Source organism: Panthera onca, chromosome B1 (genome assembly GCF_046562875.1).
Source record: "Panthera onca isolate mPanOnc1 chromosome B1, mPanOnc1 haplotype 2, whole genome shotgun sequence".
NCBI lineage: Eukaryota > Metazoa > Chordata > Mammalia > Carnivora > Felidae > Panthera > Panthera onca.
In genome coordinates this window covers 21,028,402-21,100,490 of record NC_138342.1, presented here as the reverse complement: position 1 = coordinate 21,100,490, position 72,089 = coordinate 21,028,402, and the positions used below count along the sequence as shown (strand labels likewise).

General features: G+C 42.7%; 1 long non-coding RNA gene across 1 annotated transcript; it reads right to left on the bottom strand.

Moving 5' to 3' along the window:
* Positions 1 to 33,782: 33,782 nt before the first annotated feature.
* Positions 33,783 to 41,156, bottom strand: LOC132692643 (uncharacterized). The gene is made up of 4 exons (XR_009616496.3): positions 40,867 to 41,156; positions 35,929 to 36,018; positions 35,476 to 35,592; positions 33,783 to 34,713 (listed from the first exon to the last, which is right to left on the bottom strand). It is a non-coding gene; the product is annotated as an uncharacterized LOC132692643 (long non-coding RNA).
* Between the last annotated feature and the right edge of the window lie 30,933 nt (positions 41,157 to 72,089).

The following is a 72,089-nucleotide window of genomic DNA, read 5'->3' as shown; positions in this document are numbered from 1 at the left end:
ACTCTTTTCTAACTACACAGTCTAACGTGGCTTTGTCTTTTGCAGAGCAATAATCACTCTTTGATATTTTTCTTACTTGTTAAATTGTTTATTGTGTACCCCTTAAAGAAGATGAACCGTGAGAGCGGGGTGTTGTATTTGCAAAGATTTTCTCCCCACCGACCGCTTGTCTTTTCATTTTCTTAATGATGTCTTGTGAAGGACAAACGTTTTTTAGTTTGATGAGGTTTGACTTATCAATTTGTTCTTTTAAAAAACATATTTATTTTTTATTTATTTTGAGAGAGAGAGTGTGTGAGCGCAAGTAGGAAAGGGACATAGAGAGGGAGAGGGAGGATCCCAAGCAGTCTCAGCACTGTCAGCACAGAGCCCAACTCAGGGCTGTGTGAGAACTCAGAACCGTGAGATCATGACCTGAGCTGAAATCAAGAGTCAGACATTTAACCGACTGAGCCACCCAGGTGCCCCTCAGTTTGTTCTTTCATGGATCATGCTTATGATGTCATATCTATGAAATCCTTGCTGAACCCGAGGTCTTAAAGATTTTCTCCTGTGTTATCGTCTAAATGTTTGATTGTTTTAGCTCTTACATTTAAGTCTGTGATCAATTTGAGTGGATTTTTGTGTGGATAGTGGGAGGTAAGGATCTAATTGATCTTTTGCCTGTGACCCTCCAATTGTCCCAACGCTGTTTGTTACAAAGGCTATCCTTTTTCCAAAGAATTGCGTTGGCACCTTTGTTGAAAATCAATTGGCCATCGATGTAAGAACAAATATAAAGATTTATTTCTGGACCCTAAATTCTGTTCCATTGACCTGTATGTCTGTTTAGCGATTTGCTTTTGTATCATTTGTCTCTTGCATCTTTCTAGAATTTATTTTGGTTCGTTGCATGAGGTTAGGACCAAAATGGAGTTTTTCTCCCTCAAAATGGCTAGTGGATATCTTGGAATTGTTTATTGAGTAATCCTTTCCTTCTCCATGGATTTGTTATGCTTGTGGTTAAATGGTTAAAATGGTTAAATGGTTAAAAACGTTAGAAACCTCCTCTATGTTACCCTGACTCACCCCATCTCTCCCTATCCATCATTTAGAAGCCCCTAATCCTGTATTCTGTTTAACCAAATGACAAAAATGGTCCCTGTCTTCAAAAGAGCTTATGTTGGCAAATAGGAAGAGGACGTTGACATGTTAGAATAATAAACACGGAACAGATATTTGCATTGGGCCTCAGAGAGGGTTAGTCCATTTGTGCAACAACAGAACTGAAGGGATTCTCAGGGGAGTTTCATGTTTACTTTGGGTGGGGTTGTGGACACTTAATCTTCAAGTCACCCAGCCCCTGCTCAGATTGTTTCTACCTGTTTGTCTGACACTACCTTAATCTTCTGGTTGTGGGGTTTTAAAACACCAAACAACTATGAAGTTCTGCGGGACGTCTCTCCCCACTTCAGCTTAGTTTAAAAGTCCAAAATTCTCCTCAATGAAGATACTGAAGACATATTTGTAAAATTACCAGAAGATTAAAGGCTGAGAGGAGCATCTTGGTAGGACGGGTGATCCGTTTTAAGGTTCAGTGGGTCTGGACAGACTGGAAAACACAGTTGAAATCAAAGCAATAAAAGGAAATTGAGAGGAATGTAAACTGTATTTTGTCTCAAAAAAAAAAAAATCAATGCCAGAGTGAGGGAGTCTTAGTAAAAAGAATGAAATTTTAGTCTCCTGAAAGCTCAGTGTGGAAGTATTGACTCAGGCTTGTTCTGTTTGCAAGGAACAGTAACATACGTGAAACTAAGGGGGCATAGAGAGGAGTTAAGGAATCAGTCACAGGGAAGGGACGCAGGGAAGGGATTCTAACCGCTCTGTGACCAGGCTGCGTTGGTCTGGCCCCGTCGGCCTCTCTGGTAGAGCTGCACCTTACTTGGGTCAAGGTCAAAGGCACCATCACTACAGCCACCACCACTGCCAATAACAATAAAACAAAGGAAATGTTGAAAAACACCCCAAACTTGTCCAGATTTCCTAGGTCATCAGGCACTGGGCTCTTGGTAGCTCAGCCTAAGAATTAACTTGTTTTATTCCTTTTACATTTTATCTGTGACTATGCCTGTCCTGAGATTTTGAGGACAATGGCTACTTTAGTTTTTATTATTTTTATTTATTTATTTATTTTGAGAAAGAGAGAGAGCACACGAGAGCAGGGAAGGGGCAGAGAGAGAGAGGCAGAGAGACAGGATCCCAAGCAAGCTCCACACTGTCAGCGTGGAGTGTGATATGGGGCTTAAATTCACCAACCGAGAGATCGTGACCTGAGCCGAAATCAAGAGTCTGATGTTTAATGGACTAAGCCACCCATGCTCAGCTCAAGCTGAGCACCTGATGGCTACTTTAGAAGGTAGAGGGCATAGAAATAAAAGACAGAATTGCTTTCCTCCCCCTTTCATTCTCTTTCCCTCTCTAAGGACATTAGAGCAGGGGCGCCTGGGTGGCTCAATCAGGTAAGTGTCTGACTTCCGCTCAGGTCATGATCTTGCAGTTTGTGAGTTTGAGCCCTTCATCAGGCTCTGTGCTGACAGTGAGGAACCTGCTTGCAATTCTCTCTCTCCCTCTCTCTCTCCTCCTCCCCTGCTTGTGTTCTCTTTCTCAAAATAAATAAATAAACTTAAAAAAGATAAATTAGAGTCAATAAACCATTGGCAATTTTGTTTAAATATTGAGATGCATTTTGCAACTTGTCTCTACCTATTATGGAAGGAATTAATGAAAAATTCAAATTTCAGGAGAACTTTATACTAAAAGAACCTTGTTATGCTAAAATACGTTTTTAAGATTTTTATACGTGCTGTGTTACAACCTTTTGAAATCTAATGCACAGTAAAAAGTTTATCCTTTCATTAAATACGTTTCTACAACAGTGGCCTTTGAATCTTTTTAGTGGTGAATTATTTGTTTAAATGTGAAATCCTAATGGTTATCTAGTGTTGTGTAACAAATCACCTTAAACTTAGTAGCTTACAAAAATGACTGTAGTTTATTCATTCATGATCCTGCTCATGATTCATTCATGAGCCTCATTCATGATGGCTCAGGAAGGACAGGCTCGCGTCTGCTCCCTATGTCCGATGGGATGGCTCAGTGAGGGGCTTACGAGTGAGCCACTTCCAAGGTGGCTTCACTCACCTGGGGGCACAAATCATGCAGGGCCCTGAAAGTCACTTAATGGAAGGAATTTGACTTTTGCTTTTTGTTGAGATGGGAAACCAGTGGAAGTCTTCGAGCACAACAGTGATATGATATAGATTGTGTGCTCACAAAATCAGTAAAAAGGGGGTGGCACCAGTTAGGAAGCAACTGCCATAACCCAGGGAGAGAGATAATGATGGTTTGGACCAATGAGGCAGTAAGGGGAGCTGATGTGATTGGATCTGGGTTAATACTCATCTCTGCTTCCTTCTGCTTATATTATGGCATTATTCTGACATAGGAGCTTAATTTGGGTGTAGGGTTTGAGGTAGTCATCAAGTAGACAAAGGTTTCTTGAACATTCATTCTTCATCTCATGCTCTCACAGTGTAGAAAACCCACTGGAAACTCAAGAAGTAGCTGTAGTGTTGACTGAACAATGAACTTAGCTCAGGTGATGTCTGAGCTCCCACTGGTAAAGATACTCGTCTTGGCCCCGTCCTCTGATAGGAATGGGACACAGATGAGCGCCTTTCTAAAAATTTTTTTCCATGGGAAAGCCAGCTCTTCCCCAGCCAGGAGCCTCCCAGCCCCTGACCAGACTGCACTCTTGCAAAGGTCAAGAAGCGACCTTTTGGAGTCACCACCTTCCCCTCACAGCTGCCCAGGGCAGGCCCAACAGACGCGGGTTGAACCGAATCGAATCCCATCAGCCTTCACGCTGGTTGGAGTGCTGTAGACAGAGATTCCTAAGAATAGACCCAATTTTTGGAGGCCTCCAAGTGCTGGCGTATCCTCCTGGGCTCCATTTGGCTTTTTTTCTTTTCTCTTTTTCCCCTCCAGGGAGCCCCTGTGTTCTGCAGCTGTTACATCAGCTGGTGCCCCAGCTGCCAGATGAGCAGAACAAAAGATGTGACTTGGTGACTATTCACATCTGTACTTCTCAAAAGCAAACAGAACAGATGCCCTTAGCAACGGGGCTCTCCGGCTCGGGGCAGGGGAAATGTACCCTGAAGGGGGAAGTTTCCCTTCTCAGAGCTGACAGAGCCACTTAATGATGGCAAGGAACATCACGAAACAGAACATTAAACTTTGATGGACTGCAAAGCCTCGGAGGTTTAAGCTTCGAGTCAACAGAGATGTTCTAATCTATATAAACACTCTGCATGCAAATTCCGGCATGGCTTTGGATCTTATTTGGATGGTGTTTTTCACTGCCTCCCTCAGGAGAGAGGGTTCTGAAGGCAAAAGGAGATGCTGTGGTTTTCTTACGAGGGTAAGGAGTGCTTCTTAGGAATTCCTGGCCTTGACCATCCCGCCTTCTGGCCTGTGCCCCAACCTGGCTCTCCTGGGTCCTACATTCATGGCTTCCTCCTCATCTCCACAGTGAGTGAGTCAGTCACTGAGTGGCTTCCCTGCCCTTGGCCTGGGTCACCTTCTCTCTCCTGAAGGCTTTCAGGCCAGAGCCCAGCTCTGAGTGACAGATATCAGAGTTGGAGCGGGAATATCCACTCAATAACAACAGCTGCAAGTCAAACTGGTTATCTACTGTGGGTTGGACACACACGCCTAGGCCTTACCCTTTCATAGGATCCCCCGAGGTACAGACAAGGCAACTGAGGCGCAAGGCCGTAAAGTCAATTGCCCTGATCTCACAGGCATCAGGGGCAAAGCCAAGACTTGCCCAAGGCGGTCTTGTTCCCAAGCGTGATTCCTAACCATCATACTCCCAGCTTGCCTGGCCTCTGGTCTGGAGGATGGAAAGAAGAGATGAACTGCTGAGAGGCGGTAAGGAAAGGGAAGCAGAGCTTTTCCCCGTCTACATTGTAATTCACTTCCGCCATCCTCAAATACTGCAAACTTATTTTTGTTGTTTTTTGTTGTTGTTTGTGCAGGGGAGTAGCACTTCGATTTCTGTCTGGGCCTCCACTTCTCTCCACGTGGCTCCATTTCTGGCTTCAGGGGTAGCACCTGACCTAGACCTAGCTGCTCGAAATGCTGGTGACTATCGCCTGACCATCTCAGGCCGATCAGAGAGGCGACAGATTGGACTGAGGGCTTCTGCTTGCACCTGTAGGGCAGCGGTCTCCCTATTTTCTCACTAATTGTAAGTCAGGGAAGAGATGGCCTCGGCCGATGTTGGCAGCCATTTGGAGACCGTGAATAGGGATCCAGTCGGAGAACGGAGTCAACACGTAAAGTAGAGCCAAGTCAAGAAAGTGACACCAGAGCCTGACCTCATCCTTTGAGCATCTGAACCAAGCCATGCACTCCTCAGTTATGTGTGCTCATAAAATCTTATTTTTGCTGATGTCAATTTGGGTCAGGCTTACTCTTACTTGTAACCAAAAGAATCCTAGTGGATCCATTAAGCCTTCAGTGAATGTGTGGTTTGTGCCACAGCCTGGGCTATAACTGAGCAATTAAGAAGGCCCTGAGTCTATGAGGGGAACTCAAGGGCTTGGGCAGAGCTGTGGCAGCTTGGGGCTGTAGACCCGGGCTCTGTACTGTACTGTGATAACAGTACAATAAACACTTGTGTGCCCTTTACCAGGTACCAAGTACTGTTTCAAGTGCTTTTATCCCTATCAGCTAATTTAACTTACCATTATCTCCACTTGCTTTGTTTTTTTTTTTTTTAAAGATGGGAACTGAAGGCACAGAGAGGCTGGAGAACATATCCAAGATCACACAGCTCCAGAAGTGGGAGTGTGGTGGTGCTGGGTTCCAAATGCTGCAGTCTTGCTCTGGGCATGCTCTCAGTATTCTGCTCCACTGCCTGTCATGACCAATGGCAAGGGAGCAGAGGTTCCCAGTGCATTCACAGGACACAGGAACATTCTTGCAGAATACAGTCTCTTAAAAAAAGAAAAGTCATATACTTTAAAAAATGAAATACAGAAACGGGAGTGAAAATTCAAGGACATTTGGTTAAGGAAATTCTGAACCACACAGCTAGAGACAAAGGCTCTCATTCCTTTGGTTTTTCCCTTAGACTTACTGATTCCACACTGAGAGGAACAGAAAACAGAGGGCCATGGACAGGCACCAGCTTGGCCAGCTCTGTGCAGAGCCACTGCTTTCTCTGTTTGCCTGTCTGTCCCTGCCTCTTGTCTCTAGGGTCTGCCCTTTGTAGACCCTGGCAATGGACCACTGAGCACTCCTCAGTAAGCCCTATCTACCCCAGTTTTAGAGGGAGCCTCCTCTATAGCTGGAAGGAAGGCCTTGGCCCAGCTTTATAGTGACCTGCCCTCACCAAGGCTCTGACTCCATCCTGCCTCTGCAGCTAGTAGATGCTAAGTGTTGAATAATTAGAGAGGGGTGAGCTTTGGGCCCCTGCTTTGCTCACCAAGGCTTCCCCATGCCAACCTCCTCATTGAATCCTAGGTCCCCTTGTTCCCAATAACCAAAAACTGCCTTGTGTTGAGCTCAACTATGTGCCAAGCACTGTCTTAAGCACTTAGCATGCACTTACTCATCAAAACAATCTTATAAGGGAGGAATTATTATTATTATTACCATGTCTCAGATGAGAAAACTGAATCTCTAAGAGACCCTTTGAGGGCACACAGCTGGTATGTGTTGGAACTAAAGACTGGAGGATGGTGCACACATCCCTTGGGTAGTGACTGTCTCCCTAACTTTCTGCTGCTGTGATGTGGTCCCTCCTTCTGGAACCACAAGTGTTGGCAGTTGCCTGAATTGCCCCTGAACTGGCCCAGCCCTTTGGAAGGGTTGTTGGCTATTCCCCCATCATCCCCCAGCTTAGATTCAGATCACCTCCCTCCCCCAGCTTATATTCAGAGCAATCTTAGGTGGTCCTAGTTATCTCCAGGTACATGCCTGGCACTTCAGAAAACCACTAAGTCTCACAATATCTCAAATACTGCTGCCAGGAGAGGCTGTGCTGTGCCCTTGAGTTCTTGCCCTGTTCTCTAAGGTCAGTGAGTTTAGCCCTCAGGCTTCATTTCCTCTTGTCTTTTGGGGCAGGATCGGGGCATAGTGGAATAGGAGCAAACAGGACTGCGTCTAGGATTCTCTCCTAGTGTCTGTGAAATGGCTCGTGGTGCTTCAGATGGGTCACTAACATGAGGTGGCCTCTGGCCCCAGCCTTGGAGCTCACTCTGAACATGATGGTTTGTACCTCTGGAAAGACTCAGAATTCCAGAGCAGTGATATTTCCTTGGCTGGGTTTGGTGGGGATCAGCACTTCCAGCCAACTCTTGATTATCTGTGTGAGAAGGGAGAGGATAGACCATTGACATTTCCAAATAAACCTGGAACTTATTCTGGCCAACAGCTCCAAGAGTCCCCTGCGTTGGACCTCTTTCCAGAGCATCTACCAAGAAGTCAGATCTATGGACTTGGCTTTCAAATCCTCTCCTCTTTTCTTCCCTCTCTGTTTTGCTTTTTTTTTTCCCCCTCTGTGAGACAGAGGCCTCCAACACTGAACAAGGAAAGAGAGGAGAGCAAGGGGACGGATGTAGCAGAGTTCTCTGTTGTAAATAAAGGAAAATCGAACTCAAACCGGCTCAAATGGTGGAAGACATTTATTTAGTTATATAAATAACTAAAAAGTCTGGCGGTTAGGATGACATCAGGTAGGGTTAGCTCTAGCAACTGAGATTACCAGGGCCATATTCCTCTCCTTCTGCCTCACACATGTGGGCTTCATCCTTAGATTTCTTTTATATGGTAGTACCTTGGCAGTTCTAGCAAACAAGCTATGCTCTCATGCTAGCAAAAAAGCTATGAAGTGTTAGACCTGATGCTCTTGGAGGTAAGATATCATGTCTTTTAGTAGCTCCTATACATCTTTGAGGAATATCACCCCCTCATTGGCTTAGACTGAGTTATATGATCTTCCCTTAACCAATCATTGTGTGCAGGAGGAGGCTTTATCCTTATTGACTTAAGCTAGTTGGAGTCTATCCCTGGATATGGATAGATATTCCATCCAACACACACGTACTGAATACCCAAAGAGGAATCAGTGTACTGTTGGCAGGAGAAGGACCAGATGCTGGGAAGGCAATGGGTCAATATCCATCAAACTTGATCCACAGACCACGTTGATGGCACGTAGGAAACAGTTCAACCTGACAGTAAAATGGGATACACACTTTTCAAAGCCTTTCGCCCTCTTTTCCTTTATTAAATCTTCAGGACAATCTGTGCATCAGCTGCAATGGCCATACGTGATTTTCTATGTTTTATAGCTAAAAGGAGGCTTAAAGAGGTACAGTGACTTGCTCAAGGTCACTGGCCGGCTATATTTGGCAAGACCTGGACTTGAACCCATGCTCTTTCTCTCTCCATCACACTCCAGTGGGAAGCTGGCAGCTAGTACAGTGGGGTGAGCTCACTGAACAATGTCATCATCTACATCCCTACAAATGGATTTAGTTAGAGCAAAGAAAGGTTTAAGGGCTACGGACTGGTAGTTCAGACACAAAGGTTACTAGACGATGTGAGGTGGGGCTAGCAGAGAGTCTAGAATAGAGGGTGTGCATTAGGGAAGGTTTGCCAAAGAAACAATGGAAAGCTGATTGATGGATGGATGGATGGGTTTTAGGAATTAGCTCACACAGTTATGGAAGCTGAGAAGTCCCATGATCTGCCATCTGCGGGTTGGAGAACCAGAAAAAGCCGGAGGTATAATTCAGTTTGAGTCTGAGGGCCTGAGAATCAGGGGTTAATGGTACAAGTGCTGGTCTGAGCCCAAAGCCAGAGAACCAGGAGCCCCAATGTGTGGGGGTAGGAGAACAAGGATGTCTTAGCTCAAGCACAGAGAAAGAATTTGCTTTTCCTCCACTTTTCTGTTCTATGCAGGCCCTTAACAGATTGGATGATGGCTACCCGCATTGGTGAGGGCGAGCTTTACCGATTTGAATGTGAAACAATTTCAGAAATATGTCCACAAACCTGTCCACAAATAATGTTTTACTAGGTATCTGGGCATCCCTTATCCCATCACAGGATGAACAGGACACATGCATTAAAGTCAGGGGGACAAAATCTCCCTCAAATTGTATATGTCACTGGAGGTCAAACTTGGGTGAGATAAGATTCCAGGGACTTGCAAAAGAAGAGAGACTTGTAGGGAGAAGCCTATGCCTTCTCTGGCCAGCTGACCCACCCAACTCCACAGTTACTCCCTTTTGTCCTGTCTGCTTCACCAGCTACACCGGTGGGGGAAACCTAACGGTAAGGCCTTTGAAGGCAGAGATTCTGTCTTTTCCACCTCTCTTCTGTCTCCCATTTGTCAGGCTTCTGATGGACAGATAGACTTTCAGAAACTTTAGCTAGTTTAAGAAGTGACTTAGGAAGATGTTTATATGATACAGAGACAGTAGAATATAGGTGTTGCATCCTGAAGTACTTGGATTTGGGCTTGAGGTCCACCACTTATTGATGGGGTGACCTTGAGCAAATGACTTTATATTCCTGAACTTGACCTTCCTCATCTATAAAATGAGTGAATAAAATCTCAGACCCTCAAGGTCATTGGGATAAGGCAAGTAAAGAAGTTAAATGTGCTAAATGCTCAATGGGTAGATTAATATGTGAAAATTGCTTAGAGTAGAGCCCATCACAAAAGAGATGGTAGAAAGAAAGTTCCCAAAAGTGATGTTGAAGATGATGATCACAAGGTTTCCAAGTTCCCATTATGACAAGTTTTTCTTTTCCATCTAAGTACTCTAAAGTTTTGACATGCTTGACCACCAGCAGGATGCTGCCAGTGGCAATCCAGAGTGCAGGCATGCCCTGCTTTCGTGCAATGTCTACTGCCACCTGGCTTTGTAACCTCCCCCAAGCTCCTTGTCCTCGAATTTCTTTACCATGGCAGCAGGTGTTGAGGCTGGGGGTGTGGGAGTGAACAAGGAAGGACTTGAGGGACAGGTTGGGGTGGCAATGTGGGCGATATGGTTCATTGGCATGAGAGAGGAGGAACAGGAGGCCAGGGTATAGTGCCTTGGGAAAGAAGGAATCCTTTCAGTGTCTTGGATTGTGAAGCTGAGTCCATAGCTGACCTTCTTTCTCAAGCAGAGATGCCAATTTTGGATCTGAAGGGGAGACACCCACCACACCTGGGGTTGGTCTCCTTGGTTCCCATAGCTTATAGGCACTTCTCCACCAGAGGCTGAGGCAACCTTATGGGCAGGCTGTGAAAGTTAGGACCATGGGCCCTCACTATCTGAGGCTCTCTCTTTGCAGCTGAATTCAGCTCCTCCTTCTTAAAGCTTCTGCCAAAAAGGACTGCCAGAGACTGAATGTTTGTGTCCCTCTTCCCAAATTCATATGTTGAAACACATCCCCAGTGTGATGGTATTCGGAGGTGAGGTCTTTAAGAAGTGACTAGGGCATCCAGAAGCAGCACTCATGAATGGGATTAGTGCCCTTATAAAAGAGACCCTAGAGAGTGCCCTTGGACCTTCCACTGTATGAGGAAACAGGGAAAAATGTCATTTATGAACCAGGAAGTGGATCTTCAACAGTCACCGAATCTGTTGGTACCTTGATCTTGGACTTCCCAGCTTCCAGAACTGGAAAGAAATAACTTTTTGTTGTTCATAAGCCATGCAGTCTTTGGAATTCTGTCAGAGCAGCCCAAATAGACTAAGACAAAGATGGAGGGAAAGACATTTGGAGAAGCACAGAAGAGGAGGGCTGGGAGAAACCTCGGCCTGACACCATGTCACTTGGCTTCAAATCTCAGCTCCTCTGCTTAGAGCATTTGAGACTTTGGGGAGTTGCCTACCCCATTTGAACCTCAGTTTCCTCAACTGTAAAATAAGGATTGCTAATATTTGCATTCTCTGTCTTCCAGGGACGTTGTGTCCACCTCTTCCCATTAGGGAAGTGTACAAATTGTCCTCAGTTTCCTCATCTGTAAAATGGGGTCACAAAGTCACCCTCAGAGGATTGTGGTAAGGCTTAAATGCAGTGGGGGATGCAAATTATCACAATGCAGCTATTAGGATTGCTGAACTCCAAGGTGCCTTTATATCCTGGGTTAGGGAAGAAGCCCTATCTCCCTTCAGTGATTGAGAGTGACCTGGACATGGACCTAGGCTACCTGTGGGGCATACTGAGGGTGCTGAGGGGAGCAGGTGCCTCCATAGCACCCATAGAACCCCAGGGGCAGAATTCAAGAAGCACGAGGAGTGGTTGGGAATCTTAAGGTCGAAATGCAGTAAGGAATGAGCAGACAAAGGCCCATCCTATTGACCTCAGGAAGCATGGAATCACAGAAGGGCTGGTGTACCCAAGGCCAGCTGCCACCCTGGCTTGGATTGCTGTTCCTCATGGGGAGTTTTGTTGAGCTGAGGATGCTTCATGACAAGGAGACTAAGAATCCCAAATGTTAAACTCCTGGTGACTGGTTCTTTTAGTTCATAGATCTGTGACCATTTTCTCTAGAGCACACCCAGGGGACCAAAGCCACTGGGTCAGCTATGTGCTGGAGTTTGTAAAACTATGACCTTCAAGGACTTAACTGCTAAGTTTTTCAAAGAGTGGTTTCTATTTTCATCAAAATCTCTTGGGATCCTTGTTAAAATGTACATTTCTATCTTCTTCCCCCACATCAGAATGTACTAGAAAGACGCTGGGAACCTACATTTGCAGGGAACACCCCCAACGGGTCTTCTGGCTTGAGAAGCATGGACCAAAGGGACAGAAATTAAACATTACACTCAACACTAAATTCTCTTAGCACCCTTTCCATAAAACAATTCTCTGTTCTCAGAGCTGGCTTCATGGGCATGGAAATTTCTATGTTTAAGAGGGCCCCACTCTTGGTTTAATGTTCTGCTGTGGCCATGTTGAAATTCTTTTTTTTTTTTAACGTTTATTTATTTTTGAGAGAGAGAGAGAGAGAGTAAAATACAGGGAGGGGCATAGAGGGAGGAAAATACAGAATCTGAAGCAAGCTCCAGGCTCTGAGCTGTCAGCACAGAGCCCAATGTTGTGCTGGTGAACCATGAGATCATGACCTGAGCCAAACTTGGACACTTAACTGACTGAGCCACCCAGGTGCCACCATGTTGAAATTCTTAATTTTTGAACAAGGGGGCCCCACATTTTCATTTTGTATTGGGCTTTACAAATTATGTAGCAGGTTCTGTTCACAATATAGATGAGAATTATAGAAAGGATAGACTTGCCTAAGACCACACAACCGAATTGTGGAAATGGGTTTGGGAATCCTGACATATCTGATTCCAAAGCTCTGCTACCCCATGACTTTAAGACTCAAAAGAATAGGCTCTAAGAGTGGAGTTTCAATTTGAGCCACCTTATTAGGTTTTAGGCTGAGGGGAGGGCCTTCTCCAGGCAACCTCACACTATACTAGGTAGGTTTTCATCTATGCTACTACCTATAAAGATAACACTAATGTATAAACTCTCTCAACTTTAGGGTAAGGAAGATTCTGTGTAACTTCACTCTGACAGCTCCTGTTGGAGGAATAAGGTGGAGACTTTCTCTCTTCCCTGTCCCTCATTTTAGCTCCACGATATGAAGATAAGGCAATATGGTAGAATGGGAAGTAGACAGGACCTAGAGCCGGAAGGTAGGGATCCAAAGCCAGGATTGACATTCACTAACTGAATGGGTCTCTTGGACTCTAGGTATTAGTTTTTCTCATCTGTAAAATGAGGTGATATAAGTACAAACAATTCCCAAGGTTGTAGTGAAAATGAGATGGTCAAGTGTAGAGAAAACAATATATAAAGGGCGATATGCGCTCTAGAACATTCATGACTCATGGGGTTGTTTGGTGCATGCCTAAGGAAATAGTTTGGCCAGAGAGAAGGACAGCTGGATCAGATTTCACCTCAGGGTAGGACCTCTAGTGTCCCTAATGTGGAACTAGAGCTTGGCAGTGTGACCTGGGGTGGGAAAGAGGTGGGAGGTTAGGGGTGCCGTAGGGATTAGCTCTATGTACTGGTTGCTCAAAGCTTTTCTGCCACAAAAGAAGGCAGAACTACCAGTACTTACAATAGTGAAACCCACCTAGGATGAGGCAGGACCCAGACAACTCATTTGCGTAGAGCTGCTTGGGGTGCAAGCATATTTTGCGTGTTAGGTAAGAACCCCATCTTTTCTTGCATCAGGGCTGGAGATGGACGATAGCAGTTTGAGAATCAAGGAGAAGCAGAAAATAGGCCCCAGAGAAAGAAGCTTGCTATACCTCAGAGACAGTGTTTTGTTTTATTATTTTATTTTATTTTTTTAATATGAAATTTATTGTCAAATTGGTTTCCATACAACACCCAGTTCTCATCCCAACAAGTGCTCTCCTCAATGCCCATCACCCACTCTCCCCTCCCTCCCACCCCCTATCAACCCTCAGTTTACTCTCAGTTTTTAAGAGTCTCTTATGGTTTGGTTCCCTCCTTCTCTCTTTTTTTTTTCTTCCCCTCTTCCATGGTCTTCTGTTGTTTCTCAGGATCCACATAAGAGTGAAAACATACGGTGTCTGTCTTTCTCTGCATGACTTATTTCACTTAGCATAACACTCTCCAGTTCCATCCACGTTGCTATAAAAGGCCATATTTCATTCTTTCTCATTGCCAAGTAGTATTCCATTGTATATATAAACCACATCTTTTTTATCCATTCATCCATCAATGGACATTTGGGCTCTTTCCATTATTTGGCTATTGTTGAAAGTGCTGCTAAAAACATTGGGGTACAAGTGCCCCTATGCATCAGCACTCCTGTATCCCTTGGGTAAATTCCTAGCAGTGTTATTGCTGGGTCATAAGGTAGATCTATTTTTAATTTTTTGAGGAACCTCCACACTGTTTTCCAGAGTGGCTGTACCAGTTTGCATTCCCACCAACAGTGCAAGAGGGTTCCCGTTTTGTTTTGTTTTATTTTGTTTTGTTTTGCTTTAAAAGCAGGTTTCTGCCCCAAATCTTTGCTTTTAAGACTATGGGGCTAAGATAAGTCCGTCCTTGTGGATGACAGATGGAAAAGAGCCAGGGACTCACTGGAACAAAGACTCTGAGGCCCTGCCTGAGGCAGCAGAGGTAGGGACAGGGTGAAGGCAGATGGTCTGAGAACCCAGTCTGAGGTCTGAGAGGCACCTGTGGGACAGGTGGTTCATGTGAAAGTGCCATGTTGAGAAGCAGGTGCCAAGGGCGGGTTAAGGAGGGCAGAAGGCAGGCACAGCCTGGGGTGGATGAGCCCACATAAATTAGGCTTAAGGTACAAGAGATGTAAAATAGATACTCACCTGATGCTAGAGAGAAGTTGGTTTTACTGTTTCTCAAACTGGGGTTCAAGAGTCCTTGAGTGTCTGCAGATAAATCTTGGGAATCCACAGATTCTTTTTGAGGATATTTAACTTTTGTGCTTTCATACTGAGGACGTCCTAAAAAAAGTTAGGAGTCTAACCATAATTCGGGTCATCTGGGTCAGTGGCTTTCAATCCACTCTTCAATCTTTTTTTTTTTTTTTGGCATCCACTTACAGAAGGATCCATTTTACATGATGACCTGGTTTCCACACACTGATAATTCACACTCACATTAAGTAGAGCTGATGGGCAGCCCGTCTAGGCCAGTGCAGCTGCACCGGTTGTGAAAATAATGGGAACATTTCAAGCCACTTGGTTTGTCACCACCACCACCTCTCTGATGGTGCTGGTTCCCTGGGATCCTCCCCCCGCCCCCCCACCCCCCCCCACACAGGATGCAACAAGCAGCAGAGGTGAGAAGAGTGGGGAGTGCAGTTTCCTGTGACAGCCTGCCGTAACAAAGGGCCACAAACTGGGTGGTTTGAACAGCAGAAACGCATTCTCTCACTTGTGGATGCCATAAGTCTGCAATCAATTTCACGGGGTCAAACCAGAACTGGGCTTCTATCTGTGTCAGATCTCCCTCTGCCTTTCTGTTATAAGAACAGGGATTACACAATGTGGCCCACACTCATAATCCAGGATGACCTACCCATATCAAGGCCCTTAATTTAATCACATCTGCAAAGACTATTTTCCCTTATAAAGGAACAATTACAGGTTCCAGGGATCAGGACTTGATATTGTTGGGGGTCGTTATGCAACCTACTGCTATGGGCATGGAGGGCCCCTGCCCCAGAGGGTGACACCGCACCTCTTTGGGTTGGTCACCTCTGGGGTGTGTGTGTGTGTGTGTGTGTGTGTGTGTGTGGTGTGTGCGTGCGTATGCGTGTATGAAACAATTTTCTGTATACGGTACTTATTCTGACACCATATGATACATTTTGATATTTTCTCTTTTCTGTATATTTTTTAAAAACACAAGTGCTTGTTTCAACACACTAAATTGACCCACTTGGTAGTGCCACAGCTTCCAATCTCTGTATTTGTGTCTATCACAATGGCACTAAACCTATATTATGGCAGGCTAAGAAAAAGAATAGAGACAGCTTTAATATGTAAATGATGTTGTGTAGTACTGGCACAAAATAGACACAAAGACAAGTGCACAGAATAAGAGCCCAGAAACAAATCCAACCATATACGGTCAACTAATTTTTGACAAGGGCCCCAAGAATACATAATGGCCCCTGGCAAACAGGATATCCACATGCAGAAGAAGGAAACTGGACCCTTATCTTTTACCATATACAAAAATCAATTCAAAAAGAATGAAAGACTAGGCCTGAAACCGTATAACCCTAGAAGAAAACACAGGGAAAATCTCCTCGACACTGGCCTTCACAATGATTTCTAAAATCGGACACCAAAAGCTCAGACAAAAAGAGCAGAAATAAATAAGTGGGACTACATCAAACCAAAGAGCTTCTGCACAGCAAAAACAAAAACAAAATGAATAGGCAATGTACAAATTGGGAGAAAATATTTACAACCCATGTATCTAATAAGGAGGTAATATCCAAATTATATAAGGAACTCATATAGCTCCCCAGAAAAAACTAAAACAAAAACAAAAACAAAAAAACACACATAAAAACAGCCTGATTCAAAGATGAGCAAAGGACCTGAATAGACATTTTTCCAAAGAAGACGTATAAGTGGCCAACAGTTATATGAAAATGTGTTCAATATCACTGAGCATCAAAGAAATGCAAATCAAAACCACAATGAGATATCACCTCACACCTGTTAGAATGGTAATCATGAAAAAAAAAGATAACAAGTATTGGTGAGGATATGGAGAAAAAGGAGACTTTGTACATTTTTGGTGGGAGTATCAATTGATACGGCTATTCGGGAAAACAATATGAAGGTTTCTCAGAAAGCTAAAAATAGAACTACTATATGATCCAGCCATTCCTCTTCTGAGTTGACACCTAAGGGAAGTGAAATTAGTCCCTCAAAGAGATATCTTGCTCCCATATTCACTGCAGCATTATTCACAATAGCTAAGATATGGAAACAACTTAAAATGCCATTGATGGATAAATGTGATATATATACGCACACGTACACAATGGAAAATTATTCATACTAAACCAAAGGGATCCTCCCATTTGCCACAACATGGATGGATGGAGGACATTACACTGAGTGAAATAAGCCATACACAGAAAGAGAAAACCTGCATGATCTCACTTGTATATGGAATACAAAAAAGTCAATATGTAGAAGCAAAATAGTGTTTGCCAGGGGTGGGGGGGGGTGGGGGAATGGGAGATGTTGGTCAAAGAGTACAAAGTTAGAGTTATGCAGGATAAGTTGTACCGCATGGCACGATGACTGCTGTTAATAATAATGCATTGAGGGGCGCCTGGCTGGCTCAGTCAGTAGAGCATGCAACTCTTGATCTCAGGGTGATGAGTTTAAGCCCCATGTGGGGCATAGAACTTACTTAAAAAAAATAATAATGCATTGAACACCAGAAATGTGCTCAGAGAGTAGATTTCTGTTGCTCTCATCTCACACAAAAGATGATAGCTATGTGAAGCTATGTTAAGTAGCTTGACTGTAGTAATGATTTCACTCTGTGTGTGTGTGTGTGTGTGTGTGTGTGTGTAACAAGTCCACATAATATACACCTTCAATGTATACAACTTTTATTTAAAAATATGTAAATGACTTACTTATGATAAACAAAGACCAGTCAGCATGTGGGACAAATGAAGACTTGACAGTCAGTCTGGATGGCAGAAAAGGACAGGAGAACTGAGTTTTCACATGGCGCATGAAGGCATGGGCATGCCAAACCCAGGACATGGCAGTCCCTGTCAAAGTCACATTCTGTGCAGAGATGAATGGCAGCCATTTAGACCAGCATTGTTGGCCACAGTAAATTCATTCTGTTAGGTAAGATTTTGCAGTATTGTTTGTATTTCATTTATAAAATTGTTTTGATCTTGGGGCGCCTGGGTGGCTCAGTCGGTTAGGCATCTGACTTCGGCTCAGGTCACGATCTCACAGTTTGTGAGTTCGAGCCCCGCATCGGGCTCTGTGCTGACAGCTCAGAGCCTGGAGCCTGCTTCGGGTTCTGTGTCTCCCTCTCTCTCTGCTCCTCCCCTGCTCCTGCTCTGTCTCTCTGTCTCTCTCTCTCAAAAATAAATAAACACTAAAAAATGTTTTAAAAAATTGTTTTGGTCTTATACATCATATGAGTAGGGACTTTTTAAAACCTATTTTTATATTTTCACATGCTCGGGTAACATAAAAAGAAAAATAAGTCAATCCTAGTGGAGTGGTGGTGGCAGAGAAGCCACAAGAATTTTTTTCTTCTGATCAAAGGGTCAGTACAGTCATTCAAGTTTCAGAAAGGCTGAGCTACTGCAGAGAGTGGAATGGGGTAGATGAATATGGAAACACAGAGGTAAAAGTGGTGGCAAGAAGAACAGGAATAGTAGCAGAGACCTTAAACTTGAAAAATAAGGATTGAATGCAGGCAACAGGAAACCTAAGGAGCAGCATGCTTCTGGCACATTGGAGATGTTCCTATCAACACAAGAAGTTGTATTGGACACAACTGTGTTGTCCCAGTTGGACAAGTATGTAGTCCAAGCAGGAGGATGACCTAAAACGGACCAGCAAGGAGACTCTACCTCAACTGACTTGTGGTTAGATTTAACCGTTCCCTAGAAGATGGGTAGCCAAGCACCAAACCTCTGTGTTCTATCAATTGAGATGAAATACATAGGACCCGACTTACCTGTTCAGGAAGGTATAAATATAGATTTATTTTAATTCTTTTTAACCTTTAGATTTTTTAAAAAATGTTTATTTATTTATTTATTTATTTATTTATTTATTTTCAGGGAGAGAGAGAGAGCGCGAATAGGGGGAAGGGCAGAGAAAGAGGGAGAGAGAGAATCTCAAGCAGGCCCCACACTGTCATTGTGGAGCCCAATGTAGGGCTTGAATTCACCACCATGAGGTCATGATCTGAGCTGAAATCCAGAGTTGGACGCTTAACCCACTGAGCCACCCAGGTGCCCCTAACCTGTAGATTTATTTTATTTTATTTTAATGAATGAATGAATGAAATATTTATTTATATTTTGAGAGAGAGAGAGCAGGGGAGGGACAGAGAGAGGGGGAGAGAGAGAGAATCCCCAAGCAGGCCCTGCATTGCCAGAGAAGAGCCCAATCTGTGGGGGTGGGGGGCTTGAACCCATGAACCATGAGATCATGACCTGAGCCGAAATCAGGAGTCAGACTATTAACCGGCTGAGCCACCCAGGTTCTCCGATTTTTTTGATTGTTTTAAAATAAGTCCTCTGCCTCCAATGTTAAACAAAGAAAAATTACGTGATGCCCAAGTAGAAACACTCCATCATATGGACCATCCCAGTCAGACCACCTTGAGGCCAGGTAGGGAACCCCTGGGAGTGACTGGGCCGATTGCCACCACACAGGTGCTGGTTCCTCCACAGCTCCACCTGGAGACTAAGCTGAATGAATGCTCCTAAGTAGCCCCACCATACAAAACCATCATGATATTCCTAAGAGTGGGAAGGGCCAGTCAGTTCATAAAAGCCCAACCTTGTTAGTTTTTCAGAAGAGAAAAATGGGGTCCCAAGACCCCAGTAAACTAGTCAAGGTCACTGGCATTCATGATGAAACAAAGAAACTATAATCCAGACAGTAATCCTTACTTCCAGCGTAGGCCTCTTTCCACAGCAACTTGACTCTCATTTAATGTAATATTTACACTTTAGAAAATGCCCATGATCTTAAATATAAACATGAAACCAACATGTGGCTACCTTGAGGTCCTTTTAGGGTACATATGTTCATCACGTATTTTTGGATCCAAGTGTTCTCAGGGCCCTTTGAAATGACTTACAAAAGGGTATATTGGGAACAAAACACTTGCTTGAGGTCTAATCTAGCCACTCACTTTATTTTCTCCTAGTCTCCATTTCTTCATCTGTAAAATGGAATGGCAACACTCCCCTTAATTCCCTCATTCGGACTAATACAAAGCTGAATTGAGAAAATGTACATGAAAGAACTTGGTGTTAATATATTTTTCAAACATCACCTTATAGGATGTCAGTTAAATCACCAGAACATAAACTATTAGAGTAATTGAGATGGAGGGAATGCTTGGGTTCAACTCCACTTACAAGACGTGTAATTTCAAGCCCAGCTACTTCAGCCCTCTGTGTCTCTATTTCCTCATTTGAGAAATGGGAATAATAATAGTGTTCATCTTATAGGGCTTTTATCAGGATTATATGGATTAATTCCTGTAAGTTACTGTTTGGCACATCATTAGTACTCAGTGAAGTGTTAGCTATTACTATTATCTTGCAAACTTGCTGATGGTGATGTCTTTTTCGTTGTTGTAGATGTCTTCTCATTGTTGTACCCTTGTGATGCTTTAGAAGCCAGCAAACTTTAGCGACTCTGGAAACCGTAGATGGGAACCTCTACACCTCTCCTGAGAATCCTTCCATTGTTAGCATTGCAATAGGAAAAGCAGAGCTGCCTACCGGAGCCAAGTTGCCAACTTGTCAACCAAAGCCACCTGCCACCCCCACTTCCCAAGGCCCAGCTGCCATCAGTGTGAGCCTGACGGTATGAGAAGGGACCAGTGTCTGCGTTGACCTGGCTGCTGCAGTAGTGCGAAGGGAAGCAGGGGCCCCGAGCAAGGTCACCCCTTGTGCAGATCCTGGCAGAGCATACAAGTCCAACAGGATCAGGGTGGGGCATGATTTGGCCCAGAGAACCCATTGGCACCAGCTCATGAGAGGTGGGAACAGGGAGTGCCCCAGATGATTCAATGGGTGGCATGTTTCCCTCTAAGCAGCTGCCAAAAATGCCTCCCAGGCACTGGTTAAGAGGCAGGGAGTACAGAGGTGGCTGAAAGGCCAACCCCTTCAGGGCCGCTCCAATTTCTCTCACACCTCTGTGCCTTCACAATTATAATTCTTTCTGCTTAGAATATGTCCCTCTACATACCTGCTGGACAAAATCCTAGTCCTAGCTCATTCTTCAAGTCCCAATTCAGGTCTGTGGGCAAAAGTTTCTGGGCTCTATTAGGCAGAGCCAGGTGTTTTGGACAGTGCACAAACTGCATATGTGTCCCATGCACTATACACTTAAATACTCCAACTTATATACTCATATCTTACACGCTCCTTCTACTGTACCACATTACAATTGTTTGTTGGTATATGGTCATGCCATTGGGATGCTCACCAATAAGACTTCCTCTAGCTTTGTCTAGAGACCTTGTCAAAATGGTGAGTCTAGAAGGGCACACGTCTACCATACAATCCTGCTTCCAACCATAGCTTAATGGACAAGGGGAACCAGTCCTTAGATGGTGATGTGGGCCAGGTTAAATCAGATTCTTACAGTCAGGGATCTGAACTGGAAAAGACTTTGGCAAGGAGCAGTAGTAACTGAAGCTGAAAGGCCATGACATACAGAGAACCCGATGCAGTGGATGCAGTTATGTGCTGCCCAGATCCCATTCAAGAATGATTTATTCCTCCTGCTGCTGGCAGTGTTTCCAGCGGACAACCCTCAGTTGTCAGCTTTTCGGGGGGAATTGTCTCCATTGGAGATTCCCCCTCTGACTCCCCACCTAGCATGTATCCTTCCCAGGGAAGCCCATTTCCAACGGCTGGTTGGGAAAACTTAGAGAGCCATCATAGCTTCAGAGTGATCCATGTGGTTGGCTGAGGCCTTCGAAAATACTAGGATGACCAACTATCCCAGTTTGCCTAGTACAGAAAGAGTTCCAGGGGCAGAGGCTAAAATCTGGAAAGTCCCCAGCAAATGAGTTGGTCATATAAGTCAAGACTGTACTGAAGTTCAACTTCTCTCTCCATTTAGTTCTACAAACTTCCTTTTCTTTCCATTTGTGAGAATCCCAAGAGTACTCCCTAATAAACCTCTGGCCTGCTAGTCACCATCTCAGGGTCTGCTTCCCGGGGGACCCAACCAGTGACACTGGAGAAGTTATAATGTAAAAACTTAAATTACAAGGCATCAGAAACTCTAAATAAGCAGAAATTATAAATCAGAGAAAAGATATGTTATAGGGAGACCAGAACTCACCTGTTGATGGAAGTGAAAGAAGTTAAGGACAGCCAAGTCAATAGCAGCTCTAGGCCAAGGGTTCTAGAATCATTTTGGGTCTCTAGTAAATAGGTCTTCTTCATTCTCTCATAATTTTTATCATAAACCACAAAATTTTGCTCATCAGTTTACTATGGCATATTTTTTTAATGGAATATAAATTCGATAAGATTTTGGACCAGAGTTTACAGTACTTGATGAGACCCAGAACTATCCTTTAAGATCACATGAAGACTTTCCTATAATGGCGTTGGATTTAAATTTAGGCACCTCCACTTCCCATATTTCTCACTGTGTTCCTACCATAAACTCTTCACTTATTTGAGATGGTTTGGGTAGCATCCCATCTTTGCATTCAAAAGATTAGCATTTCTGCATCGGCCAGGGATTTGGCTGTTGGCCACAGAAACCAACTCTGGAAATCTTAAGGGAAAGAAAGAAACTTACTAGAACAATATTAGGGGTTCTCAAAATCAAAGAAAGACTGTAAGATAAGGGCCAGAAAATAGGCAAGAATCAGAGCATGTGCCACTAACACCATGATGGCTACAACCTCCAGCCACACTCAAGTTTCCTACAACACCATCAAGATTCCATGTCATGGGAGAGCCTCTGAGTGGCTGGGACTAGTCACATGCTCACACTGGGCCTGCACCAGGAATGGGCAAGGGAGAGGAGAGAGGAGCAGCTAGCAACTTTGACTTCTGTGGTGTGAGAATGTACTGACTATCTCAAACACACAGTATGGGGGATTTCCCAAATGAGGGAGTGATATGCTAAGAGGAAGCTGGGGTTAAGGGCTGGCAGCCAAAAAAACAACAGATGTCCACTTCAGTGTCCATCTCCCTTCTAGGAGAAAAGCTTTCAAGGCAGGGACTGTGAATTTTCATCTTTTTATCCTAGATGACTAGTGCCTGGTACTCAATAGGTGCTTGATAGATGTTTCTAAAGAAATTGAAGGTAAGATTGTTTCTTTTAGTCAAGAAGTCAACACATATGGAAGGCTGGTGCGTGATCCTTCAGGAATGCAAAAATGGATATATAAAACACTAATTTTTAGGGGCTTTAAAACCTAGAAGTAGGGTTGGGGCATACAGACAATGTATCTATAGACGTATGTATCATGTGTGAGATGTGATGGACACACCACAGAGTACAGCTATGTCTCCATCCGTGCACTGGGTGAGGGTACAAGGAGTTCTGTCTTTCTGCCCCTCTGGTTATATTGTTGTCCTGAGTGGAATCCCCGGTTACTCTATGATCCACCAAGAGGATGCCTAACTAAGTAAGCATCCTGTTCCAGACACCAATTTGTCTGCCCCACTCCAAAGCAACTACCTGCAAATATGTCTTTCAGAGAAAGTGTAAACAGCCTTTTACTCAGAGGTTGAAGAATACATTACAACCTTTCTGAATCAAGGGTGTAGAAAAATCAACCACTGTGCTCCCAGACTGCCTCCATCCCTTTCCCACCAGAGTGGGGGTGGGAGGGGGAGGCACTCACTGCCAAGACCTCAGGATGCTCCATGGCAGGCTCCAGATTATGCCCCCCACAGATGCTCTGTCTTGTTCTTATGCTCTCCCTTCTTTCTCTTTATTCTATCTCTCCATACTCTTCCCTCCCAAACTAAGTCCTTGTTTGCTCACCCCACCCCATTTTCTGGGACACACTGTACTTCTCTTAGAATTCATCAAGTATCATATCCTCTTTTGTGTCTTGTAGCAGTCTGGCTTCTGAAACTTGCTAATAAGTCAAAGACAGTCTAGGCTATGGTTTCTCCTGTTGGTGAAAAGACTGAAACTAGAGTCCTAAGATAATAGGGTTGGGACTTCCCACTCTTAATGACTCTTAGCTTTGTTCCAGGCATCCGAACAAAAAGATACATATATCTTTCGCTGTTAAAACTAGTCTCCTGCTGAAAAACCTCAAGTTTAGACAAGATGATCATGTAGCCCTTGGTAATATAACTTTAACTTACCATCCTCAAAGGGTATTTATCTACCTCCCGACTCTGGGTTGGATTACAAAACCTGTTCTATTAGGGGCGCCTGGGTGGCTCAGTCGGTTGGGCGTCTGACTTTGGCACAGGTCATGATCTCACGGTTTGTGGGTTCAAGCCCTGTGTTGGGCTCTGTGCTGACAGCTCAGAGCCTGGAGCCTGCTTTGAATTCTGTGTCTCCCTCTCTCTCTGCCCCTTCCCTACTCACACTCTGTCTCTCTCTGTCTCTCAAAAATAAATAAGCATTGAAAAAAAATTAAAAAAAAAAAACCCTGTTCTATTAAATTGACAATGAAGCCATCTGTCCCAGTCACTCCTTTTTTCCTGGGTTTCTTTCCAGGCTGTGGGATGGGAAGGAGGATGTGAAGACTATCCTCACGTGCATATACATGCATTAAAGCGAAAGACAGGTGGAAAATTGTGGCAAAGGCAGCTAGTTGTCCCCTAATATTCCTTCTCCCCCTTTTCTATAGTAAAAACAAATAAACCTTAAGTTTTAGCTACCCATATGCTTCCCAAAATAGAGCCTACGTTTCCCAGTCTTCTTTGCAGCCAGATGTGGTCCTATGACTAAGTTCTGGCCAATGGGATGTGCTTTTTCTTAAAGGGAAGGGATGTGCTTTTCCTTTTCCCTTTTCCTTTCCCCACTTCTCCCTTCCTGCTGGCTGGATCATGGACATGATAATACGTCATCTCAGACCACGTGCATCCTAGGGCAGAGCAACAAGATAGAAGGAGTCCAGGTGTCTGACACATTCCAGTTGCCATAGCAGCTCTGCATTGTTAACGCCCAAACTGTTCCTGAGGGAGGAATGCATTTCTAGTTTATGTCACTATTATTTTGGGTTTCTGTTAGAACAGCTGATCCTATACCTCAGGGATCAGTAAACTATGGCTTATAGGCCAGTTCTGTCCCACCACCTGTTTTTATAAATAAAGTTTTATTGAAACACAGCTATACCTATTCGTTTTTATGTTGTCCACGGCTTCAATGGCAGGGTGCAAGAGAGACCATATGGTTCATAAAGCTTGAAATATTTTCTCTCTGGAACTTTACAGCACAAGTTTGCTGTTTGCAATTATGCCAAATATGTATGCCAAAATATCAGTGATGATTACTTCAGGATATTTTACTATCTCCTTATGTTTTTCTCATATGATCTAGAATCCTTCTTCTTCTTCAAAAAAAAACCACCTCCACATGAAATGAGTAAATTTATGCCCAATTCCACCCTGTGAACCTTCCGTATCCAGATTTTTATTGTTATTCTCTTCTCTGCCAGAAACATTTGAGCTACTTGCCAGCTTTTACAAAAATATTGGATCTGATATTGTATTTGGTAGGATGATTGTGATTGCTTGTAGCCAGAATTTGACTTAATAGGTATAATTTATTGGCTCTATCTTTCTTTCCATCTCTTGGCTCTGCTTATTTGTAATAATTTGTTTACCCGTAAATGGGCTCTTTGTGCTCTAAAAATATGGCTGCTGGAAGACTGGAGCTTGCATCTTTCTGGCTAATAGTTCATAAATGTGTCCACATATCAAATTTCAGAGACAATTCTGATTGGCCTTGCTTAAGTCAAAATTTATGCCTAAACCAATCATTACCTAGGAGGAGGGAGTGATTTGATTAGCCAGGTGAAGAGGCTCAATGTCAACAATTGAAATGAATTTCTCTCAGAAGAGTGGTTTTCTTACCTAAAGAAGGAAAACCAGGAGCCTAGGAGATCAAGACAAAAGGAAACACACAAACAACAAACAAAGCAAACAACTGCTCATTCCAGGCAACTTAGGGTTCTTGTGTGCAGTTTTCATTGCTTCTGGGTGTGTGATGTTACATTTATTTGAATGGTAATGTTCTCTATTGTCTGAGTTGGATTAGCATCCATGACTATTTAAATTACTATGCCAAGTTTAGCACTTCACAATGTCTATGTCAACTCTGAATAATTCTTTTTTCCCCCTTTTAGCCATGATTATAGTTTATAGAAATATAGGCAACATCCAGCTTTCTGCAAATAGCAGGATGTAAAAAATCAGGATCAAGCAGTAGCAGATGAAGGGTGATATAAGGAGTTAGACATTGTGGATTTGAGGCTCTGATCTTTCACTTCTTGGGTAGTCGAGACAATTTATTTAGCATTTGAAACTCACTTAACTTTTCTCTAAATTAGGGATGATGAGATTGATCTCTCAGGATTGTTTTGAGGATTAATTCTCTATCTTGTGAGTTGGTCCCATTCTGGGCTTTCAATTATTTGGGCTCAAACTTGTCTCTGCCTATTGGGCTCTCAAGTTACTGTCAGCCCACAGAGGAGCATTTGGCAAGAGAAAATTTGTTGACGAAGTAAAATTCAGAGGTGAAAAAGCAACTGGCTTCAGATCCATGACATTATCAGATTAAATCTTTCCTTGTGCCCACGGAGTTTGATGCTTCAGGTTAAGTGCTTAGAATCTATCATTTTCTGTAAGTTTCCAAGGGGCTCCCAGGAGGAAGCCAATCATTTTGTTAAATTGCTGTTTCAGTTCCTACCCACTTTTGAAGATGGTAGATGATATTTTTCTTTTCTTTTCTTAAATTCATGTTCTTTCATTTCTGTCTAATCATATAGGGACGAGGGAAGAATAATACCTAGGGCATCTCAGAAATTCTAGGTTACATTCTTGCTTCTAAACCACAATACCCTTGCCAGGCTTTAATCTCTTCGGGCCTCAACTGACTCATCAATAAAGTTGAGATAATGGTCTTGAGTAACCTATTGGGTTAAGAAGCTGACATATGACCATTAGGAGATATAGGGATAAGCCAGCGCTTTCAAACAAGATGGTATCAAGCTATAAGCTGTCAAGGTCAGGATCAAGACCATCAGGCCTCAACAACTCAAGGTATTTACTGTCTGGACAGTATGAAAGGCCATAAGCATTTATGCATTTGTGTTCTGCATAATGTGTTATGGGGCAAGACAGAGAAGACTCAATTTGTTTCTGAAGAGAAGACAGGGGCACAGAGAGAGCTATTTCATGGATTGGTTTACTATGAGAGGCTCTTCTAGACTATTAAGAACAAACATTTACTCAGTTGCCCAGGTGATGGGGGTTTACTGTAAGGATGCTTAAGAAAGCACAGAAAGTGCTTTACTGTAGGGATGTGAGAAAGCACAGAAAGTCAACATCAGCTGAAGAGCTCACCCAGTGGAGATCCGGAAGCTTGCTTAGGACAGCACACCCCTCCAGGTACACTCTAGTGGTTCATCTTTCTGGTGACTCAGCTGTCCCTTTGTTGCTTCTTTTACTGGACTTGAGTCTGCATCTACTATTTTTGCTGACTTGTGCTCCCCTACCCCCTACTTTCTGTTCAACCTCATGCTTCTTGCTCACCCACTGCCTATGATGCTTGCTTACTGGCATCTCTCATGGTTTTTTTGGTTTTCTCAAATGCTAGTTCTTCCAATTACTCTCTTTCTATGTGGTTCAAATTCAAACTTTCCTAGAAAGAGAACGTGCCTGTAACACAGATTCCTTTGGCTCAGTCACAAAGTTCTATTCAATCATTTACAGCCAGGGTGGTTGGGTCTTATTATCCAAAACATGGTATATAAGCTAGGAAGAAAAAGGTCTATGTAATTTTCAGGCATCTTTAGGCTTCATACCATATCCATTACTTGAATATATTTGTTTAATCTCTGTTTTGTACCACAAAATTGTTGAGGCTGTTACACTGATAAATCCACTGTAATATAGAAGGTAAACTATGCCTTCTGCAAAGTACTAAAATACTCTGTGGAAGTTTAGTGAGAAGGTTGATTTGAAACTGCTCATTCAGAAAAGTCTCATGGGTGAGGTGAAAATAAAATGGAGCATTGAAGGATGGCTAGAATTTTGATTGAAAGGAATGAGGATAGTACACTCTAAGCAGGGAGGATAATGTAAAAAAAAAAAAAAAGCTCAGGGGATTAGTAAGCCATCTAGTTTGAGTAGGTCAAAGGCTTTCATGGGGAGGGAGGAAGGGGAGCTAAATCTGAAAAATTTAAATGCCAAGCTAAAGAGTCTGAATCTTATTTATTGGGTTGACATTGGAGGAGTCATTAAAGATTTCCATTCTGGAAAGTAACAGGATGGGAGCTGTTTTGGGGGAAGAGTCTTCTGGTAGTTGGGTATGTAATGGGTTAAGGTGAAAAACAATGGAAGACAAAGAGATTATTATTGTCACACTAGGGTGTGTCAGAGAAAACAAAGTAAGATAATAGATGTGAAATACCTGTCAGAGGAGCAAATAAGAGTTTATGGTTACTGAGTGTTCACTACAAGTAGCTCTGTGCTAGGGGCTTTCCTTACCATATTTTATTTAATCTAACAGTGATATTATAAGGTAGGTATTATTAGTCTTATTTAACAGATCATGAAACAAAGGCTCAGATCAATGCAGGTTACTACCTGTTAAAGACCACAACTTAGTGAGTGACAGAGCTAGAATTTATACTCAAGTCTGGAGGACTCCAAAAGTCATGCTTTTTTTTGTTTGTTTGGTTGGTTTTTTTACTACTTCTAGACTGCCTTCCAAAGTCGAGAATGGTTAATGGGGAGTGCCATAGTGGTATGGACAGGAGTTAATTAAAGGAGCACTTTTTGTGCAGGGAATTGGGAGCTTAAAAGGAAATCTGGGGAGATGAGTAAGGTTATGAGCTTACCTTGACCTTCTCTTAAGGCAAAATATGTGCATCAACCTAAGCCACAGTGGAAATCAGAGGACATAGAGAGGTCAGGAGACTCGGTATTACAAAACCTGATCAGTCAAATATTTCATCTCTTCTCTTGTATTTGGACTAGCATGAATGACCACTCTGTTCTGGGATCCTTGGCCACATTGCCCTACAACCCTGACTGATCTTCCACACCTGTCTGCTGGTATTAAATAATGTCAACATGTGGGCCCAGTCTACCCACGCTTTTAGAGGAGAGCCCTGCCTATAGCCCTGGGGAGGAGGTAGCAGCCATGTTTATAAACATGATCCCACAGACCCAGCCACAGCTGGATGGAGAGGAACCAAACCATGGACCTATGGATGTAACCTATGCCCCTATGGATGATTAATGCTGAAAGATGAACTCTTTTCAAAAGAGCTTCCTTAGTTTGGTACACAAATAAATGTCTGGTAGACTCACATCTCTAAAGTTTTTAGACCTGTCGAACCACCAGCTAAATAATATTTTAAGGATAGGGCTGAGTCCTTATGATTTCCACTTATCACTCTGTCCTCCAGGTCCAGTACCATATCTAGCACATGGTAGACAATTAGTAAATATATATGGATTAATGTATATTTAAATCCTAGCTTTGACTCAAATGAGGGTATGGAATTGTGTATAGTTATTGTTTGTGCTTTTACTACGCTGCTAAATAATTTAGTTTGTTCCTTCATAGACAGTTACGTCCATGTCTGTTTTCCTTAATAATTATTATGAATGCTAATAATGCCAGGCACTTTTCTGAGTGTCTTATGTGTATTGACTTGGCGCTTTTTCACAGCAATACTAAACATTGGATGCTTTTCTTATCTCCATTTTAAGTAAATGTATCCAAGGAAGTTCATTCCTTTGTCTAAAGATTACAAAGTTAATTAAGTGGGGGAGCCCAGCTTTCTCCGCAGTCTGTACCCATAACACTTTATGCACAGTGCCCTTTTGGAATCAATGGTAGACTCCATGAAGGCAATGTGACTCATCTTCATTATTTAATACTTGTCACCGAGCAGGTGGTCTGGACATGTATGTGATGTTGAGTTGAATCATCTTTTCCCAACTTGTCCAGCACGGGGTATATCATGTCATGTTATAAATTATATAATATGTAATGTAGAGGGGCCCAGTCTTGCTAGGAATAATGAGAGTTCAGATAATATGAGAGAAGATTGTCAGAATTTAGGGTCCTAGGAGATAGGAAAGTAAGATATCTGGGGTGAGAAAAACCAGAGCAGGAGGGTTGGGCTAAGGGCTCTGCACACACTGCTTTGTGATCATGGAAGATGTTTGAGAAGATGGAGGGGGAGTGAGGTAATCATGTGGGGCAGGATGTCACGGACACTTCTCTCCATTTTGGAACACCACTTTATTCTGTAGAGCAACGTTAATAGTCTTCCGCTTCAAGAAATCAACTTTTCTACCTCAATTGATATTTAGTGGGTATTGCAAATTCAATAGTAAATTTTTGACTATTTGGCTTTTCCTCTGAAAATACATGACCCTTTCTCTGAAAAATGATTGTGGCTTTCAATCTGTGGGAAGTCAGTGTTCTTTGAGTTGGAGCTATTTTCACCATAGGGTGTACTTGGCCTGGGTTTGTACAAAGGTACCTTTGTAGTGAATTCTCCTGCACCTCTGGTGCCTCAGGGAAGAGAACCCAGGCCCCAAGGGTGGACCACAGCAAATGTGTTGGATTCAGTATCTCACAGCCTGCCTTTCAGGACCTCTCAGCTTTCCCTCTGGTTCAGATATGGGGACACCTGCAAGTTTATTCATGAGCAGTTTATCTAGGATCTATGTGAGACCCGGAAGCCCAGGTCACATCAACATGGAATCCACATTGCAGAGTGCCACCCCACGAGGGACTGAGGGTGTCCCCGGTAACAGAGAAGGTGAAGTCCCCTGGTGCAACTTTGAGCTGTTTGGGGTAGCGTTGGCAGCCTGTGACATTAGTGGCAGTGGCCACAGGGGGTGATGGCATTGGCCACGGCAGAAGGTCAGGCATGCAGTGGCTTTATGGAACCCTGTGTGGCTCGATCACACCTTTGCAATCTGTTTGGTGTGCCTTCCTGGGCATGAGAAGCTTCTGCTGTAGTTCTTTCTAGGAATCTAGGGCTACAGAAGGGAGAAAGAGTGTGTACCCAGGGTAGCTGAGAAGATAGTTTCATGGGTGCATACTAACCAGACACCTTCAAGGGACTCCCAGAAACTATTGAGGGAGTTTGGAAATAGAAAAAGCTAAGGATCCTGCAATAGCAAGCTGGAGAAAAATTAGTGTGTGAACCCGTTCCCCTCGGGACTGTGCTTCTGGAGAAACTTGGCTTACACAGAGATTAAGAACAGGTAAGGTGTTCTGTTTCCAGCTTTTCACAGCATAGCTAGGATTCCATGTAATGAACACAAGCTGCAGGCAGCAATGATGGACTGGTCTTCTGACATCACCCTTCCCCATTTATTGGTTTGACAGCCTGTCAGCTCCAGGGAGCCCGTTGATGTCTCTGCATGAGTCAGTCCGTTAGAGCCTGTCAACATGAATGGATGTGTGTTTTTGGTGCTGATAGCCCAAACAGGAAATGTTGGATTGGTTAATATTATTGAATGAGGACTTGATGAAAATTTGGAATCTTGAACTAAATGCTAATTTTGATATGGTTTTATACTAAAAAATTCAATCCCCGGTGCCTGTTTATGTTTAAGAGGATGTTAAAAAGGGACTCTCTCTATCTGAGAGGTTTCTCAGAAGCTTCAAAAGCTGAGAACAGTACAGGTTGCCCAGTACAGCCTCATAATGACCAATGCGAGGGGCGGGGCCCCCTGTGTGGACCATGCTGAGAAATTACGAAGCTTGTCCTGCCAGCTGTAGCCCAAGAGCCATGCCTGGGTGAAAGACTGAGAGAAGAAAGAAGTGAGGAGGCCAGTGGGGAGAAAGAATCCCATGGGTACATGTTGGGGGTTCTGGGCGTCTCTGTGCCTATTACACAGAAGTCAGGGGAAAGTGCATTCCCTTCACCTCTGCCAAGTGAGGAGGGCTTTTTTTTTTTTAAGATGATTTTATTTTATTTTTGAGAGAAAGAGAGAGAGAGAGAGCACATGGGAGGGGCAGAGAGAGAGAGGGACGGAGACAGAGAGGTTGGAACTCATGAACTGTGAGATCATGACCTGAGCTGAAATCCAGAGTCTTGGACACTTAACTGATTGAGGCACACAGGTACCCCATGTGAGGAGGGGTTTTGGAGACTCACAGAGATGCGTAAGAGTCTCCTGGAACTGAGGGGCACAGAGACTGGAGTGTGGCTCTCACAAGAAGAGTGTACAGGTCTGGGGCTGGCTGTTCCCCCTTCTCTTCAACAGCAGAGTGAAGATGGGCGGTGCTATGTGAGCAAGCTGCACTCTTAGCAATTGTGAACCCTTGGCGTGTGGCCTCTGAAGGGAAGTTGGTCTGGCATCATCTTCAAAGACAGCTGAACCAATGGCCTTCAGAGAGTCTTGCCTCAGTGAGAGTTCTTAGCTACAGATGACAGAACCCCTCTAGTCAGAATAACAGGGAGAGATTTAGCAATAGGGCATTAGTGACTTTCAGAATCTTTGGAACAGGCTTTAAGTCTGGTCTCTGGGAGATCCATCTCATAACCTCACCTGGGGAGAAAGCTGCTGCTGGCCCTCTGCTGACTCCAGGACTGAGCTGTACCTGCCGTCACCCACATCAGTGCCATAGAAGCCATGCCCCCCTGCCTGTCTCCTCACATGACTAACTCTGGCATGATAGCCTCACATGGTGTCTCTGATCAGCAAAATCTTGGTCACATGTCCACGCCCTGGTACCAAGGGAACTGGAAAATGTTGCATAGTATATTCTTCCTTGGGAAGCTGGGGTTCAGACTGTGGGGACCTGTAAAACTGCAAGAGCGTGTGAAAATGACAGTTTTCCACTTACCTTGAAAGAAGGGTTGGCTGCTGAAAATCAGCGCTGAGGGGCGAGTCCCATCCTGAGGGACAGGTAATTCCTAGAACAAAAGAGTCAGATTTGGAGGTGCCTAGTAGGAAGTTTCCTAAAGAGTCAGCAACAGAGCTCCAGGAGACCACGAGTTAGCTGTGGACATCTGCCACGCCACAGGGCACCAAGGCCCCTTGTCGACTGCTCCGCTCAAGTAAGCCCTTTCTTCCACCTTCTCCTCCTCCCATCCCCCTGTGCTGGATGCCGAAGGTCCTTAACCAGCAACCAGTGAGTGAGAGAGGACATGGAGGAAAAAGGATAGAGAAGTCCACCACATCCCCTTGCCTCCTACAAGCCTGTGCTGAGGGGCGGGTGAAGGGTCAAAAGCCACAAAGCTTGTAGTCCCTGCTCACCTCTCACCAGCTGTATGATTGACACATAACATTTATAAATTGCAAAATAATTACTACCATGGGATCAGCTCTATCCCATCACATAGCTATCATTTCTTTTTCGTGGTGAGAATACTTGAGATCTAGTCTCAGAAACATTCAAGTGTATGATACAGTATTAGTAACTATAACCGCCATGCTGTACATTACACCCCCAAACTTATTCATCTTATAACTGAAAGTGTATACCCTCTGACCAGTATCTCCCCATTCCCCTCCCCCTCTCACCCTGGTAACCACTGCCCTCTACTCCCTATATCTCTAAGTTTGGCTTTTTAAGTTTCCACTATTAAGTAATATCAAAGTGTTTTTTCTTTCCCTGGTTTATTTCACTTAGCATAATGCCCTCAAAGTCCATTCAAATTGTGAAGACTTGTAGTTTTGATTATTTGATTGTTACATTGGATTGGTCTCTTTAATGGTTGAACTGACCTGAGTACCTTTTAGTATCTACGAATAATGAGGAACGGTGTGGGACCTCACCTGATTTTACCCCAGAGTAAGGAAGAAGACCAAAATGCACATTGGCTGGGCAATGTGAGAAAGAATAAAATGAACTCTGCCCTCCGGCAAGTCTGGTTTATTCAATCAGCTGATTATAAGCATTATTAGTATAAAGATGTATCTATTGTTGCTTAAATTTTATTAAAAAAATTTTTTAATGTTTATTTATTTTTGAGAGAGAGAGAGACAGAGCATGAGCAAGGGAGGGGCAGAGAGAGAGGGAGACACAGAATCTGAAGCAGGCTCCAGGCTCTGAGCTGTCAGCACAGAGCCTGATGCAGGGCTCGAACTCACAAACCATGAGATCATGACCTGAGCCGAAGTCGGCTGTTTAACCGACTGAGCCACCTAGACGCCCTGCTTTAATTTTATTTTGTTCATAAAATCAACTGAGAATACAGTAGGCAATGCACAAAAAAGGAAGGCAATGGAGACGTTTACTGCTTATTGTTGCTGCTGTTTTTATTCCCCAAAGGTGGTTGTGGAAGGTCAAGAATGAGAGAAATCAATCCAAGTTCAAGGAGGGACTTAACAGCACCACTATGCTGTTCTTTTTATAAATGCTACTGTCTTTTATCCTCAAAAGAGCTCCATGAAGTGTAATCACCTCTAGTTTATGGATGAAGACACTGAGGCTTGGACAGGCTAAGCAGCTTCCTCTGTGTATTTAAATAGCCAAGGAGGGTCTCCATCCCTTAATCCTACTCTACTGCCCAACTGATTTGCTCTGTATCTTAGATGTGTCCACCCCAGTCTGGATTTTTAGGAGGACATTTGTGTTACCATAATAATAGCTAACTTTTACTGAGCACTGAAAGTATTTCAGTCACTGTTCTATGCACTTCCTACATTTTCTCATTTCATTCGCCCATCAGCTCTACAAGGGAGGTGTTATCGTTATTCTTCTCACTTTACAAATGCAAAGCATCAGGCAAACTTGCCTGAAAGCCCTGTAACTAGTGAGGATATGTATTTCAGGAGCCTGACTCTTCAGGGCAGACTCTTAACTACCACATTCTCTTGCCATGGGATGTACCAAGGCTGAGTTGAAAGGGGAAAAGACTGGCCCATGGGATTTCCAACCTTCCAGGAATGGGAGCAGGAACAGTCTTCCTTCTTCTGCTCCTTGTGCCATTGACTGTCCCTGCTGCTTTCCCCCCATTTTGGTGGGAGGGGTTCAAGGTGAATCACCTCTTCCATTTGAGCCTTCGTGCCATCTCTCATCTCTCATCTGGGTTTCTGCTTCATATAAACCCTCTACTATGTCTGCAAATCCACCTCCTCCTCTGATTTATGAGCTAGGGGTAGAGGATCTCTTAGAGGACAAAATGTCTCAATGATCCATTTTGCTTGGAGAAAGGACCACTCAGCAGGAAAGCCTGGATGGGAAAAGGAACAAAGGTTAAAATTGCTCAACAGAGAAATATACAAGAATTAGTTGGAGGGGAGAGGAGGCCCTTGACTACGTGGCAGGATGAGGCAGAAACCAAGTGGAAGAAAGAAATGAAGAGAATTCTTTGAGGGCCAAATTGACCAAGGGACTTTTAAAAAAGGGGGCTCATGTTCAGCCTTGTGGTTTTCTGCGACAGGCAGTGATGTAGTGTCCTAACCTTTGACTGAAGTCTGCTACGCACAGTCTTAAATGGGTGGCACTTTGAGAAGTGAAGCATTTGATGGGTTGGCTTGGGAACCTCACTTTGGAGGAATCTTCCAAAGCAGAGGAGGATGGAGAAGGAAGCAGGGGTGGAGAAACAGTGGATGCGGGAAACCAAGAGGGTTAGAAGAAATTCAAGTCACCTCTCCTTTCCAAGTCACTCGGGCATGTTGGGAAGAATGCTAGATTTACTCGAGTGTGTAGAATAGGTATTAGGTATGAGCCCATTTCTACCTAAATTTGTGACAACTGAGCAACTTGGGTCACCCAAAGCTGCCTCTCTCTTCTTGCTCCACACTGTCAGCTTCTTTTGCTACACCTTCCAACTCATCCTTGGTCTCTATCTTCATCTCAGCCACTCCCATTTACCACAGAATTTAATTTCTCTTCTGATCTGACTTTGACTCTGTTTCCTGGCTTCTGATTCTCTCTCCCCTTCTCAACCCCTCAATTCAGAACTGACATCCTGGGTAAAAAATCTCCTTACATCAGTCGGCTGCTGGAAAGCACCCTTTCAGTTTTCTATTCCATCTTCTCTCCTCATTCAGTTTATCTTGGGTCCATGTGCAGAAACTGGGAAGAAGTTGGGATTCTGTAGATCGGCCTTTTGGAAGAGACACATCAGTTAGAGTTTGGCTGCAGAAAACAGAGCACATTCTATTCAATTTAAAACAGAAAGGGATTTATCAAGGAATATTCAGGGGTTTAGATAACCATGGGGAAGGTTGACTTTGTAGGGACAGCTCTCAAGCTGTGCTGCAGAACTGGAACACCAAATTAGCTAAATCTCCCATAATCCGGAAGCTGTCGCTACAGCTGCTGGCTCCAGTACCACCCGCCAGTAATCAGAAATCCAATACAACAGTCAGGACACCAAAAACATCAAGAATACGCCATAATCAGTGAACCCCTCATACTTACCCCTAGAATCCCTACTTACACAATGGGTGGCTTATGTCCTGCAGCTTGACTCACACAAAGCGTATGCCTGCTTGCTGGGACCAGGTTGGTCTGTCATGGTGGTGTTTGCCTACAGAAATAGCAGAAGTAGAAGGGTAGCATTAATGTCAGTGTCCACCTCAAGTCTTGCACTAGTGATTTCAGTAATGGAATCAAGACGATGTCTGGGACTCTAGCTGCAAGGAAGCCTGGAAAATACTGTCTAGCTTTCTTCTGCACAAGAAGTCACACTGGAAGAAGGTTGGAAGGGCTGTTGTGCTTTGATCAATTGTGTTTATCACAGAGGGTTAACCTCACTCATCAATGGCTCTTCAGAATCTCTTTTTCCAAATAGATTTATTGTTTGCCTCTTTGGAATGACTGAGGATAGTCCTATTTGGCTCAGGAAAGGAAAACTTATTCTCAACTATTATTTATCATAGATTGCACTGTAGCCTCTTCCAACTTGTTGATGCACAGTAATTTAGTAATGATCCAAAGGAGATAAGTAGCCATTTCCCTTCTTTGGTACTAAGCCATTGCATAGGTTTGTTGGAAGTTTGTACCATAGATGGCTTGAGGTCCATGAGGTAGATCTCTTTTCTGGGGGCAGTACTGACAACAGAAAGGAGAAAATCTTTCGATTTTTTTTTTCTCTAGGGATATAAAAGAAGCAATAAGTTAAGTAGTTGATAACTTATTTTCGGCACCATGTTTTAATTTTCTCCATCTCTTTTGCAGCCTGAGATCACATGCACTATATTTTCTCTCTCTTTTTTTTTTTTTTTAAATCTCTGACTGTTCTCCAGTTATGTCCAGCTCGTTCCAGTCATTAGTAGACTCTTCCCAAGATAGTCCAGTCCTACTGGAAACAGGAAATACTGGAAACCTCACTAGAAAATCGGGTCCATTTCTGGCCCAGTTTTGCCAGAGTTTTGATAAGTATCCAAACTTTTGCTTGTTTATTCAAATTGAGCTTCTGAATCTCTTGAGATGCAACCCTCACAATTGGTAAGCCAACAGCCTGAAGGAGAAGAAAAAAATCACACAATTTTCTGGCTAATCTTTGGAAAAATGTCTGTCTCTTCTCTCTGTCAGGATACTAATTTACACATGTTCCAAAGCTGAGGTCAACTGGTTGAAATTGGAAAGACAATTTTTTTAAACAACTGAACAATCTAGCAGTGAAAATTATTTGGATTATTCCAATATCAAATTAAATCTTATTTATTCTTATTTAAAGTTACGGAGGATTATATGCATTATTAACATTATACAGATTGAGTCTCAAAAGTATGGTTTAAAGTTAATAATGAAAGTCAAGAATTGGATCATAGGCTCAAAGAACTTATATTTAGAAGGGAGCGTCTGGGCACCAACATTCCTGATTAGGTCATCTTCACTTATCTCAGGTCAGCGGATGTTACTGTAAGTATGGATTAGTTTCTCTTAAAAAAAAAATCCTTGGCAAAAACAAATATGCATTTGTTTAAGAGAAGGGAATAACTAATATTAGGGGAAAATCGTGATATAAAAATATCCTTTCATAAGGAATCGGTATTGATTCAAACTGTGAGCCTAGTTACATGAACTTGGGCAAGTTATTTGACTTTTCTGAGCTTATTTCCTCATCTATACATAGTTCAACTTTTTCTGTTTCTCTAATCCTGTTGGTTAAAAGGGATCAATTTGAGGGTGAGAAAGCATATTCCACTAGTTTTTATTCCATCTAGTCAATGGAACATGCCTTAAATATCTGAGAATCTCAGGAGTGTCTTGCATTAACTCCCCAACAAATTCACTATGTTGACTACCATATGGAGTACATCTTTCTCTTCAGTTTCCCACTTCTAATGGACATCGTTCATATTCTGGCTACCATTGGGCAGTAATGTCTCCTGATGGGCACCTCTTCTCTCCATATTTATCCTGGTGCAGTCATCAATACACTGCATGCCTTGAGGTGTCAAAGCTATAAGGTGGTTTGTAGCCAAGTGGGGATGGAGGTTGCCTCACTCCTTGTATATCGTAGGATGTTTTTGGTTGCAGATTAATAGAAAATTCAACCCAATCTGGATCAAGCAAGTGGAATTTATTGTCTGTTAGTTCAGTAGAAGTCCAAAGATAAGAAGACATATGTACCAGTGAGGACTAAGTTAGGGTGAGAAACAGAGAACCAAACTAACAGTGGCTTAAATGAGATTTGTTTCTCTCTTACATACAAGGCCAGAGTTAGGAAGGCAGGGGCTTCAGTCATAGCTTTACTTAACAAAATCTGGGGAAACTTTCATCCTCTTCCAGGCTCTTTCTAGCTTACTACTCTGTCATATCCAAAAGGGATAAACACTGTCACCATAGCCTAAGATGGTGGCTAGAGTTCCAGTGATCATATTCATGCTCCCAGAGCAGGAAGGTGAAAAGGATGGGATGTCCATGAATCAATTGTCTTGTTAAAAAGCTTCCTAAAAGTTGCCACATGACATCTCTGCTCATATTCCATCAGCCTGAGCTTAAGCATTCAGACGTACGAAACTGCAAAGAGGAGATGTCTTTATTCTGGATGGCCACATGCCTAGCTATATAGCAGGGACTTTCTCCCATGAAAAATGGAAAGAATAAATTCAGAAGGGATAGTTTTTGCCAAAGTTCTTTTCAGGTTGATGAACTCCAGGGGCTTCAACTCTGTTTTCTTGTAATTCTCTTGGCTTTGTTCTGCTCAGTGTTTTGTCTTCCTTTGAATTTGGTAACAAAACAACAGAAGCAGTTCCAGAATTTGCCCACCATGATAATGTCCAGAGAGAGGTTGCTTCTGTACATTCTTTTAAAGGAATGTGGGGGCGCCTGGGTGGCTCAGTCGGTTATGCATCTGACTCTTGATTTCAGCTCAGGTCATGATCTCACGGGTTGTGAGTTCAAGCCCTGTATCAGGCTCTGTGCTGATGGCACAGAGCCTGCTTGGATTCTCTCTCTCTCCCTCTCTCTCTGTGCCCCTCCTTGCCTCTCTCTTTCTCTCAAAAGAAATAAATAAACATTAAGAAAATTAAAAAAAATAAATACAGGAATGTGAAAGAATTTTCCCACAAGACCCTAGCAAAGCTAGATTTCACCCCTTGATCATTTTTGAAATGATGGGTAATCAATGGCAAGGGAGAAGGCTTTACATCTATATCAGTCAAGCCCATCATCAGACTGGGTGTGGGGTCAGTTTCCCCAGAGTAAGCTTCCCCTTCAAGGAGGAAGAGTGGACAACTAAACAAAGCTGGGATTGTGTTAAGAAAGAAAAAAAAGAACAGATGTTGGGATGAAGGACCCCCTAGTCTGAGCCAAGGAGTGGTGGCACTAAGGCCTGCTGCTTATGGCCCATGGGCATGCACGGTTTTTAGAGAAATGACGTTGTATGTTTTGTTTTGCTTTTGTATCCCTTTATCTTCTTAGGACCCATACATGAATCCTTATACGTAGGTTCCAGGATATCAATGGTAAACATCACATTCTACTGACCCTTTCAATAGGATATTTGTAACTGGGTCAAGATCATTGTGCTCAACTTCCCTTTGTGTGAGTCCTTTCTGATAAAGTTCTTCATTCCTTCATTTATTTTAAATAATTTTTTCAATTTTATTTTAGAGAGAGAGTGTGTGTGAGTGGGGGAGAGGGGCAGAGGGAGAGAGAGAGAATCTGAAGCAGGCTCCATGCTCAGCACAGAACCCAACACGGGACTTGATTCCATGGTTGTGAGATCATGACCTGAGCTGAAATCAAGAGTCAGTTGCTCAACTGACTGAGCCGCCCAGATACCCCTTCACTCCTTCATGCAAATAGACATCTGATGGATTACTCTACTGGGCACAGCAAGATGGACATAACTTAAATCCAAGTTGGAACCTATACTGAATATAAAATGGGACCAGTAATCACCCACCCCAAAAATACTGTTTTGAAAATGAAATATATGGCCTTTGAGTGGTAGGTTCTCATTTCTTCATACCACTAATCCCCAGAGAACAGTGCAAGACACATGGTAGTAAATAATACATAGTTGTTAGGTGTTTTCAACGCTAGACTAAGTAAGACAGCACATGTAGAGTACTTAGTATACAATAGACATTTTATAAATGTGAACTCTTTCTGGAGAGGCTCTTGATGTCATCAGTGGCCTCTACTCCAGAGGTATTTCAACAACTCAGGACTATTCATTGAGTCCCTGGTTTACATGAAAACATCAAGACAAAAATAATTTTTAAACTATTCCCCCAAATCATGTCTCATACTGAAACACCAGAATGACAATTTATTTATTTCCTTGCTTCTGGGAGAGGAGTGGAGTGAAGGGCAGCCTTTCATTGTCATTCAGTGGAGAGAATTTCGATTGAGATTACAAACATAAATAGTTGAGTCTGGTATGGTGAGCCACTAGCAGCGTGGAACTGGAGGATCCCTGGCTAAATGGATTTGGTACTTGCAGTATTTATTGGGTGCAACATCATTTTAATGAAGAAAGAGGCAATTGTTAGTAAATGTAATTTAACTATAATGAAGTTGTAAAAACTTGCATGTTATTATTGATCTTACAAAGTCTGTAAGCAAGAGAAGAAATGGTTGTAATTATAGGTCATTTTCCTTTTATTAGATATTTAATTATAGTCTTTTCAGACAAGACATGGATATTGGCTTAAATATCCATGGGTTGTTTAAACTTTGTCTAATCATATAAAAATTACCTTAGAGTGTTTGCAGTGTTCTATTTTTTTTTTCAATTTTGAACAGTAGTTATCCTATTGAACAGTTATATCCTTCCTATATTAGATTTCAAGTATACTCTAGAGGTTACAGGCTCTTGGATCCAAGTTTATGTACTTGTTCACATATGGTGTTGACATGTGTGAAATCTAATTGTGTTAAATAACTCACTGGGAGCAATGCTGAAGGACAGCCTCACCTGACAGAATTGATTTTCCTTCTGTTCTCCAGAAAGCGCTGTAAGGCGGTCATTCCATATGTGGGATGAGAATCAGGGATTGCTTCTTCCAGGACCTGGTTGGAAGGTGAATTCATCCCTCTCTCCTCTAGCCTTATTCAACGATCTCCTCAATCCCCAGGCTCGTCCTGGGAGAGAACATCCCCTTTAGACTTCACCAGAAATGACATAAAGCTCATAGACCAGGATTCTCCTTTAGGGAAAATGGTTACTTTTTACTATGTACTTTTAATGTAGAAACGACCTCTTGGGGCGCCTGGGTGGCTCAACTGGTTAAGTGTGTGACTTCAGCTGAGGTCATGATCTCACTGTTTGTGAGGTCAAGCCCCACATCAGGCTCTCTGCTGTCAGCACGGAACCTACTTCAGATCCTCTGTCTCCCCCTTTCTCTCTGCCCCTCCCCGGCTCGCACCCATACATACGCACTCTTTCTCTCTCAAAAATAAATAAACATTAAAAAAAAAAAAAAAGAAATGACCCCTCACTTCTGTGTTCTTTGAGTTTCTAATTTTGAATCTCTCATTTGATCTTCCACAGGTATTTATGGAACATTGTGTTACATTGTTTTCATGGTGCTCACATGTCCAGGAAAAAAATTGACCAAGATTAAATGTAAATTAAAAGTAAATAACCAGATAATGAAAGTGTTGTAAGCCAAAGAAACAAGGAACAGTGGAGATGAGTGAATGAGGGCCTCATTAGCTGGAGCACTCAGGAAGACCTCTTGGAAAAGGTGACATTTGCCCTAGGACCTGCTTGCAAGTGTTTTCATCAATTGCTATCTTGAATCATAGTTATTTTTTTTAATCTCCTATTCTTTATCTTAAGCTTCTCAAGGGCATTATCTTTTTCTAACTCATCTTTGTATCCTGCGCCCTCCTCCTTGGGAAGTAATTAAATGAGTGATGATTACCTCGTGCAGACCAACAAAGCTCTCGAAGCTAAGAATTATTAACCACATTCTACACAGAGGTCAAGTTACCCGATTAAGGTAGTAAGTGGGGTAGTGGAATTCAAGCCTACTCCATCACGCTAATCTTTTTGGAAGCCCATAGGTATTTTGTTTGTTTGTTTGTTTGTTTGTTTAAGAATGGGAATGCATTTTCGGTAGGGGATTTCAAACTTTTTGAGATCATGGAAATATCCTCTTAAAAAATATGGAAGACCAAGGTCGCCAATTGTGTAATCTGACTACTGGAAAATGATGGTTTAGAGGGGAAGCGGAGCAGAATGGAATTTTATCTGGGTTACAGTTATCAGTTTTCAGAGACTTTGAGTGGAGAGCTGCTTTAGATCACAGACAAAAAAAGTTTACAATTTTTTTTTAAGTTTATTTATGTATTTTGAGAGAGTGAGAGCAGGGGAGGGGCAGAGAGAGGGGGAGAGAGAGAATCTTAAGCAGGCCCCGTGCTGTCAGTGCAGAGCCCAGCCCGTTCAGGGCTCGAACTCATGCACCTTGAGATCATGACCTGAGCCGAAATCAAGAGTCACACGCTTAACCAACTGAGTCACCAAGGCACCGCAGAAATTTGCAATTTAATTCTAATTATCTAGGAGTAGGAAAACCCAACACCTTTGATGAAGTAGAACTGGGAAGTAGGCAAGAAGTATTGTGGGATTCAGGATGTAAATAAGAACATTTTTTGCCTGATATTACTTCCTTGCTTTTTGGTGACTTTTTTGTTGTTGTTGCTTTTTTGGTGTTTTTGGTGACTTTTATTGGACTTTGTGATATTTACCTTTTAACCTAATTTGGAAATCTGTTTTTGAAGATCCTTGTTCCAGAGAAGAAAATGCCAAAGAGGCAGAGCTTGGGGAACTCTTAGTCAGAAGAGAAATGTTTCATTAGAAAAGGAAAATGCATGAAGTTTAGATTACAGATAGACATTGTGTTCAGCAAGTGAATTCAGAGAAACTTGAAGCAACCAGCAAGACATTGTGGGAGAGCAGAGGACAGGAGAAAGGGAGGCTGTTGAATGTTTACATTCTTTTGTGTTTAGGAGTGTGATGAGCCAAGAACACAGTTGGAGTTCAGCTAAGAGCATTCCTTGTGCTGCCTCTCATGTGAATGATATTGTCATGAGAAAAGTCACATGCAAATGAAGGAGCCTGTAATTAAGGGTAGACAACACCATTTGGGGAAAAGTTTGTTGAGGAGTTTAGGAAGATTTGTACACTGAACAAAGGATGAGATTATAAAGATCTTATGGTGCAAATACAAACAATTATACTAGAGACAGTGGACTCAGAAATTCCTTCAATAAATGTAGACCTGGTACATTTCTTGCTGACTCAGTCACAGGCAGTATAAATTTGACAAGTATGGATGAAATACGCACATTGTCTTCATTTTCCAGTGGTGGTCTTCCTGTACAGATAACACCAGAAAATATTCCTCTTATGATTTTATTTTTTATTACTGTTTTTTTTTTTTTTTTTTTTACTTTAGAGAGAGAGAGAGAGAGAGAGAGAGAATGTGTAAATGAGGGAGAGGAGCAGAAGAAGAGAGAGAGAGACAATCGTAAGCAGGCTCCATGCTTAGCATAGAACCTGATGTTCTCACCACCATGAGATCATGACCTGAGCTGAAATCGAGTCAGACATTCAACTAACTGAGCCACTCAGCCACCCCTCTTAAGACTTTATATAATGATGCAGCAATGTGTTCGCTACTTATTTTTGCTACCGAGGAGAACCCACCAAATGTGGTTAGGAATGTGGTTAGGTTAGGGTGGTAGGCAACCTCCTGGTTTTTATTTATGTTCTTGTGTAATCCCCTTTCCTTGGTTGGACTCACTGCGTCACTTCTAACAAATAGAATATGCAGAAATGATTGGATGCATATGAAAAGATTAGGTCATAAATAGACTGTGGCTTCCTCTGGAGCACACACTCCCACTCTCTCTCTTTAAAGCCCCTCAGTCTGGAGGAAGTAAGCTTCCATGGAGAGGGTCTGGTGAGGATGTCTATTGCTGTGCTGTGTGATAGAACACTCTCCACCATGGCTCCAGCTTGTCCCTTAGTGTGCTGGTTAAGAACATAGACTCTGGAGCCAGGCACCACGGTTCAACTCCTGGCCCCACACATACCACTGACTGTGTGACTTTGGGTGATTGGATCTAACATCTGCACACTTTGGTTTCCTTATCTGTAAAACAAGGGTGATAATGGTACCTACCTCACAAAGTTCTTTATTGCTACTTACTAATACTTTCTGAAATTATATATATGTATGTGTGTGTGTGTGTGTGTGTGTGTGTATTTTGGTCTGGAGAGGATGCGATAAAGTTCTATTTTAAGCATAAAATAAGGCAGTAAAGCAGCTCAGTTCTGCCTGCAGTGTTTGTCTTCAGCTAATAGCTGCTTTGTTGTTCCACGGTCTCCCTCAAGTAGACCCTGTGCTTGATGGGCACCAGCATTCTGGCCTCTCCAGAATTATCTTTTCCTCCCTCCCCTACTCTGTCTCTTCTTTCTTCCTTTCCTTAAGCAACACTAGCTGGCTCTCCGAAGGCTTCTCCCAGCCCGAATATTGATATTCATCATCCCACTTGGCGGGAATGCTCAGAGGGTTCTCGTCTTTAGAACCCAGTGGGGAAGAATTCTTTTTCCTGCCACAAATCTATTTCTCCTCCTGTCACACTAACCACATCGATATTAAAGTATTAGGATTTGGGGTGAGAGATATAGTAAGATTTCTCTTTCTAGTTTATTTGCTTCCTCTAAAAAAAAGAAAACCTGGTAATACCAATTGAATACATTTCCCGACTATACAAAAGCCACTTACCCTCTGGCTTTGTCCTTAATTGTATTGGGCATGAAGGCACCCCATTGAGTCAAGATGAAAGTGTAAATTAGAAATTAGAAAGAAAGAGGCTGAGCGCAGAAATAATATCCTCCAATAGACATTAAATATGAAACAAAAGTAGTTGACAATGCTGATCCCCGGCGAGGCTTATGGAAAGGCTTAGGATGTGTTCCTTTCTCTGTGCCACATTAAGTGACAGAAATCCGTTTCCCCAGCCATGTAAACTGAGGATACCCATCACTTTAGGAATAAGCTGGACTTGGTAAATCCCCCTGACGCCTCCTTTTTTGCTTGGTAGCCTGATGTATCCCTGGGCACTCCCACAAACCTCTCTCCCAGGGTATGACCAAGGGAAACATCTCAGCTCATCAACCTTGGGGCCAGAATGACCTGCTCTGGGTGACCTCAACCCCTGAGGGCTCATGAGGTACCCGGCCCTTTGTTGAGTACTTTATGCCCAAGTTCCAACTCATAGCATATGGGCTAAAAATTAGAGTGTTGTGTGTTCTTCCAGTGAAGGCTTTGGGCTACAAGTATTTTGTGTAAGTTAGCCCATATTCACACTCTAGATTTCTAGGAAATAACAAGAACGAAGCATTATAATCACATGTGGACATTTTTTAAAATGAAATCACTTCTATAGAATGCTAACATAGGCAGGCCCTTCATGGTCCTCCAGTCAAACCCACTTGCTGAAGAGAGGAGGACCTGAGGTCTGGAGATAAAGTGACTTGCTGTAATTAGCGGCAAACTGAGTGTCACAACCCCCAGTACAGTGCTCCTTCAACCACATGATGTGTCCCCATCATAAAAGCTCACTTCTGCTCAGCTTTCAAGCAGAACCCTGTGGACAAACACAATAGCAGAAGCCACACATCAGTCTGAAGAAGGCCATTTGTGAAAAGCTGAAGCAACCTAGGGCCTGATTGGAAAGCATAAATGTGTTAATACAGCACTTCTCTTGACCCCGTAACCCCATTTACCAAATGTGCTATTACTCTTACTTCCTTCCTAGACACTTGGTTACAGAGACATTGTTTCCTCTCATTTTTACTGTCTATGACTAAATAAAATTTCCTGGTGAGAAATCTCTATAACCCTCTGTAAGTTGGCTTCTGTTTCCACCACTTGGTTAAGGTTGCTTTGACAAAGTTTGTCATCAGTAGCTTCACATTACCAAAGCTGATGGCGGATTTCCACATCTTTCCTCTTCTTTCTAGAACTCTCTGCTGCATTTGACACTGTGAGGTAGTCCTCCCTTGCTTTCTGTGATGTGGCTGCTTCTTGTTCTCCACCTGTCTCTTTGAACACTTCTCAGTCTCCTTTTGGGGACAGCTTCTAACCACCTATAATTCTTGTTCTCCCTGGAGTTGTTCTTGTCTTATTCTTTTATGTGCTTTCTTGGTGATCTCTCATCCAGCCTCCAAAGTTTTAATCTCTATCTGTTTTGGTTACGTGTTGCTGAAACAAGCCACCTGAAACTTAGTGGTTTAAAACAACAATAAATCATGATCTCCACAACTCTGTGGCTTAAGTGGGTGATTCCTCTGCTTTTTGTAGTATTGACTAAGGTGCTGAGGGGGCTGATAGCCCCCAGATGGCCTCCCTTATATGGCTGGTAATTGGTGCTGGCCACTGACTGGGAGTCCAACTAGGGCTAACAGTTGAGGGTCTTGGTATTCTGCTATATTGTCCTGCTTTGTGGATGTTGAGCTTCCTTACAGATGGTGGCTGTGTTCCAAAAGAAGTTGGTAGAAGCTGCCAGTTTTCTTAAGATGGAGATTCAAAAGTCCCAGATGTCACTTTAGCTGCATTGTATTGGCCAAAGAAGTCATGAGGCCAGCCTAGGAGAAATAAACTCCATCTCTTGATGGGGGAGTGGAACAAAGGTTCTCTCACTGACCAAACTCCACTCTGGCTTCCCTGAATTCTTTTTCAACTAGGCCTGACTTTTGGACTTTCATGTACATCTGCATTGTCCAATTTTAGCAAGAAGCCTGCTAACCTGGTTTTGCCAGAATCCCTCATCTACCATATCTGATCATCCTCAGTATCTAATCAGGTTCCTCATCCTCTACCATCCCCTAGGTGATGTCTGATCACCCTGCCTTATCTTCAGCAAGAATCCTGCTAGATCAGTTTAGCCAGAATCCTCCCTTACCCCTAACGTTTCCTGTCAGGAATTCTTATCCACCGACCCCCCACCCTGCTCCTTGGCTATAGATTCCCACTTGCCCCTGTCACGTTCAGAATTGAGCCTGGTTCTAAACTGAGGTCTCTTTTCTCCTATTGCAATAGTCCTGAATAAAATCTGTTTTGACTTCTGTGACTACAGTCCACCTCCAGTTGTTCTTTGACAAGTGACATATACATTTAAGGAGAGAAGGAATTGATGGTGGTCATATTTAGAGATTACCTACCATGGTTGACTCTCTGGCCACGACAATGAACAATACTCCTATTTGCAAAATGCACTCACCTCTCCCTCAAAATTCTTATCCCGTTATGGAATTTGCTCAAAGTCTGGGACATCGTCATTTAAATCAGGTATAAATGAAGATGAAGCTCCTCTGGTCTACTTCAGCCATGGTTTCTTCAGGGTGGAGATATATGAATCGCAAAAGCCATTTTACAATGACATAGAATTGTGAAAAGGAGACAGAATAAAATAATAAATGTTTCCACTCAAAAAAGGAAAAGGAGAGGATGTACATTGCCACTAGTATCATTAACAGTTCTGAAATCCAAATGAGCCCATGTGGCCGTTTCCTCTGAGTCCAGGGAGAGAGAATGTTCTTTGATTAAGAGTTTATTTCTGCTCCTTGTAAGTGGTTTTCCATGGCTTTTATCTTCTTCTGGAATCTAGGCTTCACCTTTTGAGTTGTCCTTCTTTTCCTATAGGAAATATCATTCATTTGCCACTGAGTAGCTTTCTCAGCTTGCTTCCTACTCATAGGAGGTTTAGGGTCCAGGGACCTCTTTGTTCTCCACTATCTGTCCCTTTGCACATTCTAGATCTGTAGTCTAACTGTTGTGCATTTTTGTTCTTCAGTGATGTATTTCTCTTATGATTAATAGTTTCCCAAACCCTGCTCATTGAGTTTAAACTGATATAATTCCCTTTTAAAATGTTGTGGGCTCCCTGTGTATTAAATTATAATTCATGCCAAGCACAAAAGCAATATCCACAAATCTCTTTGAGATAGGACCTTCAAAGTCAGTGAGCTCTGGGGCAAAAATCTTTAAGATTCTCAGAAGTTTTCTTGTCTGACTGAAAGGGTAGAGGAAGTTATTCACAAGGAAGCTCTTTTGTCTAGTTGAGAACTTTATGAGGTACTACCTTAAATCTTTCTAAGGTGTCCACAAAGGGTCTTACTACCATACCCTTGATCTTATTTTTACCAAAGGTTATGTATTCTTAGAAGTCTCTGGATTTGATTTTTCCCTGTGGCTACTTCTTACTCTGAGAATCTCTTGTTTGCCTGAAGAGCTGAAAATATGAAATTGGCTTAATTTTCCATCAAGCAGGTCTTGTCTCAGCAATACTGCCTCTAAGTTCTGCTTGAAAACTGAACAGTTTCTTCTTAATCTCATCTTACTCTACTTGTAGTTTTTCATGGGCAGCTGAAGGAAGCTATCACTCTGCCTGGAAATCTTCTTTGCTAGACTCATACATGAATTAGGCACTCTATTTTTTATGTTACTGTAGGCAACATTTTACTAATTATTCCACCAATCCATAATGCATGTCCTTTATTCTCAAATCTTCAATAGCCATTTCCTTGCTGCCTTTTCCATCTGTATGTCTCTTCAAAGCTCCCCAACTAATGCCAGCTGCTAGATTCCAAATCCAAGGCCAATGTTTTGTGTGTACACACACACACACACACACACACACACACACATATAAATACACATGTATTAGATTTTTGTTATAAGCAGCACTACACTTTCAGGTACCCATTTATGTTCGTTCCTATTGCCCCATATTAAACAACTTAAAACTAGTGGCTTAAAACAACAACAACTGTTCATTATCACGAATGTGTGGGTTTATGGTTTGGGCTTCCTCACAGGATGGCAGCTGCACTCCATGCTATTGTCTAAGAGTAAGTGACTAAAGGTTCCCTGTCTTCTTCTCCTTACCCTCCTCCCCCTCCCCTCCCTCCTTCCCTCCTCCTCCTCCTTCTTCTTCCTCCTCCTCTTCTTCTTTTCTGGAGAAAGAGAGGGAGAAAGTGAGCAAGGGGCAGAAAGAGAGGGAGAGACAGAATCCCATGAGGGGCAGAAACAGAGAGAGAGAGAGAGAGAGAGAGGAGAGAGAGAGAGAGAAGCAAGTCTTGGGCTCACCCGATACAGGGCTTGAACTCACAAACCATGAGATCATGACCTGAGCTGAAGTCTGATGCTTAACCAACTGAGCCACCCAGGCTCCCCATGTTTCCCTGTCTTGTTTTTTTAATTTTTTTTATTTTTTAATGTTTATTTATTTTTGAGAGAAAGAGAGAGACAGAGCATGAGCAGGGGAGGAGCAGAGAGAGACAGAGACACAGGATCTGAAGCAGGCTCCAGGCTCTGAGCTGTCTTGTTAAGGCTTGAACCCAGAAGTACCAGAATGTCTCTTTGCCAGAATTTTGTTGGTCAGAACATTTACAAGTCCAGATGAGATTCAAGGGGAGGTACACAAAGTCCTCCTGTGGACGGGAGAGTGGCATGGGCTTTAGTGGAGGAAAGAGATTGATGGTGGTCACCTTTGAAACTAGCTATCACAGCTTCTAGGCAGTAAGTACTGAATTTACATTTCCAACTCTGTCATCATTCCCTTGGTTTCAGACCCATCTGCTTTCTGTTCAATGTTTCCACATGTACCTCAAATCCATATGCCTTAAATTAAACTCCTCATCTTCCTTCCTAGACATGTGTCTCATCCTATGTGCTTAATTTCAGTAAATGAAGCCATCCAGGCCAGAAATTAGAATTCATCCTGGTCCCTCTAGTTCTGTTACCATCCTGGCTCCCATACACACACAACTGACCAATTTTAGCCCTTTGCTCCTTCTCAGATATGCCCCCTCTTCTCCGTTCCTAATTCAATTCCAGTAGAGGCCCTTAGTGTTATCTCTTGCTTGGACCATTGCAGTATCCTCCTTTGTGGTTGTAATGCCTCCACTGTAACTCTTGTGGTCCAGTTGAGGTGTGGTTTGGGGCCGATTTGGTCACTTGGTGAAATAAGTAAGATAAAAGTAGAAAGAGGAGGGGGAAAGGAATTAAAGAAGAAATAAAAAGAAAAAGAAAAGAGGAAAGAAAAGAACCCTAGTCAGGCATAGATTAAAATTATTTAGGCTGATGATGCTATGGTTTAATTTGTGTAAGGAAAAAACTAAGAAAATGGCACATTTGGGCCAATAGGCTGACTTTTAGTAAAAAGAAAATTGTAACTTCAAGCCAATTTCTTTGGCTGCTTTCTAACCAGTTTCTGACAGAAGGCCTCCCTATAAAGATGTAGAAGAAAAGACACTTAAAATTGCTCTCCTCCCAGCCTGAAAAACTAAAATCTTTTTTTTTAACATATATTTATTTTTGAGAGAGCATGAACAGGGGAGGGGCAGAGAGAGAGAGGAGGACAGAGGATCTGAAGCGGGCTCTGCACTGACAGCAGAGATCCTGACGCGGGGCTCAAACCCACGAACCGTGAGATCATGACCTGAGCTGAAGTCAGACGCTCAACCAATAGAGCCACCCAGGTACCCCAAAAACGTTATCTTTAATGGTGCTGCTAAAGTGGTCTTTTTAAAAAATTTTGTTTGTTTATTTATTATTATTTTTTAGTAATCTCTACACCCAATGTGGGGCTCGAACTCACAAATCTGAGGTCAGCAGTTGCATCCTCTTCCAACTGAGCCAGCCAGGCACCCTCTAAAGTGGTCTTTCTAGTATCATAGTACTCCTCTGCTTAAACCCCTCCCCCCCCCCCCCCCCCGCCCCCAATGGCCAGCAAATTCCTTTACTTGGTCCACGGAGCCATGCTTGGCTGGACCCTCACGTATTCATTCAACAAATGTATATGGCGTTTCTTTGACATGTTAAGCTCCCAGCTATACCTCACTAATCTTCCTCCTTCTTCATACTATTCCTACCCCAAAATAGTTTGTTTCTCCTTGCACATACACCCTTTTTATCTCCTGTTGCCTTGGTTGGTTTCCCTCCGCCTCTTTGCCTCCCTAATTCATACCTACCCACTCCTTAAGATTCTGGTTAGAAGCCACCTCCATTTGGAGGATTGGACTACAGGCATCCTAAACACCCCACACCTACCCATAATCTTCTGTCCAAATAATACTGATATCACCTGTTTATGACTCTATCTACCTGTAACCTTCTTGAGAAAAGAAATCGTATCTTAAGAGACACTATAATATAATGATGTATAGCCCAGTCTCTGAAGACTTATTGAGTTTATATCACAGCTCTAACACTTACTACCTGGGTGATTCTGGGATGGTAGTTAGCCTTTTGGTGCCTTGTTTCTGCATTCTTAAAGTGGGGATCTTACTAACAGATATAAACATTATAGGTTTGTTACAAAGATTGAATGAGTTAAGACATCTAATATACTTAAAACAGTGACAGAAGAGAGGTGGGTGAGGGGATGGGTGAAATAAAGGGGATTAAGGACATTTATCATGACACTGAATAATGCATAGAATTGTTGAATCATTATACTGTATGCCTGAAATGAATATAACGCTGTATGTTAATTATACTTCAATTAAAAACAAAAAGAAAAAGAAAAGAAAAACAGTGCCTGGAACCTAGAAAGAGGATAGCAAACATGACCTACTCTTAAAATTGTTATTATGACAATGACACATCTCACACAGCACCTAATGCTTAACAGATATTTATTGACTTGAATTCCTTCTCTTTTCTTTTTTCACTTTATGGTACAACCTTCCTCTTTCTTTCTTTCTTTCTTTCTTTCTTTCTTTCTTTCTGCCAGTTTCCATAATTCTCTGTTCAAGTCACAGGTTGTCTTTAACCTTTGAAAGATGGGATTTCCCACCCCACTCTCCCTCCACCCACTCCAACTATCTCTGACCCGGAGACAGTTGCAGAAGTAGATGAGATCCAAAGATATAGTTCTATTTGCCATCTCTTAGCACTGGTGAATGTCTCCCTGGCTGATTGTGAAGGTTCTTTCCCAACACCAGCTAAATAGAGGCAAAATATCTATCAGTGGTTACTACTTCTTCATCTGCCCACATCCTGAGCAAAACAGATGGGGGAATTCTTTGCATACCCAGAAGAATCCCGAAGGTAAATAGTCAATTTGAATGCCTAATTGCCAGCCATGATTCAAAGAAAATGTAGCAATGAAAAAGCATGTGAGTCCCTTGCCATAAAAACAGCTCTCTGACTGAGGAAGGGAGTGTCCCCTAAGAACTAGAACCAGCCAAGAACCAGAAATAGTGAGCTTGTTTCTTGGCTATCCCTATGGTTTCCTGTATAAAAATAAAATGAAGTTAATCACGTTTGCACCTCGCCAATATGGCTGCCCCAGTTGTCAGGAGACATTTTCCTACAGCCCTATTCTGAGAACTTCTACTTTTGAAAAAATTCCTTGCATTTCCCTGAAGCTTCCTGCACAGACAGTCCTGACTTCTGAATTCACTCTTATTTTTTAAAGGATCACATGATCCCTTTGTTACAAAGACTCTATTACTGCTCTTCTCCAGTAATAGGAAAAGGCTCTATGATAGTCTTTTGTTTCAAATTCCTCCTTATTGCTTTATGTGAATGAGATACTGAAGCACTGTGGCCTTTGACCTGTGGCCTAGGCTAGTAACTGAGTATCTCTATAATATCTCCTGTAGGCGAGCAAATGGAGAGGACCTTCTTCTGGAGTTCTTGGTGTGAGTACAACATCTGAAAGGATGGTTTTTCTCTGAAAAATGTCCTTCACTCCTCTCTTGGCATTTTAGAAGATATGTCTATTTACAGAATGCCAATGAAATGATTTGGTTATGTAAAAAATATAAAACAATAAAATAAAAACACATCCAAACAACAACTTATATCAAAATAAAAGCAAATACAAACAGTAATATTCCTTCTGCTTATCCCATAGAAGAAGTGAGCTACATACAGATTTAGCCAGGAATGGAATGGAATTACTTTCGTGTGGTGCTTCTCGGTGGGAGCATTGCAAGAAGGTGAGCTCCCTGGGTCCCTGCCTTCTGAGGACTGGTAGCTCCCCTCTCCTTCCCACCTCTCCCCAGGTATTGTGACAGTCCAAAAGAATTCTACAGATTTCCAAATGCCATCCCCGATCCCAGGGGACAGTACCACATTCTCCCTGACACCAAGCTGAAAATCGTGTGCTAAAGAAAGCAAGCACATAAAACCTTATATTAAATTCACGTATGTCCTAAAGCCCTCTCAACATGTTAGTAGGTATTTATGGTAGGCCCCAATTCCAGCATTCACTGGCTTATAGAGATCACCCTGCCTGAGGATCACCTCCCCCTGCTGTTGGTTGAGTAATCTATCCTAATGAAATCCAGTCTTAAACTGGGTCAACCAGTTTCTGTCCTCTCAGAATTGTTTACTCAGAACTTGAAGTTGTCTTATGAATGGCAGCTCCTGTTGCTGAGGATCTCATTTTGTCTCAGTCCTTGCCTGTCCCAAGATGCCTTAACTCTCCATTTCATTCGGTTAATCTCGCCAATATCCTTCCTTACAATTATCTTTTTTCTTACCCCAACCATAAGTGGTTTTTACTAGCAGCCAAAAGTTCTTAGCTAATTTATCATTTTAATCCCATTTTCCCTATTTTTTATTTTGTGTGAAGTGATAGTTGAGAGGGGCTACTCACACCAGCTTCAACAATGGACTCAGATGTTCCCAAATGAGACAACCAAGAGTTGGCTTCTCCCTCAGTAGCATCCTGGGTACCCATGCCTAGCAGGGATGAGAATGACCAGGTCATTGTCCTTCTTCATCTCTGGAAAAGTCCAATTTGACTTCCTGCCAGCGGAAAAAAAATTGCCTATGCTCATAAATTGGTAAAATATGCCTCTTGCTCCAATAGACAAGATTGTCTCTCAGGAGTCCTCTTGGATAAATTTCCCTAAAGCTCCTTGCATCTTTTTGTCTGTCATCCCTGCAACCCACACAAACATTGTCCAGACCTCAAAGATACAATGATTAGCTGGTTCTTTTTTAGTTCATTAGCCCTTCTGATATATTAGTAAATTATCAAAAGCAGTTTCAGTATGTCATAAAATCTGTTTGGTATTAAGTTGATACATGATGTGTTTTTCTCCATCCAGCTAAATAGTTTCCTTCAAATCTGGACCAGATGAGCACCCTGGGACTAGTGTGAGCTCATGTGTGTGTGTGTGCATGGAATGCAGTGCACGGCATCTCATTGGATGTGTGGAACACGTGCTTGGTCCAAATGGAAACATCCTTAGGCACTGATGCCTCAATTAGAGAAAAGATAAAGACACAAGATCAGATATGGCATCTGTAAAACATTAATGTCCTGGTGATACTCTCTATTTAAGTCTATTTTTTGATGTTCTTTGATGGCTAGTTCAGGCAAAACTGTGATGTGCATGAAATTGCCCTTATTCAGCACCCCTTTGGGAATAGCATCTCATCCCTGCCTCTGCTGATGATACCTTCACACTGCCTCAAGCTTGCTAAAGCCCCACTGTGGGCTTCTGCTCATTCATTTAGTACGTCTCTTTTGAACACCTATTATGTGCTAGGTATAGAGAAAAAAGGAAGGCTAAGAACAGTCCTTGCTTCCAAGATGCAGAGGAGGGGACAGAAATGGGAACAGACGATTGTTTTACAGAAGGAAAGATGTATGATTAGGAGCTATTGGAACCGGTGAAGTGTCCACATTAGTCTGAGGGAGGGTGTGTGGGTCAGGGAAGGCTTCCTGGAGGACCAAACCAGGAAAAGAACCTTGAAGAATGCCCAAGAATTAGGACTACTGCTGACTCAGCAAGTGCCTTTGTGTGAATAAGAGAAAGCCACCCCTTCTGGCAAGAGACAGTTTTGTGCAGATCCCACAGCTTGGCAGGCTGAACGCAAGCTGGATGTAGTCCCTACTCACCCTCTCAGCTAGGTGGCCTTGTGACATCAGCAATGGCCAAAGCCTTCCATATCCATTGGTAGAGCCTATGGATATTCATTTCCTGGGGATACCGTAACAAATTGCCACAAACTTGGTGGTTAAAAAGAACAGAAGTTTATTCCCTTACAGTTCTAGAGGTGAGAAGTTCAAAATTAAGGTGTTAACAAGGCCACATTCCCTCTGAAGTCTCTGGGGGGAGAACTCGTCCTTGCTTCTTCCAGGTTCTGGTGGCTCCAGGCATTCTTTGGCGTGAAGCTGCATCATCCAATCTCTGCCTCCGTCTTTGCATGGTCTTCCCTTCTGTGTATCTCTGTGTCAAATCTCCTTCTGCCTTTCTCTTATGAGGACCCTGGTGTTCAATTTAGGCCCTCCCGGGTAATCCAGAATGATCTCATCTTGAGAACTCTTAAGTTGATTATAGCTGCAAAGACTCTTTTCCAAATATGTCACATCCCTACATTCTGGAAGTTAGCACATGGGCATCTCTTTCTGGAGTTCACCACTCAACCCACTACACCATGTGAAGAAGGGAAGGAAGGAGTTTTTAGACAGTGGTGCAGAGTATGTAAAGCCAAGGAGGTGTTAGAAGGCAGGCTGGGTTCTAGGAATGGCATGGAACACTAAACACAGGGCCCTGAGGGGAGGGTAAGAGCTGAGGTTACCTGGAAAGGAAACTGCTCATCACAAAGGGCTTGTATGCTTGTATGCCAACAGGCTTGGTCTGTGCCCTGAAGGCAATGAGCAGGCTTTGCATGATCTTAATTTTAACTTAAAAAGATCACTGGGGTTGAGGATCAGAGAATGGATTGGAGGAGAACAAGACTATAGGTAAAGAAATACTTCCCAGAGGGTGTCACTGCTGCTCTGGTGAAGAATTCAACCTTTGGAGAAGAGAAAGTGAGGAGACGGACCCAAACACAGTGACTGGTGACTGATGTGATCTCGATGGGGAGGGAGTCAAGAGTCCGGGTTGATCCCAAGACTTCTGTCAACATTCCAGCCCCAGGAATGTGCCTCCCACATTGTCCACATCCACATGGTGCTAGACACATTAGCTCTTTACAGACAAGCTGTTTGCAGTTTAGAACTTAAACATGAGTATTTAAGAAATCACACTTGGACTCCAAAGAACATGCCCTTTGTGCTGGGTTGAAGGGTGTCCCCCCCCAAACTCATGTCCACCCAGAACTTGTGTATGTGACCCTTGGAAAAGGGTCTTTGCAGATGGAATCAAGTTAAGGATGAGGTCATACTGAATCAGTGCAGGCAAGTCCATCTCAGAAGAGGGAAATTTGGATGTGGATTTACACCTGGAGAACACCATGTATGATGGAGGCAGAGACTGGGTGAGGAGTCCACAAGCCAAGGAAGGCCAACCAGCAAAAGCTTGGAGGAAGCAAGAAAAGATTCTTCCCTAGAGGCTCCAGAAGGAACATGGCCCTGCTGACACCTTGATTTTAGATTTCTGGCTTCCAGAGCTGTGAAAGGACAAACTTCTTCCCTCTTCAGCCACCCAGTTTTGTGGTAATTTGTTAGCAACCCTAGGGGATGCATATACATCCCCGAAGGCAGGAGGGATTTCTACACACTGCGGACAGTCATGGGAAGTGATATTTCTGGGAGTTTCACTATGGTGCAGAAGAAGGAGCACGGACCATGGCACCAGGGCACGTCCAGGCCTGTCACTGCACCGTGAGTCTCAGAAAGGACGTTTACCTCAGAGGGGTCTTGTGAGGATCAGATGAGATAGCAAGTGTGGATGTTTATCGAAACATTGCTGAGGATGGTCAAAAAAAGGGCAAGAGTGGTAGTGACGGTGGTGGTGATACACAGCAAATTGTGGATATGATTTGTGTGTGTTGCATGCTGTGGAATCAAAAGAAGCACACACACACACACACACACACACACACACATACATATTCACTATGATGTAGTGTCAAGCAAGAAAAGTAGCTAGGCATCACCTACTCGCATTTTTTAAATGTTTATTTATTTATTTTGAAAGAGAGAGAGCGAGAGAGAGAGAGAGAGAGAGAGCACATGCCTATGCAAGTGGGTGAGGGGCAGAGACAGACAGGGGGAGAGAGAATCCCAAGCTGACAGCACAGAGCCCAGCCCAGGGCCTGAACTCATGAACTGTGAGATCATGACCTGAGCCAAAATCAAGAGTTGGGTGCTTAACCAACTGAGCCACCCAGGTGCCCCTGTAGGCCCATTTCTTAAAAAATGAACACATATAAGGGCATCTATGTGGCTCAGTTAGAGGAGCATGCAACCCTTGATCTTAGGGTTGTCAGTTTGAGCCCCATGTTGGGTGTAGAGATTGCTAAAAAACAAAAACAAAAACAAACGACTTTAAAAAACTTAAAATGAACACACACACCATAGATATATATATATTCATGGTGTGTCTGTTCTCTCTATATATATGGTGTGTGCATACTATTACATGAGCATGGGGACAGGGGTGAGATGCTACACAAACAGTGACTTTTTTTACTTCAAGAGAAGGTGATGAACTTTAAAAGAGAGTGCATCCACAGCGGGTGTGTGCACTACCCCAACACCCATACATACACACTAAAGCCATTTCCATCATTATCTTTATCACCTTTTGGTTTTTCATGTTGCTTTGCTTCCCAGCCTATAGTCCCATATCTTGACAATTTTTAAAAAATGTATTTTATTGAAAAGTAATCTTATACTTCTTTTAAGTTTGTTTATTTTGAGAGAGAGAGCGAGAGAGCGCGCACATGCTGGGGGAAGGGCAGAGAAAAAGAATCCCAAGCAGGCTCCACACCCACAGAGCTCGAATCCATGAACCGTGAGACCATGACCTGAGCTCAAATCAGGAGTTGGATGCTCAACCAGCTGAGTCACCCAGGCACCCCAAAAAGCAATCTTTAAAAAATTCTGTCCGTTCAGAGTTTAAACTCATTATTGTTCTTTTTCTCTCTTTGCGGGAGATCCCTCTGCCCTGGCTCCTTCCCCAGTGACCTCCAGGAGGAAAGGGATGGAAAGGGATAGTTCCTGGTCCTATTCCATCTGCAGGAATCTGGCACAAATGCATGCTGGGCTATAGCTCAAATCTCATTTCTTGATTTGGGGACCCCTACTGCAGAAGTCCATGGGTCCCTGCCTTCACTCCTTATTGAGATCCTTGCACCTAGAAGCGTCCTGGTCCCCATGTCTCAGGGTCCATCAGCACGTCCATGTCCCCTCCTGAAAGTTGCACAGAAACTCCAGTATAGAAGGCCATGGGAATTGGGGTGCCTCCTCCATCTGTGCGGGAAGACCTTTCTACCAGCCTTGTTTAAACGACCATCCGGGCACTGTCACTCAGGGACTCCGATAAACACAGGGCTTTGCTAAGGGATTCCCAGTTGTCTTTATCTGAACCTTGAGGGGTGAGCAGCAAGCCCCTTGCACTTGGAGTCCCCATTTGGTCTGGTCTGGGTTTTTTGGTTCCCCTCACCTCCTCCCCACCTAGGTTTCTACCTGAATGGGTGGGGTACCCAGATGGAACCTCCAATCCTTTTGCTTTTCTCCTCCTCTCTCCCCTTCTTAACTTCTCTTGGGAGCAGGAGGGCTCTCTCTTTCCTTTCAGTCTTTTTATCCTGCTTTTATCCCTTTACCCTTTATCTTCCTTTTCTTTTGCTCCATAGTATTTGCTGAGACAAAAAAGAAAAAAAAAAAAAAAGAGAGAAAGGGCTGCAGAAAGACAAGTGAGACTACTGAAAGGGGAAAATACATTGACAAAGGTTTTCCAAAACTTTGTTCCTTTTCCCCACCTTATTAGTTACTACAATGAGTTGAATGGTAGCCCCCCAAAAGTTATGTCTGCATCCCAATCCCTGGTACCGTTGAATGTAACCTTATTTGGAAAAAGGTCTTTGCAGATATAATTAAACAAAGGATCTCAAGAAGAGATCATCCTGGATCATGCAGGGGGCCCCAAGTCTAGTGACAAGGGTCTTTATATGAGACACACAGAGGGAGGAAAGCAGAAAGCCACGCAAGATGGGGACAGTGACTGGAGTGATATAGCTACAAGCCAAGGAATGCCAATGATTTTCTTGGAATCACCAGAGGCTGGAAAAGGCAAGGAAAAATTCCCCCCTCCCCCACCTCCCAGAGCCTCCTGGGGGAGCACAGCCCTGCCAACATCTTGATTTTGAACTTCTGACTTCCAGAACAGTAATTTTCTGCTGTTTTAAGCCACCGAATTTTTTGTGAGCTCTAGGAAACCAATACTGATTGATAAAGATCATGAAATTTTTTTTTAGACATTTATTCATGTATTTTGAGAGAGAGGGGGAGAGAAAGAGCGAGAGAGCAGAGAAGGGGAAGACAGAGAGGGGGAGAGAGAGAGAGAGAGAGAGAGAGAGAGAGAGAGAGAATCCCAAGCAGGCTCCAAACTGTCCTCTCAGAGTCCAACTCGGGTCGGGATCCCACGAACCAGGAGATCATGACCTAAGCAGATATCAAGTCAAATGCTTAACTGACTGAGCTACCCAGACACCCCAAGCATGAAATACTTTTGACATTAAAATAAGAAGAGGCAAATGCAAAGTGCCTGTACAGGACCTGGTGGATGGGAGCTCTGTAACAGTAGCTGTTCTCGTTCTAATGGGAGCCATGGCGTTTTCCTGTGCCTCCAGGGACCAAGCTGTCTTGACCTTCTTAGCAAGTTTGCTAATCCCTCCACCTGTTCTCTTTGCTAATATAACCGTTCTTTCTGTCATGCCAGCATCCACCCAGGATGCTGACAGAGTTCAGAATTGCTGTCTCTTGATACTGATCATGCAATAAAAATGGCAAGCTGATTAGTCAGCCAGAGGAGAGAAGCCTTTTTCCCATTATAAGCATGATCTAATGCTGTAATCACCTAGCCTGCTGCCGGCAGCCAAGTGCTTGTGGTCAGGCAGAGGCCTCACAACAGGTGAGCCCTGTTAAGAGGCATCCCACTACATGGTTTCAGCTGCCCTGCAGACCAGCCTAAGTCTCATTCCCTGAAACATAACACTGCATACAACTCATGTGTCCCTGAATTTATTACAACCTTCTGGGGTCATCCTTCTTTTAAAATATGCAAATAAAGTAACTCCAGTTTCCAACCCATGAGACTTCAGAAGACCCAAGGCTCTTCAGATAGCACAGACATCATTTGGGTGGTCACTTCTCATTCTCCATCTGAATGGTTTTCCTGACTGCGCAAATGGACTCAGTGTCTTCTGTTGCCCCAAAGTCAGTGCTACCATGAGGCTTTCTGGACTGAATGAAAATTTGAAGGAATTTCAGCACACAGAAGACAAATGTAAGCTCAGTGCTGGCCATAACCACACCCCAAGGCCCTGGGCCATATCTCATCCACCCAGTCCTTACTGGTCTTCCTTGCTCTTCAGGCTCCAACATATTGCTGAGTATGGCCCTATTCTTTGCTCACCTCTGCACAGGATTTCACTTTGACCATGTCTTTCCTACCCCAGTGCCAGCCCCCAACATCCTCTTCCTTCCATCCCACCAAAGAAAGCCACAAATTCATTAACATCCGAATGACTCCCCACCTTTGACTTTGGGATACACAGAATTTAAGGATTTTCTTGTGTCTAGGCTTTCCCATTCCAGGATAGAATTTACTTTTCTACCGTTAAAACCCCAGTTAAGTGTTTTTTCCCTACAAGAAAGCCTTGGTTCCCACAGACCAAACTGGGTTTCCATTTTTAGCAGCACAAAGAATTGGCAGAAACTTTGAAATTACGATTCTAACTTAAAGGTTCTGGAGAGCCTGGATCCAACTCTCAGTCAGGATTAATGTCCACATACTCAATTTCCTTCCCTTTACCTCCACTATAGGGAAGGTTTTCTCCCAGCCCACAGGGAACTGGGTCTTTACAAAGCAGAAGACGCATTTCTTCTTCCATTTACCAGCATTGAGTGACTTTGGGCAAGAAGTTAACTTGTTGGACCTCAGTCTCTATCTGTAAAATAAGACTAATAACACCTCTTGTATAGAGTTATTGTAAGAGTATTTAAAGACAGAATTTAAGAAAACTATTTATCATGGCTCCTGGCATTTAAGAAATATTCCTTCTGGAGTATTCCAGAAATCCTAGGCTCTACTTGTTTCTCTCTTTGTATGATTAAACAATGGTTTGCTTTGTTGCCTTATACAAGTATTGTAATTTAGTTCCAAGAATTATATGACGGTTCAGAAACTAGTTAGCAAATATATACTGCGCTTCCAGAGAGGCCAAAATGTTCTGCTTTGCTGAGCATCCTTTTAGCTATGTCTTTGCCCAGGTATGTATTTATTTCTTTGAGATTAATTCCTAGAGGTGGAATTGGTGGACAAAGGAGATGTACATTTTTAGGATTTGGCCTACATATCGCTGAACTGCCCCCCAGAAAGTCTGTACCAGTTTACATTCCCCACAACACTATCTCAAAGTGCCTTTCTCTTGGAATCTTACGTTTTTCTTGAAATTTATAATTTGTTGGATGAAAAATGGTATCTCACTGTGGCTATCAAATCACTTTGTAAATTTGGAAAACAAAAATTCAGTAATTCCAACTAATGGATTTTAAAGATGAAGATCCCAAGACTCAGAGAGAATATAATGACTTGGCCAATTCACCTCATTAGTAGGACAGCCCAAATCCGTGTCCCATGTTTCCTGACTCTGGAATTCTTTCCATTATACCACTCAGGAGAGGCAGATTTAGCCTGGAGGTAAAACCACTCAGGGCCTACTTAATAACAAGGTTCAATTAGACCGGAGGGAGTGTGCAGTAAAGAGTCAAGAGTCAATGAAGGGAGCTTTAATTAGTATCTGGCTAATTCATCATCAGATAATGAGTATAGCACACTCCATGTTAGCGCCACCTACTGGTAAGAATTTAAGCTCGCCCAGGATTTCTCTCTGAAGTTGAAGGTAGAATGGGGACCATGGGAGATTCAGACCAGCCTAAATTGTTATTCTCTAGCGAGGAGTAAATAGAAAAATAATTCAGTATGGAGTCACTGACTCATGAGCCACTGGGACTTCAACTGCTGTGGTGTCCTGAATTGCTGTGAATGAAGTTCCAATTTCCTGTGGCAGCAAAGTCAGTTTCCTGTTCTTCCTATTGTGTACCAGGAATGTAACTTTCTTCATTTTCCTATAACCTAATTTCTAGTTTAATCCCACATTCTGCTAGTGGCAGGAAATGTAATATAGAGGGAGTTCCAGAGTAAAATCACTCACTTAGGTGTTTACACAGTTATTTCTGATTTCAGCCACTTAATTCAACATGTCATTCCTTCCCTTTTTCCTGGGGTTGCAGCTAAGATCCTAGAGACTTGGGATTGTTTAGGTGTAGGAAATGGGGTGCTAGGGTGGATGAAGAAGGGATTGGGGTGGTCTGGTCCACAGGTGTCTTTAATCTGATGCAGGCCTGGGCTTTGGCCATTGGCATGTGTAAGTACTGGCACCCAATGGCTGCATTTGGCATCCTGCCCAGGTCTCGGTTGTTAGGGAGCCCTCCATCTTGGATGTATCCTTTTCATCCTAACTTCAAGCCCTGCTCAGCTCTGTTGGTTTTCTTTTAGCCATTTTGTGCCCATTGTGGGGAGGGTGGGGAGCAAGAGAGACTTTTAGATGCTGTCCTATAGATTTCCGGTTATGGGAAAATCAAAGGGATTTCTCAGGGTCCTCCGGCCTGCTTTGCCTTACTGCCCTGTCTAGGCCACTATTCCTAGCATATGGAACAAGAGGTGGCAAACTGTGTCCTGTAAAGGGCCAGATAGTAAATATTTTAGGCAGATCATCAACTCTGCCATTGTAACACAGAAGCAGCCATAGACAATTTGTGAACAAACAGGCATGGCTCAGTTCCAATGAAACTTTATTTATAAAAGTTGGTAGTGTGCTGAATGTGGCCCTTGGGTGGTAGTTGACTGACTGCATATATTTATCTGTGGGGTTCCCTTTAACTCCAGGCATCTTCCAGAGAGTGAGGCACACATTCCTTCAGGTCCTGGTGCTCCCTAAATCAATCTTGAGGACTTATTACCCTGCCTTTCGAAGTCATAAGGTGTGGGAGAAGGCAAGGTACACAGCCCTTCAGGGATCTGTCAGCCTGTAGGCTCTCTCACCCCCTCTCCTCTTTCTCTAGCCAGAGTGGCCATCCTCACCTCTGTTTCCATTCTCTTGTGAAAAGGAGATTTTATGCTGTGCCTCCTTGAGGTTTGGCCTTTAGATTTGATCACACCTAGCTCTTGCAAATTACAAGCCTTCACTCTGGAAGCTTTAAATTATGTAATAAGAGTCAAGAACCTAAATGGCTCAAGGTCAGGAACTTGATGTTTTATTCTCCATGTTCTTCATAATCCTTCCCTTCTCTGAGAGCCATCAATACCGCAGGTGACTCTTGCTAAGTCTGGGCCTTGACTGAATCCAACCCATGCTCTAAGGGCAGCCAAAAATAAAATTTCTGGCCAGAGCCTGTTCATCTGAGTTTATGTTATGAGGAACTGAGAATAATAAAGTTGACCTGAAATTCTTAGAACAAAAGTGCCCACTCACACAAATAGAAATAGATACTTTCAGGGCAAAAGCATGTAGACCAGAGCTGGGCAAACTGCAGGTTACAACCCACTAGGACATTACATTGGGACAGGGGTAGGAAAACTTTTTCAGGAAAGGCATAAATAGTAAGTATTTTAGATTTTGTGGGTCATCCTTAATATGCAACCCCCAACTCACTACTACTCAACTCTGCCATTATAGGGTGAAAGCATTCATGGACAATGCATATGTGAAGGAGTGTGGCTGGGTCCCAACAGAACTTTATTTACAGGCACTGAAATTTTAATGTCATGTACTTTTCGCATGTCATGAAATGTAATTCTCCTTTTGACTTTTCTCAGCCATTTTTAAAAACATAAAAGCCATTCTTAGCTCACAGGCTGTACCCAAAACAGTTGGTTGGTTAGATTTGGCCCATGAGCTATGGTTTGCTGGCCTTTGTATGAAGGGGTCAGTAAATCAATTCAGTGAGAGGCTAGGCCAGGAATTTTTTTAAAGCATGAAATTAAAAATGGGAGAATGAAGAAGAGAGAAAATGTCAGACTGCACTGTTCATGGAAGAGGTTTTGTGAAATGTTTATTCCGTTAATTCACATACATGTATGTGCATTGAATTGTGATGCAAAATGTATTTCTTACTATGGACTGTGGCTGAAAGAAAGCTTGAAGAATCTTCCATTTTGAGAAACATTCCTTTCAGTATGACTTTTTTTTCGCCAAAGACTCGTTTCTTTATCCATTCCACACCTCCAAATTTGACGTGAGAGTTGCCAGATGGAGACAGCACGTTAAATTAAATTTCAGATTTCAAAAAATGAATTATTATTTAGTAGGAGTATGTCCTATGTGATATTTGGGAAAGATTTATACTGAAAATATTCATACTTTTATCTGAAATTCAAATTTAACCAGGAACCCTCTATTTTTTTTTTTTTTCAAATCGGACAGTTATATTTGGTATATTATGAATTGCATCCATTATTACTGTAATGATCTTAAAACTCCAGTAAGGCAGTCCAGTTTAGTTGGTAACTTAAGAAAAAACCTGACATTTAAATAATTCCTCTGACATGCCAGGCTCTGAGCTGTTTCATAGTTACAGCACTCTAAGAGAGGGAGCTTTGTTGTCTCCAGTTCTCAAATAAGGAAATTGAAATGCAGTTTGCTCACAACTAAAGGTAGATCAGGGATAAAAGGATAACCCTTCTGTCTCCAGTTCCTTGTTCCTTCACCAGATGGTTCCCAGAGGTGGGCTAGGGCTTTGTGGAAACACCACCAGTGATTCCCGGCCCCAGTAGAGCACCAAGGAGGAGAGGGGTTCAGTGGGAGCAGTCCAGCTGGATGCAGACAATACGAGTGCACTATCTGTGGAGAATTTAAGCACATCATAAAGCTGATGGAGTCTGTTTTTTTATTATCACTGTACAGTGACACTGTGCAACCCTTCGGCATCGGGGCCGACTTTCCCACCCTCCTCGGTAATGCCCCTACTTGGTACATAGTTGGTGCTGAGTAAATGCTACTCTCCTCTTTCTTCCTTCTCTCCTTTTCTCCTTCTTTCTCTCTACCCTGGGGCTGGCAAATAAGTTACAAACCACTTGCCAACTGTAATTGGTGATGACAATTTGGACTGTAGGGTTGAGAAGGATTCTGAACTTGAGACTTTGCTCAAAGCAAAAGAATGCTCTGCTTGATCAGTGATGTCTGCCACAGGAAGGTGAGTAAGGGGTGGTGGCATTGATCCCACGTGTTTGCCAAATGACAGTTAAACTCGACAGCCTTGGGACAGCAAATAACTACACTGAGCAGCTATTAAACATGAATCCAAAGCTACCTCCCACTTAAGGCAAGAAAGGAAGAATTTCTGCCCATCAAATCCCTGATACATGCAAATCCCTACTCCCACCCCTGACACACATAACTCCTGAGTGATCTGGAGCTCTGTGTTGTGTCTATGGCGGAGGCATAAGCTGATAGGCAAGGAGGGTGTATGTTTGTTTGGGGCCAGGGGTCAGGAGAAAATTCACATCTCCCCTCCTACAGCCTCTCAGTGCCTGGAGTTTTTGCAGGTGGCTTGCTCATAGTGAGACCAGAGGTCTCTGCTCGCATGTGCCTTATTGGAAGAAGTGAAGAGGAATGCCTTCTCTCTGCTTAGATGTGTGTATGGCTGAAGAGAGGGCTACAAAAATAGACTAAAGGCAAGAGTTTCCATTCCTCTATGTCCCCAAAGCAGTTTCCTCTTGGACACAAACCTCCATCTTCCTTAAATTCCCAAATTGAGTAACTTCTTGGAAGCCTTTCTTGTTTCTTTTTTTTTAATTTTAAAATTATTTTTCCAGCTGTAATTTTTCTTGAATCTGGAATTTTGCTCTTTCTGCTTCGAACTTCATTGTAAATCCAAGTTTAAAATCAGACTTATAAATAGCCTTTGTGTACAGCAGGCGTTGGGTGTGCCATGTTTTAACATTGAAATAGTCTCCCATTTAGATGACTCCATAATTCCTCTGCATCTCAGTTTACCTTCCCACCCCAGAAATTGGAGGTAATAATTGGAAGGCCTTGGGCAGGCCTTCCGATGGGAGGAGTTGATAAATTTAAGAACGCCTTTAAGGTCAAAGAGGAGGAATGTTCAAAAGCATATAAAGGCATGTGGATAGCTTCTTGGATCTTAAATAGTGTTGGCAATACCTTATTTTGTTGAGTCAGTATCCTGTGGAGACCTAGAAATGGCTTCTAAGACTATCTGGTCAATTTCCCCTTGGGGAGCGGTTGTGTGGAGGGTCGATGATTCTTCATATGGCTCAGACCAACTCTATTTTGTACAGAGGTCAAGATATTAGTCACAATATGAAGGATATAAACTTTTGATGATTTTGGCATATGTACTTCTAAAAATTGCAAATTGATTTTTTCTTAACACACCAGTGAGACAAGGATCTCCGAGGAAATGGGTCCAGACGTTGGTGCTTTATTTTGTGATACTTTAGCCAAATGATTTAGTGAGTCATTCATCATGCTTTTCCCTATGGATTCAGTGTTGTTTTTCATCATGTCCTTAAACCCAACTTCTAGGCCACTTAGTTGATTCTCTTCACAACAGTCTCTGGAACTATATTAATTTCTACCTCAGAAACTTTGTTCCCACTTAGATACCCCCAACTTGTCTCTTCCTCCACTACACCTTTTCCCCTACCTGGCCCAGCCTTCAAGATCTGGCAGATACCAGCTCAATCAAGCCATTCTTAACTATTTGTCCAGTACCCTATGTTTTCTCCCAACTCCTTTTGGGAACTTTGTCAATACTTAATCTTTGGGCTTGATCTCTGGTGACCTCCTACAGCTGTCCACATTTTTTTTTTTTTTGAGGGAAAAGATCCTGTCATGCTTTTTTTATATTTTCCAAAATGCCAAGCCCATGTTGGGCCTGCCTCAAGCAATATTGGATCGATAAATGGTTGAGAAGTCTTTGAAAAGTCTTAACTGGGCCTCCAGTTGATGCATCTAAGAGCTTCCCTTTATCTTTATGGTGTTTGACCAGAGTTTGCCCCCAACCTTACCCAATTACAGGAAAAATAGCGTTTGAAGTAGGAAGCTAGTTCTGTGAATCCACATTTCCTTTGTTGGGCAACGATCTAGCTGCATGTGGCATAACTTTTGCTGACACATAGTGTACTCACTCTTTTCTTTCTTTTTTTTTCTTTTCATGTCAGAAAAAGACTATTTCCATTCAAGTCACAAGTGGTGAAGGGGGGTAGTGGTTCCTCTGTGACCTTGGGTGAGTCATTTCATTACCTTTAGCTGCACTTTCCTCTTCTACAACTTTTCCAGCTCCAATTTTCAGCAAGGCTATGGTTTTGTGACTGGTGAACCCTTCTCACATCTCATCAAATAGATTTATTCACATGACAAAGGGAAGGACTGTTCAAGCTCCCTTTTCATTCTCTGTTTTGGATCTGATGTTGGCAGATGGAGCTAGTGATGTCAATAATCAGTGGCCTGGCTGGGCCTTCCCTCTATAGTGACTGTAACTCCTTATATCTCATTAGCTAAGACTCAGAGCCCAGCTTGAGGATGGTTGCTTTGACTTGACCATTCCAGAACATCTAGGCAATCTGATTTGGGGAAAATTGTTCTGCTAATATTTCTCCCTACCATGGTGTACGTCCTAAGTAGCACAGAATCTTCTGCCTGTGGTTTTGCAACATGGGCCAAGTCAATTCTTCTGTTAGAGCCTTCTGAAAATTCAAGACATGTACTAGCTACTAATAAAGCAACTAAAAAAGGCTTCATTAGAGCCCTTTCTCTTTCTTTTATGTGGTTGATGGCAACAACAAGACTGTCTACCATTGTTAGCCATAATTTTATGAGTTGTTGTTTTTGGTGACTTATGTTTCTGCTATATCATTTTAGGTGTCACATCTTGAGGACAGATGTCTTGGTAAGACATGAGTTGATTTTCACACATTAAAAGATATGAGTTGATTTTCACACATAATAAGTTAGCTCTTGTGCTAGACGGAAGGTAGAGCAAACCACTCTGTTATTAGGCTTTTCAAATGAATGTTTACATCCCTGTAAAGCTTATCTGGCTTCTTCTATGATCGAAGAGACATCTAAAGTTAGAACTAATTAAGAAAGATCTATTATTGAATTGTTGCTATGTTCAATAAGCTATTTAAGACAGAAAAATTATCTTGTAGAAATTATAAAAGTCATTTGATTGAATGCATTTTGGTTGTTTAAAGGATCTGCAGCATTTTTCCTAAGAAGGCATTGTTCATTGGGAAATGACAGTGGGATTACTCTTTCTTGTTAAGTAGATTTGATGTGTGATTTATGCGCTTATATTTCCACGCACACTCAGGGAAGCAATTCCCCTTTGAAATGTACAAAATAATGATGCCAAAAAAAAAAAAAAAAAAGAAGGAAAATAAAGGAAAGGAAAAGAAAATAAAAGAAAGGAAAATCAGAATTTCAGAAGAAAGTAAATTGCTTGGTTTAGAACTGAAACCATGTGGGGCCCAGAAATCTTGTAATATTCTGCCCATTAAAAGTTCTTCTTCAAATAAATGTGAACATACAGAAAAGAGGGAGAGAGAGAAAAGCCGTGCATTTGGATTCAACAGCGTGTCAGCCTAATTATATTAGACAATGGTGAGCTCAATAATTCCACTTTTGATCCATTGCTGTGTGAAGTTCATTATTATCTGTTTCAAATTATTGTTCATTTCAAGAGCCTTACAATGAAAAAGTATGTAAAGACTTTGAAAGAGCACTTGGTGCCTTCCCCGAAAGCTTTATGAAACATTTCTTTGGAAACATTTCTGCTGAGGCCATGCATTGGTTGTGAGTGGGTGTAGGGGATGGGCGTCTGTGCTTCCCCTTTTCAAATTTGTTTACCTTAAATACGTCTCCATGGAAACAAGGCCTACTTCTGAGCTGACTTTAGGGTTATCCATAAGAAGAATGAACAGAAATATATAGGTAGCTAAAATTCTCATATAATCCATAAAAGGTCTTTCAAGGCAAGAGAAATTAAGATTTATAGAGCCTGCCTTTAGGACTGATAATTTAAAATAAGTTTTCTTATTTAACCCTGAGAGCTAGATATAGCTCTGTATTACAGATGAGAGTCTTGAACTTCTGAAAATTTACTCAAATAGTAAGTAACAAACCCAGATTTGAACCCAGGGCTGTCTGACTCTGAAACCCACGCTCTTTCTATAAAACCACGTTGCCAGTAGTTTCAACCTTTCCTCCTACCTCCCTCAAGCATTTTCCAGAACTATATAAAAGTGGGCCACTCTTGATTTTACCTTCTTTTGGGTAAATAAAGTGTTTGTAAGGAAAGAGATACTAGGAAAAAAGAAAAATAAGTGGCCTAAATAATCCAAGTATGAAATCACCAGCAGCAGCAGCAGCAACATCATGAACACTTGCCCAAAATATTTCCAGAATCCTAGGCTGGTCCAGAAAAGCCTCATTTAGCTAACAATCCGTTGAGTAAGAAGGTCTCCATTTACCAAGTTATTGGCTGTGCTCCACTTTGAAGAGAAGACAAGGCAATGCACCGGAAAGACTCCTGCAGATACGGGTTCAGATCTTGCCCCTCCATGTGGGAACCTGTACAAGACCCTAAGAAGCATCTTTGAGCATCAGATATAAACGGGGTATCTTGATGGAGCAGGATCTGGTCCTCAGCTGTTTTAGCCAGTGGTGAGAGGCAACACCCTTTTTTATATTCATGATCTCTTAGATATATGCAAAATTCAGTTTGTACAGAGCATCATCAAAGGCTAGGAAAGAGCTCACACTAAAGGAAGTGGTCTCATGTGGAGAGATGGGCCAGCAACCAGGCCCGAGTGTTGGAGAAGAGGTGTGGCCCCAGTAATGGATTGTGGCTGACATTAGAATTTGGCCCCACCCAGGATTTTAAAACTTTGACATAAATGCCATAGCCCTAGAGCTTGAGCAGCTAATTGTGGGAACTCCTAACTCCCACTACAATTGAGTGTAATACAAAAGGAGCATTCTCCTATTTATTTCAGGGCTGACAAAATCTCTGGCATTGAGGTACAGTATTTTTAGCTCTAACAGAGATAGAGGTGGGACTGCCAGCTTCCAGTGGCCCTTTCATGGGACAGTGAGAACCTGAGGCCAAAAAATCCTAATTTGTAAAAAAAAAAAAATATATATATATATATATATATATATATATATATATATATATAAATGTTTACTTATTTTTGAGGGGGAGAGGGGCAGAAAGAGGGAGACAGAGGATCTGAAGTAGTCTCCTTAGTATCAGCACAGAGCCTGATGCAGGGCTCAAACTCACAATGAGATCATGACCTGAACCAAAATCAAGAGTCGGCTGCTTAACCAACTGAACCACCTAGATGCCCCCTAGAATCCTAGTCTTGTGAGCTTCAGGTAAGGAGACAACCAAGAGGGATCCATGGGCACAGCTAAGCAGACCTGAGTTTTCCCAGAAATATGGGGAGGGCAACCCACTAAATATCACATTTCCTTGCAGCCCCTGGGATTTAGGTGGAGACGGTCATGAGACTGGACTACACTAAGTAGTTAGGTTATTAGGATGTTAAAGTGCAGTGCCAAGCACAGAGTAGGCCTTCAATAAATGTTAACTATTTTGATCTATCTGGGGCATAAGCAGGGATTGGCAAAGTAGGCAATTCCAGGATACTGGGCAAAACCTTGCAGGGCCACCCCATCTCTAGAGGCATCGGGCCAAACAGATCAACTCTCAGGGTGCAGTCTGAAAGAAACATTAGACGCAGGAAGAAGAGAGAAGGTGTAAATCCGGAAACTGGCTGAGAGGATTTGGAGTGAGAAAGTTTGAGCTATAATGCCTCCAGCTGGAAGGGCTGGTAGAGGCAGGAAAATATGAGGAGGGGTGAGAAAATGAACAGAAGTCACGCACTCACTCAGGGCCAAGTGGGGACTGCAGCCGAATGACTCTCTTCTCTTCCATTCACTTTTACATTTTGACACAATTTAGGACTACAGGAAAGTTACAAGCACAGCACAGAAAATCTGCATACACCTTTTACTCTGATTTCCCAAATGTTGATATTCTACCTCTTTGCTTTATTCTCTATCACTAGCTCTACCTGATCTGTTTCTGTCTACATCCATCCCCACACCCTCTCCATGCTGAATTTTTTCTTTTTTCTTTTTTTTTTTTTAATTTTTTTTTTTAACGTTTATTTATTTTTGAGACAGAGAGAGACAGAGCATGAACGGGGGAGGGGCAGAGAGAGAGGGAGACACAGAATCGGAAGCAGGCTCCAGGCTCTGAGCCATCAGCCCAGAGCCCAACGCGGGGCTCGAACTCACGGACCGCGAGATCGTGACCTGGCTGAAGTCGGACGCTTAACCGACTGAGCCACCCAGGCGCCCCATGCTGAATTTTTTCTGATCCATTGACACATGATGCCCCTTGACATATTTCTGTGTTTATTTCCTAAAGAGAATAACCATAGTAGGATGGTCAAATTCAGGAGATGAACGTTCATACAGTATCATTATCTAATGGACACATTCTACTCAGACTTCACCAGTTGTCCTAAAAATATCCTTTAAAACAAAAGAAAATCCCATATCATCTGTTGCATTCACTGTTACATATCTCAGTCTTCTTGCATTTACAGCAGTTTCTCCATCTTTGTCTTTCATGATACTGACATTTCTTAAGAATAGGTCAGCTACTTTATAGAATGTTTTTCTTTTCTTTCTTTCTCTTTCTTTCTTTCTTTTTTGTTTTTGTTCCTGTTTTTGTTTTTTTTTTTTTTTAATTTTTTTTTTTCAACGTTTTTTATTTATTTTTGGGACAGAGAGAGACAGAGCATGAACGGGGGAGGGGCAGAGAGAGAGGGAGACACAGAATCGGAAACAGGCTCCAGGCTCCGAGCCATCAGCCCAGAGCCTGACGCGGGGCTCGAACTCACGGACCGCAAGATCGTGACCTGGCTGAAGTCGGACGCTTAACCGACTGCGCCACCCAGGCGCCCCTGTTTTTGTTTTTTTGAAGTAAGCTTCACACCCAGTGCAGAGCCCAATTCAGGACTTGAACTCATGACTCTGAGATCAAGACCTGAGCTGAGACCAAGAATCAGATGCTTAACCATCTGAGCCA